General features: G+C 42.5%; 4 protein-coding genes, 1 long non-coding RNA gene and 1 pseudogene across 6 annotated transcripts; 3 read left to right on the top strand and 3 right to left on the bottom strand.

Moving 5' to 3' along the window:
• Window positions 1-43218: 43218 nt before the first annotated feature.
• Window positions 43219-44721, top strand: LOC117847529 (uncharacterized). Its single transcript, XM_034728743.2, has 3 exons — window positions 43219-43434; window positions 43723-43925; window positions 44036-44721. The coding sequence occupies exons 1-3, from the start codon at window positions 43300-43302 to the stop codon at window positions 44409-44411; spliced, it is 714 nt and encodes a 237-aa protein (XP_034584634.1). The 5' UTR covers window positions 43219-43299; the 3' UTR covers window positions 44412-44721.
• A 3529-nt stretch (window positions 44722-48250) lies between these two features.
• Window positions 48251-49431, top strand: LOC117850898 (uncharacterized). The gene is made up of 3 exons (XM_034732783.2): window positions 48251-48511; window positions 48650-48807; window positions 48893-49431. Exons 1-3 carry the CDS (start codon window positions 48395-48397, stop codon window positions 49164-49166), a joined length of 549 nt encoding a protein of 182 aa, XP_034588674.1. The 5' UTR covers window positions 48251-48394; the 3' UTR covers window positions 49167-49431.
• A 388-nt stretch (window positions 49432-49819) lies between these two features.
• On the bottom strand, window positions 49820-60057 carry LOC117850502 (phosphoinositide phosphatase SAC7). Of its 2 annotated transcripts, XM_072292767.1 has the most exons (19): window positions 59695-60057; window positions 59522-59613; window positions 59237-59294; window positions 57779-57835; window positions 57659-57692; window positions 57461-57541; window positions 57235-57341; window positions 56811-56897; window positions 56584-56661; window positions 56078-56148; window positions 55907-56005; window positions 55313-55412; window positions 54638-54746; window positions 54481-54553; window positions 53889-53982; window positions 52900-52992; window positions 51210-51276; window positions 50608-50766; window positions 49820-50211 (listed from the first exon to the last, which is right to left on the bottom strand). In XM_072292767.1, the coding sequence occupies exons 1-18, from the start codon at window positions 60055-60057 to the stop codon at window positions 50636-50638; spliced, it is 1794 nt and encodes a 597-aa protein (XP_072148868.1). In that variant the 3' UTR covers window positions 49820-50211; window positions 50608-50635. The 2 variants fall into 2 exon arrangements, with proteins under 2 accessions (XP_072148868.1, XP_034588222.1); XM_034732331.2 differs by having other exon boundaries at window positions 49820-50766.
• On the bottom strand, window positions 51431-52393 carry LOC140222367 (uncharacterized). The gene is made up of 2 exons (XR_011897794.1): window positions 51894-52393; window positions 51431-51508 (listed from the first exon to the last, which is right to left on the bottom strand). It is a non-coding gene; the product is annotated as an uncharacterized lncRNA (long non-coding RNA).
• Window positions 60058-64754: 4697 nt separating the features above from the next.
• LOC117850294 (uncharacterized) lies at window positions 64755-66649 on the top strand. Its single transcript, XM_034732120.2, has 3 exons — window positions 64755-64960; window positions 65368-65522; window positions 65620-66649. The coding sequence occupies exons 1-3, from the start codon at window positions 64847-64849 to the stop codon at window positions 66455-66457; spliced, it is 1107 nt and encodes a 368-aa protein (XP_034588011.1). The 5' UTR covers window positions 64755-64846; the 3' UTR covers window positions 66458-66649.
• A 2871-nt stretch (window positions 66650-69520) lies between these two features.
• Window positions 69521-70583, bottom strand: LOC117850547 (kiwellin-1-like; annotated as a pseudogene).
• Window positions 70584-70867: the final 284 nt, after the last annotated feature.

Genomic DNA, 70867 nt, shown 5'->3' with positions numbered 1-70867 from the left:
GAAAATGCCATTCATTAGAATATGGAGGACATTATGGATACTTCAGAACTGATGCAAAAGTATGGGCAAGCATATTTTATTGTCCAGAGATGCATGAAGATGCAAAGAGGTTCGTTGCTACTTGCTCAGAATGCCAAAGAACAAGAAATATTTGATCTAGAAATTCTATGCCTTTGAACCATAATTTGCAAGTGGATCTATTCTATGTTTGGGGTATAGACTTCATGGGACCATTCTTAAATTCACATGGCTATGAGCACATCTTGGTTATGGTTGATTATGCGTCTAAATGGGTAGAAGCTATTCCATGTCAGAAGGCATCAATAGAGGAATCAATTCACATGATCAAGACGATGATTTCCTAGGTATGGAGTGCCCAGAATATTGATAAGCGATGGAGGTCGCATTTCACAGGAAAAGATTTTGGCAAATGTTTGAAGAAATTGGGGGTTGAACATAGTCTCTACAACTTATCATCGTCAAACAAATGGCTAAGTAGAAACTTCGAGCAAGCACCTCAAAGATATATTGAAAAAGACCATAGTCAAAGGACGGAAGGGTTGGTCAAAGAAACTAGACGAAGCATTATGGGCATATAGGACAACTCATAAAACACCTATAGGTATGACCCCGTATCAATTCATCTATGGAAAAGCATGTCATCTTCCCGTTGAACTTGAACATAAAGCTTATCAGCCATAAAAGAGATGAATCTTGATGTTGATGCTGCGACAGTAAAAAGAAGGATTCAAATAAGTGAATTGGAAGAGATGAGGCTTAAAGCTTACCACAATGCAAGCATTTACAAGGAAAGAATCAAGAGATGGTTCGATAAAAGGCTTCAGAAGAAGGAATTCAAAGAAGGGGATAAAGTGTTATTGTTCAACTCCAAATTTAAATTCTTTGGTAAAGGAAAATTGATGAGCAAGTGGGACAGACTATACATGGTTCATTATGTGTCACCTACTGGAGCAGTAACAATCATCGATGTCAAAGGAGATCAATATATTGTGAATGGACAGCGGCTAAAGGTATTCTTGGAACCTGGCGTCATGCCTATCAATTATGTTGACATCTATAGCATGGAGGAAGAATGACCACGTCAAGCCTGACAACACTAAAATAGGTACCTTGTACATACTCTATCTTAAATTCTGTTATTTTCTTTCAAATTTTGTGTAGGACTCAAAAAATTAGATATATTTTTAGACGTACGTGCTGCCAAGGAAATTTGGGAGGCAGAGGGGCTGAAAACCCCCTGGGCCGATTGGCCCAATAGCCCCCAAGATGATTGGCCTGGGAGGTTTTTGCCTCTGATTTGGTTCCCCTTTTCCCATCTTTGTTAACAATAGAATATGGAAGTGAATTTTTGTGGGAAGGTGCGAGAAAGTTTTTGGAAATGTGTGGATCCTTTGCCAAGACATTAAAAATATGTAATGAGGCTAATTGTATGTCGAGTTTCGCATCACACATGCAATTCAGATCCACCAAACTAGAAAGAAGGTGCAATGGCGACATCCAGGAGCTTAGGAGATGAGAGAGGGCAGCAACCGACGAAGGAGGAGGCCAGGCCGATCGACCTAACCTCCCCAAGCTGATTGGCAGCACCCCCTCCCTTGGCCGCAGCCATCGCCCTTCACATGGAAGCCAAGAGGTGCAAATGGTGTCCCAAAACTCCACCAAGAACCGCTTGTAATGCTCGCATCAGTGTTGGAGGCAAGGCGCCCTCTGGAAAGCTTGCAGATCGCAAGTTGATCATCCTCTCGAGTGAAGGTGAAGCGTCCAAGAAGAAGGAGGAGGTTGTCATTGCTCCCACAAGGCGTTCAACAAGGCTCCTCGGGATGAAGCGCAAGAGCTAAATAGAGAAGACGCCTGAGTACGTGCTAGCTGACTATGGAGGTGATAGCGATTGGGAGGACGACAGGAGCCCTGGTTCATAGGGTGCTGCAGGCTGTGATGACGAAGAAGATGCCAACACGTACTGGGATTGGGCTGACGAGATGAAGAAAACCAAGGAGCAAGAGGACCGTCGTTAAGACAAGGGCAAAGAGAAGGATCTAGAAGACGACAGGCCAGAACCGGAGGAGCATGATCGTACGTGTTGCACAACTTGCAGGAAGAACATTCACTACTTCTTTGACGCCATTGATGACATCATGCAAGCCTTGCAAGCTCTGGATCAAAAGGCAGAAGATAATGATCGTCGTCAGGAGGATAACTTCAAGTTCTTGCAGAGGAATGTGAGGAAGCTCTTCGGGATGTGCGGCAACATGAGGAGGAATAGAGCTCATGGAAAAGGAAGCAGCAACCATCCCATGTGCAAATAGTGCGGGCAGCATCACTAGTGAGTTTACGAGCGTGTTTCCCTTTGTACTTCATATGGTTACGACGAGGACGTCATAGATTTCAAGCGTTTGGGGGGAGGGAGGGGGAGATCGTCACTCGTGTGAGTTTTTGGATCTAGTTTGGTCGAGTCAAGTTGTGTGAGAGTCTAAATTAGTATTTTTATTTCAATCAAAAGTAGATAAAATAGTAGTCTTCTTAAGCTTCTAGGAAGCCTTAGGCCTAGATTGCTACTTTAGCGTCTTTGAGAGAAGAAGCACGAATAAAATTCGAGGATCATGCTAGTGTTTTTAGTGTCTACCTTGGCTTGCTTGTCTTTTATTTTATCTTTGCAACTTTGGATCATGAGCATTATCTTGAATTCTAAATCTTAGTTGTGGAGTTTTAGTAATTGGGTTGTTTATGCAATACCCATTCTTTATGATGATCAAGTGTTTCGATTTTGATTATGCTTTATGAGTAAGACTTGAATTGGAGGTGATTTAAAATTTTATTGTTTATTTACAACCTCTGCAAATAATAAGATTGATCAAGATCTTCTAACCAGGTTGAGATTTTTTATTTATCCTACCCAATGCCTAAAAATATTTATTCATACCACCATAAGCAAGATTTGATGCTTTGAATTGAATTAGGATCGCTCTCTCTTAGTTTGCTTTAATTCTATGTATTGACCATATCCTTTTTACCATTTGTGAATGCTAGCCTTGTTAATATTCAGTAATGAGAGTTTTTTATTGGAACAATCATATTTTCTATTGAATCCCTAAACTGAAACCATAAATTTCTCAATTTATTACCTATTCCTTGAACGCAACCCATTATATGAAGATCTGGTTAGTTTCTAGTCGAGCTTTATGAAATTTTTGGAAAGATACAAGATAAGGAAGCTTCACCCAAAAGAAGAGCCAGAGGGGAGGAAAGGAGAGTCCAGGCCGATCGGCCTGGTCCCATCCAGGCCGATCGGCCTAGGGTCTCCTTGCCTTGGTTTTCACGCAACAAATTCCTGGAAGGTCTGTGGAAGTATCTAAAACTGATTTTTATGGTGTGATGTTCAAATTAGGTTCAAAGAAGGGATTAAAAATAAAGAAAGAAAGAAAGAAGGGAAGAAAGAAAGGAAAATATTAAGAAAAATAAAAAAAGAAATAATAGGAAAAGAGAGAATGAAATAAAGGAGTAATTTTTACTATCATGAAGATCAAGAGAGGTGCAAAGAAAAGATGAACTTGTTTACCGAACGGATTTTCATTCCAACCATGTGCAATCCAACGACGAGGACATCGCTTGAGCCTCAGAGTCACTATTTTGTTTGCCTTTGCACATGTGCACCATTCTATATCTTCTCATCCTTAAAAACCTCACATTATGTGGATATTCTTATGATCATTGGCTCGAAAGGTAGGTGTTGATCCAAAATCTAGACCTCAGGCTTCTACGTTGAACAACAAGGAGGATCTGGGAGATCTGTTTAACTCCAGTGTAGTCTCCAAATCGGCTCGCGAGTGGTGCAAGGCGTGCCAGTCAATTTGACTTGAAAATTAACAAGGTAAACATTAAATTTCTGTTAGTAGCAAAAGTTATCTGTGGATCAACCTCAACCCCTTGGACAATATCTTATAGGTGTTGTATATTTTCTGATGCATCAAGTATCAGCTAAACTAAGAATGGGTTAAACCATCAGCCCAATTAATGGCCCATGGTGGTTTATCCAGCTTTGGCTTAATGTCTATACTGCATCGAGATTTGGGAGAATTTTGTAAGCAAACTCCATCTCATCCAACTATGCTGAAGGCGATAGAATCACGCGTCGAAGATGCACCTCTTTTGGTGAAGCAGCATCGGCTTGTCGTGGAGCTTCATTGACAACATCATCATTAGCCGATCTGTCCAAGATTTTCTACATTGGATTTCTCCAACCATCATCTCGCTGGTTTGCATATGCAGAGAAGAGCAACAACTTTGAATTCCCAAACGACTTAGACTTGGACCAAGTGGACATTGACAATTGCAGCATAGCTATCTTATTAGCAAGCATCTCTCCTTGCATACTGCCTGTTGGCTTTGGTCAAGGAAAATCTTTAAAGCGTTCTTGTGAGTTCTATAACCCATCAGTCTTCGCTCGTCAGCTGGGTTTCGGCCAAGTCCCAATTGGCCTATTTTTTATGGACAAAGTAAGAGCCAGGGATCCTCTGAATCAATCCCTTGAGTTTGACAGACTGAAGAACTTGACTGCCTCACTAGCCTTTCTAGCCCTCTTAGAATGGCAACATCTCTTGGGGTTTGCATCGAAGCTCTTTGTCTCATGGTGGAGCGAATGGCGGAGTCATTTGGCCAACTAATCGACTGCATATTATTGCAAGAAAATCTTTCCAGAATATGATTCAAACAAGGTAACAACCTTCATTTTTAATCATCTTCATAATCTGGACCTCAGGCTTCTGCGTTGAACAACACGGAGGACCTGGGAGATCTGCTTAACTCTAGTGCAGGCTGTCGGTGTTTTATACCGGCAACCTACTGAGGGAGTACCCGAGGTAGTCGATTTGTCAGTGGGGGATCGCCGGATCTGGAACTCGAAGGTAAAAGTAAGGACACAAGATACGGATTTATACAGGTTCGGACCGCCAGAGTAGCGTAATACCCTACGTCTTGTTTGGGATGTTGCATATTGCGCCCTGTGCTTGGATGTTGAGTAGCATAGTTGTTGGCTATTGATGATGGTTCTGCCGATCTAGGTACCCCTGTCCTCCTTTATATAGTCCAGGGGGCAGGATTACTAGTAGGTTTACAAGGAGGAGTCCTAGTAGGATTACGGTGGAATCCTAGTAGGAGTTCGTCTTCTTCCTTCCTTGTGGGTACTGGGGATCTATCCCTGACAAGCCCCCGAGCGCTTCATAGCCGAATGCAGTAGTCTTTGAGTACTTTTAAGATCCTTACCGACTAGTTTTGGTGCTCGTCGAGTACTTTATCTGGCTGAATCTTCAAAGTTTCTCAAAGCTACCATGAGACTATGGTGTGCTCAAAGCCTTGATCATCTTGATATTGTAGTCTTCATATATGGAGGGTGGCGAAAGTTGCACTCCATATGGAGTAGCCCCTGAGCCTTAGGTTGAATCGTAGAATCAGGCTGAGGGTCAAAATCTTGAATCCTCTTCTTTCAGCTTGAAAAAAATCTTGGGTGTAGCTTATCAGCTCCCGAGCCTTGAATTGATTGAATAATCAACTCAAGGATCTTGAATCTTCACTCAAGTCATCATTCGAGTAGTCTTGTGGCGTCCAGCCCCCAAGCTTATGCGCCAGGTGAGCCGTAGGAGCCACGTCGAGTAGTTATTAATGCTTAGCCCCCGAGCTTGGAAGCTAGCTGAGCCATTGGAGATATCCCGAGTAGTAATTGGCGCTTAGCCCCCGAGTTTGGGAACTAGCGGAGCCACCGGAAGTAGGTCCGAGTATTGATTGGCTCTTAGCCCTCGAGTTTGGGAACTAGTTTGTGCCTTTGGAGGTATGCTTAGAGTCTTGGAGCGTCGTCACCGAAGTTTGATCTGAAAGAAAAGATGCGTACATTATGTAGCATATTTGTAGAATATTGAACTTACTAAAATTTATTTAATGATCAATAAAAATATTGTGTGTCATGCTCTTGTTTCGGTCACATTCTTCTCGAGTAGTTAGCCTGTTACGTTTAGGCTCTCAGTCCCCGTTTAGCCATTGCCATTACGTGTGTGAGATCTTGGTCTTGTATACGCATGCTGGCACTGTTGTTTCTAAAGTTGAGAGCTTTGTCTCGTGTATGTGTGCTAGCATTTAGGCGTGATAGGTGCACCCGAGGCTTTCACAAATTAAGGCGTGTTCTGCTTGAGAAGATTAATGATATTAAGAGAAGACAAAAATGACTAGTTATCATTGCGATAAAAAGAGAGCGTGATTGCGCACAAGAGTTTGCTCTGGTGAGTAGTTGGTGAAGTGTAGCTCTAGAGGGTAATTCCCGTCGAGACGCGTACACAAATAGGTAGTCAGCGTGTTGCCCTGCATGCGGAAAACAAAGCCAAAAAAAATTTAAAAAGTAACTTAGCTTGATTTGTGGATGATTGTCGATGAAGCCGTGGCGGTCGTCGGTGAAACCGCGACGGTTGTTGATGAAGTTGACTAGTCGGAGTTGATTCCGACTAGTTGTCAATGGTGTGCAACCCGTCCTCGACTAGTTTTCTAGTCAAGATGAGTAGTCGAAGTAGTCGTCAGCGGTTCCTCGTTCATCATGGCGAGGTCGACGTCGCTGGCTGTTGGTTGTTGCCGTGTAATTGAAGATCTTCTCTGATAAGTCTTTGAGTTGCACGTAGCTTAGTTGAACAGAATTTCCTTTCGTACGGACGCATCCAGCGAAGCTCTGCCTTGCTCGTGGATCCGTGCGCAAGTAGTTTGCTTGGTGGCACAATGAACAGCGGTGCTGTCCCTTTTTTTGGCAAGGATAGAGCGGGCAGTAGCAAATCTCTTCCCTGATTTTACTCACCTTGGAACTTGCGCCATAATGATGTTTCTAAATGCTGACTCGCTGTAGATGGAAACAACCAAATTTGAAGCAGCTTCGTAGGTGGATTCGGACACGAAACATAATTCCACCTTTGATCTTGATGTGTAAACAGCGGTAGGGGATTGCTCCACTCCAGCATGCGACCTTGGACGGTGACACGAAATTGATTTCACGTCGGTCTTGTACTTGTGGAGAATTTCGTCGAGCTGACGAGTAGTCGAAGTAGTCCATTTTCGACTAGTTTGTAGTCGAGACGAGTAGTCGAAATAGTCGTCGGCGAGCGTCGTGACGTAGTTGGAGTAGTCGTCGGTGAGTCGCTGAGCACCCTTGTGAAATTGGAGTAGCCATCGGCGAGCGTCACAACATAGTCGAAATAGTCGCCGGTGAGTCGTTCATCGAATTAGTCGAGAAGAGTAGTCGAAGCAGTCGTCCTCGACTAGTAACTAGTCGAGACGAGCATGCGAGGTTGTCGTCTCCATGTCGGTGTTGCGGCACGAGCTGGAGTTGAGTCGAGTACTCGAGGACGTTGTTGCCATGACGACGTTGGAATCTATGGTAGTTGTCTCCGAGAGCTAAAGTCTTGATGTAGGTAACAGTTTTCCTGGTGCATCTTGCATGTACGTGTGATGGAAAAGCAAAAAATCCCTTTTGCTTAGAGATTTCAGTGGAGCAGATGAATTTTGCTTTTCACCTCGACCCACGTGCTGTAGCTAGCGTTTGCGGGTGGCAGAAAATGCTGGGTCTGTACGAGTCATGCAGCTCTACGCGACCCATTAGTGCTGCCGTACAACCGCGTGCGACACCTTCCTGTCGTAGCACTCTTGGAATTAGCCCGCGCGCCTAGCTGCACGGTGTCATCGCATGTGGTCACTTTGGCCAATTCTTTTCTGCTTCAAACTCGATCCAGAGTCAGCAACTTGGGACAGATGCGTATTTCGTCAGACCGAACGGAACACGAAATCCAAACCGCCCTGACGTCGAGGCCAAAGCTTGTTGAGTTGCTGATCTGTCAGCGAACGTGGTTCGTCAAGTAGATTGATGATGATGTCGTCCTTTAAGCTCGCCCAATGATCTCGACGATCACCCCTACCTAGAGCGCCATTCGCATAGCTGAAACAAGTTAAAAGTCAAAGCGCAGAGGCTCGTAGAGCTGAGTAGCTCAAGTTGCAGCTAACCCGCCTTTGCGAGCCGCAAGACTTGTTGAAAACAAGTCGAAGTCAAAGCGCAAAGGCTCATAGAGCTGAGTAGCTCAAGTTGCAGCTGACCCACCATTGCGAGCCGCTAGACTTGTTGAAAGCAAGTCGAAGTTAGAGCGCAAAGGCTCGTAGAGCTGAGTAGCTCAAGTTGCAGCTGATCTGCCTTTGCGAGCCGCTAGTTGTAGGCAAAAACGAGTAGTCGGTAGTTGCCAATAGAAAATTTACTAATCAAAAATGAAAGATTGAAGCCGATAGCCTGAGTACATTGCTGCTTAGTCTGCTGACTATGGGTAGTAATGACATAGGTGCTCAATGTTACAGGAGTTTGCGATTTGTTCGCCGGAGTGTTGTTGTAGCCTGTATGATCCTGGTCCTGTAACTTTGGACATGATGTAAGATCCTTTCCATGGTGAGTTGAGTTTGTATAGTCCTGTTGTATCTTGAATGCGCTTGAGGACCATGTCGCCGATGTTGAAAGAACGTTCTTTGACATTGCAATCATGATAATGGCGTAGTCCTTCAAGGTATCTTGTTGACTGTACGAGTGCTGCACAGCATGATTCTTCCGAGCTATCGAGGTCTGAGCCCGTTGTTTGCTCTGCTGCTCCTTCGTTGTAGTGCTCGACTGCAGGGGATCTCCACATGACATCAATAGGAAGTATGGCTTCTGACTCGTAGACAAGAAAGTAAGGCGACTGCTCAGTAGGCTTGCATGGTTGAGTACGTAGCCCCCAGAGAACGTTGGGTAGTTCTTTGAGCCACTTGCCTCCTTTGGTGTTACCAATGTCGTGCAGCCTTTTCTTGAGAGCTTCAAGTAACATGCCGTTGGCACGCTCAACCTAGCCATTGGCTCTTGGGTGAGCGACGGAGACATAACGAACGTCGATTCCGCTATTCTCGTAGTACTCCCAGAACTCATGGTTGTTGAAGTTTGAGCCCAGGTCTGTGTTGATTCTATTTGGAAAACCATAGCGGTGAACTATTTCGTCGAGGAAGTCGAGAACCCTATCAGCCTTGGAGGAGGTGACTGGTTTCACATTGATCCATTTGGTGAACTTATCAATGGCGACAAGTACTCGATTGAATCCTCCTGGACACACATGTTGAAATAAATAAAAAGAAAAGAAAAGAAAACTCAAACCACACATGTGCGTTTTTATTCGTCCCCTTCAGTCTCTAATCCAAGTCATCTTGCGGTGGGTCATAATGCGGCTCTCCCCGCGGCACGTCTCCTTGTTGTTGGTACTTGTGATACCCGTACTCATAGTGCTCATGTGCTCCACCTTGGTACTGATCTGGAGGCACAATCCCCATCATGCCTTGTCACGTTGCTGTCCTCAATTCTGTCGATGGCTTGCCTCACGGTACTTGCATCTTGTAAATTTCTTTACATAGATGCCCCTATGATGTGTGCACTTCTCTATGGCTGTGGCAGGTGGCTAAACTGAGTAGACAATTGAGAATATGCTGGGGTCCCTAAAAAGGAGGTGGCATGTAACCATGGAAAGCATATGGTGCTGATGGAGGTGACTGCACTGGCTGCTGAAATTCCGGTCGTATTGGATATGCCGGTTGCTGAAAATGAGGTGCATATGGGCCTTGTGCCATGCTTCAGCAGGCGCCTCCAGCCATTGTTCTTGCTGCCATCCTTCATGGACTCCCTCGTAACTTGGTGCATTATGAAACTCTATTTGCCAATAGCTTGAGCTAGGTGGTGGCAATGGTACTTTTGGTGTTGCTTGGGATGATGAGCCTTTTTCTATTCTTTGTCCTCTCTTATCTTTCTTTGCTGGAAACAAAATTCCTTCTTCTAGCCAGTTAGTCTTGCCCACATGATAAATTCCTAGTTTTCTGTTGGGCAGTTTGAAGTTAGTGACTCCAAATGTATATTTTTTCTCCCTGTTGCCACCAATTAAGTGTGCATTTTTCATTGTCCTGGCATCAATTCTTCCTCCCTTTATGAACCACTCAGGGACTCTTTCAATATCTGGCTTCAAAAAGGATGCAATCATAGTCAGGTAGCAACCTGAGCCAACAATTCCGGTCCTTGATGTAGCTTCAGCAAGCCATATTCTTATCATCAACAAGGAGGGGTACGCCACTTTCTTGCCCACTACTGCACAATAAAGCCAGTTCATCTCGGAGTCAGTAATTTTAGTCTCCTTCATTCTTCACGAGACGCGGTGGCTAATCCAAAAATGAAATACTTGCAGTATGGGATTGCAAATATTTTTCCGTTGCTTGTTTTCTTCCTTTGCAATTTTCTTCTAGAATTCCTTTAAATCTTTTTCTTCCACTTCTCTATACATTGGGGCTTTTGGATTGAAACCCAGAAGTGTTGTAATGGCTACAAATTTAATAATCATTTCTTCATCCTATATTCTAAAGGATAGGCATGGAATTTCTTCATTGGTTTCCTCGTTCCATCGCATGGCCTTTTTCATGGTTATGAAGATCTCCATGGCCACATCCTTGTGTACAATGATGGGGTCATTAAGAGTGAATTGCATCCACCCAATATTTTCTAGGAGCTTGTAAATGTCATTATGAAATCCAATATCCCGAAAAAAGTCATCGTCAAAGTCATGGCTGGCGATGATTCTTCTTTCAATATTTTTCAGCCGCTCTTCCTCTTCCTTGCTTTTTATCATGAAGCTGTATTCTGACTTCTTTTTGGTGAAGGCCCCATGAGAGCAAGTTGCTCTCCTTGAAGTGTCTGGTGTGGCTTCGGGAATTCCATGTGGTTCATCGAATCACATGGAAGAGCTTCTCGTGTTCATCCCACCAAGCAACATACGATTGCTGCGTGGTGGTGCCGCGTCAACGTCCATGCCCTGCGACAACTCAGAGATCGAGTGCCACCGCGAAGCGCTCGATGTAGATGATGCTTCGGCTGATGATTGCAACTTCTTTGACCTCCTAAAAATTCTTCCAAAGCCCTTTATGGCTGCACACTCAAGAAAAACAGCTTGTCGGGGTTTCTTGCCGACGAGAAAATTGCACAAGAACAAGGACTAGCAAGAGGTGATTGTTGAAATTTTTCTTGTGGCTGGAATCCTTTGTATGAGTAGAGTTCAAATTTTTCAGAGGCTATTCAAAGGTGTTCTTGGTGTGTTGGATGAAAAGTACGATGAACAAGTGAGAGAGGGGGGTACCTATCAAAGGGGGGGCGCCTGAAGGCTTAAAAAGTCCTCAGGCCGATCGACCTGAGGCACACAAGGCCGATCGGCCTGGTGTCTTCGTGACTCCTTTCCTCCTCTTCTTTCTTCACATGCATCTTGGACAATAGTTGTACTGAAATTTCAGCACCTCACATGAAAGGCGCTGCCCAAGCAATCTCCTCCACTCCTTTGTGTTGTCACTTTGTTAAAAATCATGCACATATTTGTCATAGCCTTGTTGTTTTCTCAATTTCACTCAATGACTTGTCCTTTGAGCTACAACAAACAAATATGGCAGGCCACTCTTTGTTTCTTTATGCCCAAGAAATCTCCTCAACTCCTTTGTGTTGTCATTTTGTTGAAAATCATGCACATATTTGTCATAGCCTTGTTGTTTTCTCAATTTCACTCAATGACTTGTCCTTTGAGCTACAACAAACAAATATGGCAGGCCACTTTTTGTTTCTTTATGCATGTGTGGCAGGTGAGAGTGCCTCCATGATTGTTCCTGCGATCACAAATCAAACCCTAAGTGTAAATAAAGCTCATAAATGCTCCAAATCATGTTTAGATGCTGAATCCTCCTCTAATTTCAAAAATTAAAAATTAACTCAGAGCTAGCAATGAGTTCAAATAAATATTAGAGGAGTTTTGAAGCATCAAAAATATTTGTAAGTCGAAAGGATTTCCGACTACATTAATTTTGGTTGCACTGGTATCGTTTATTCTCATGAATTGAGATGAAACAATTTCGATTTCAACCGTGGGGGTAATGGGTTTAGGTTCTAATTTTGGCCAAAAGTGAGAGAGGAGTTTTGAATAAAATAAATAAATGTGACTCAGAAAAATTCTAATTCTAGGAAAACCAATGAGTTTTTCAAGTTTAAGTAAACCAAAATCCTATGGTCACGCGAGTCCTAGCATGCGTCGAAAATTTACAAAGTAAGAACAGCGCGGGCTCTACTCGTGTGTTAATCATGAAAACAAGTCAAGCTAAATATCGTGGTCAAGATGAAAAGTCTGATAGGATGGGGATATTTGGTTCTAGTCTTTCAGGAAAAATCAAATAAAAATTTCGAATGGCTCATGTCAATGGTTTATGAAAAAGAGAGTAATAGAAAATGACTGAGCGAATAAAACTCTAAATATTATCTTGACCGAAGGTTCAACTTATCAAATGTTCACCAGGTATGACGTAGCAAAATCTACGACTCACTTACTTGACACTTCAAATGACTTCAGGGTTGTCCTCCCAGTAGCTTATTCTTGACTCGATGATCGGGTTGCCTCTCGCAAAGCGCTTCGTTTATAGTCTGTAGCTAGACTCTTCAATTCTTCACTTCAGACCAGCACTCGGTGTCGGCGCTGCAGTCTTCGGCACCCACTTCTTCACCATCTTTTGCTTTGATGTAGGCACAAGCTTGGCTATCTTTTTGGTCTTCACAGGTTGGCGTTCTTCCTTCTTATGGATGATAGCAAGTTTTTTTGCTAGCTTCTTTTCTTCTGCCTTCTTGTTCTTCTCCTCCTGCTTGACATGACGATGTGACGGTATATACTTGCTAGAAATCATGTTGCATACCTCAAAGCATGGTCGAAACTTGAACGCGTTCATAGTGCCATTAATGTCAAACTTGATCTCGCCCTTCCCAGCATCTATGTTTGGTCTTGCGGTCTTCAGGAACGGCCTTCCCAGGATGAGTGGGGATTTAGCTCCTTATCCCATCTCGAGTTTCACAAAGTCAACAGGGACAAAGTGATTCCCGATCTTCATAGGTACATCTTCAGCAATACCTTCAGAACAGCGAATGGTGTTGTCTGCCAACTCCAGGTACATAGCAGTTGTTTCCGACTCCAGCAGGCGTAGCTTCTTGAACATAGCTTTAGGCATGACGCTACACTTGCGCCAAGATCACATAATGCCCTTTCGAACATCTGTGCTCCAATTGAACATGGGATGGTTGGACATCCAAGATCTCTTCTCTTCTTGGGAGTTTGATTAGCCAATCGCATGAAGGAGCACTTAAAATCAGATATATTATAGGAAGAAGAAAAATAATAGAAAGATTATTTCCTTGTTCACGTATACTTCCTGTAGATTGATTTTTCTTAGCTGCATGTAGGCAAACGTGGAGTCAACGCCAGGAAGCAGGGACATAGGAATCCAACCGCACCTTTCGTGTGCTTGTCAAGCCGATGCAGACAGAATCATGGCCGGCGGCAACCTTGGTGTAGATGAGCACAACTAGAGCAGCAACTATGATCGCAGAGAGCGTGTTGGCGGCAGCCGTGGCAGTTGCTTCATCTTCTGCACGTAGTGGCTGTGAGTCCGCCGCTGATGACACGCGATGCCAGGTGGCACTCGGTCGGCACGTACAGATCAGAAATAAAAGATCAATACCTGATTAGCTTCTAAAAAACTAGATTGATCTAATAATGATATTGAGAACGACTCACTCGGATTTTGAATGACTCCCATAAAAAACGCTGAGGAGGACCTCACGGTCACCTCTACCTGTCTCGCAAACTGTCGGATTGAGTGACTGGCAGTCCACCTGGGGTACCCGGATGATTGATTTGTAGGTAGAGGGGATCGTAAGACCATGAACTTGACGGTAACACAAGGTACAAGACACAAAGATTTATACATGTTTAGGCCGCCAGTGTAGCGTAATATCCTACATCCTATTTTGGGGGATTGTATTGCACCCTATGCTCGGGTGTTTAGGGTTTTATATGGTGGATTGAATGTCCTCCTAGGGGTACCCCTACCTCCTCTTATATACTCCAAGGGGTATGGTTATATGGCAAGTCCTGTAGTCGGTTATTATAGATTGGATCCAGTTGGATTGCAACATGTGGGGAGCTCTAGCCGGACTCTATCTTCTTGTTCATCAGGCAGCCCGGCCCACTAGTGGTCGGCTAGGCCCTCCATGAAGGTACCTAGGTATCAATATCTCTATGTTGATCCTAGGTTGATTTTGTAACATGTGGTTCATGGATACAAAGTATAAAAGACCATTAAATTTGTAACTCCCCATAAGTCTAAGCGTTCTTTTGAGACATTGCAGTGACGAATTAAATGCTCCTGATGATACATTGGTATGGTTTTGCTGCTGTACTGAGTGTCAACATAAGTGTGACGCGATCAAGTGGGAGAACGTTGGAATTGTGATCTCTGATTAATCACAGAACATTAATTAGTGTTAATCCAAGATTAATTAGAGATAAACCACGAGATAATTACCACCTAAAATATCTCAGTTAGTTGCTATAGTCGGCTGCAACCTAACTTCTTGGAAAAGGTACGACCCTATCTCTTGAGTGCTATATATATTAGAAGGCCTCCTAATCGCGGATTAAGGTTTAACGACGTGATTAGCTACCCAAACTGGATATGTTCTTCCATTGAGAACAGATCTAATCCGACTGCTAAGGGCACGTTCAGGCTGCTAATCATCTGTTCTTAATCTGGTGATTAATCTTCACTGCTGCAACTACATCAAGCATCTACACCGACATCAGAGGCAAATCAATGGACTCTCAAGGCTCTGGTTAGTCTAATTTAACTACTCCGCATTAACTATGATTAGTGATAATGATTAGGCTAAGCTAAAATCCTGTTTAAGTTAACGCTAGATTAAGTTAAATCTAACCGCTTTTGTTTATTTCCTTCGACATTCATGAGACGACTTTGTAATAAAGTTTTCAGGCCTTATGCACGTCCAGCAATGCAAAAAGGCCTAACGACATTCTTCGTTTAAGGCCTTCCATGTCGACCAAGAGGGCCCAAAGAAATCGTAGGCTGCTTCGGTTCTTTTGGACCCAACGAGGAGATCTACTCCAAACACATCATCATTGCACCCAAAGGAACCCAAGCGAAGGCTGTCACCGAGCGAGCTGAGTTTGAGTTTTTTAGAAAATAAATTTTGTCTTCTAAAGATTAACCAAACCACACTTACTGTAGAAACTAGAAAAGTAGACATCGCTAGAAGAATGTGCATGTTCGAAGAAATACATAGCCAAGACACCAAAAGATCTAGTGATGAGCAATAGAAAAATAACAACTAAAAGAAAAAGAACAAATTCAAAACCTCTACTTTTCAGTTTGAGTAAATTCGCTTTTCATGGTTTGTTTCGTAATGTCGAATCCAAATGAACCAACTCTGTCATTACCAAGTGAATGTTTGAAGAAATACATAGCCAAGACACCCAAAGATCTAGTGATGAGCAATAGAAAAATAACAACTAAAAGAAAAAGAAGAAATCCAAAACCTCTACTTTGCAGTTTGAGTAAATTCGCTTTTCATGGGTTGTTTTGTAATGTCGAATCCAAATAAATCAACTCATAACTCAAGTGAATGTTCGAAGAAATACATAACCAAGACACCAAAAGATCTAGTGATAAGCAATAGAAAATAACAATTAAAAGAAAAGGAAAAAAATTCAATACCTCTACTTTGCAGTTTGAGTAAATTCGCTTTTCAAGGTTTGTTGCGTAATGTTGAATCCAAATGAGCCAACTTTGTCATAACTCAAGTGAATGCGGAACCGAAGTATATGAACCAAATCCGACATAGGGGAAGAGAAAACAACTCCATCTACTTCTTGAAATTCTGACCACCAAACTAAAGACCACGTCCATTCTCTTAACTGATTTGACCTTGGGAACATCAAAATTAAGGCGGTCACTGAGCTTATCTTGATTAAACTTGCCATTTAAAGTTTGAGATTGTTAAAAAGCTGAGCCGAGCTTGATCTGAGCCTCGTAACCATCCAAACTTATAGTTAGGGTAAGCATGCTCGTTTTAAATTCAATCCAAGATTGGGGTGGGTTGGGGGGGGGGGGGGGGGGGGGGGGGGGGGGGGGGGGGGGCAATGATGAGCTGATCGCAAGCCTTAAACTTTTTAAGATTCTAAGTTTCTGTAATTGTGCATACACATAAACGTGATGGAGTCGTGATTGCTAGTAGTGCACGAGTGTACCCAAACTATACATTTAAGCTCGAGCTCGCTAGCTTTGGCTGAAATTTAAGTTTGGTTCGTTTATAGTTCGAGCTGATCTCCAGACAGAACCAAACACGAGTAATCCATCAACCACAAGTTCTTTTTTTTTTACAAACCTAATCACAACCGTGTCTTGGGGTACCGGAGACCAAGTGGCAGCCAGGAAGAAGGCCGCAGGCGCCTACTGCCAAAATGGTTGCCTGCGAGGCCCTGTCGGCATGGCAGCCAGGAAGAAAGGGCCGGGAGTACGCATGGCAGCCAGGAAGAAAGGGCCGGGAGTACGCATGGCCGTGCTCTGGAGGTCGTCGATGCTTGTCACGCGTCGCAAACGCTCCCCGCTTGCAGGGTTGGCCGCAATCGTTGGCTATGGCCACCCAAGTCTTTCCCGGGACCTCCGTAAGCTCGGCGTTTCCGCATGCTCCAGACTTGACTGGCCTAATCGCCGCAGCATCCATCAGCTGTGTGTGTACTCTAAGCTCCATTGACACTCGTTCGTCTACACGGTTCAAAATATTGAGTGGCACTGTCGCACTGAGCGTGTATACGAGCTGCAAATCACAACCTGGTGTGTAAACAAGTAATAGTAGATTCAGCCCAAGATTGACACAGATGATTTAGGGTCCCTTTGGTTGGACTTGCTTAAGTGTTTTTTAGTAAAAATACCAAAAACTAACTAAAGGAATCCGAAGCATACTAATTTCTACAACAAAAGCAGCTTTCCCTTATTTCAATTCTCATAGCACCTATCCTCCTGCTTCCACCAGCTGTGGAATCAAGTTTTTCCTCAAAATTATCCTGCCACTGGTTATGCGTACCTCTTTGTCAAAAAAAAAACAGCGCAGGCCCTTTCTTCTTCTCGGCACAAAGCAGAGGCTCACTTGCCCAGTGCTTGGTCGCCGGCAGCCGCCCTCCCTACTCCGACGCGCCCCATCTCCGGCCCTCTCCTCTCCTCATGGCTGTGCTTCTTGTCAGCAGCGCCCCTCTCCGACCCCCTCCTCCTCTCCCTGCGGCGGCGCTTCTGCTACCGGGGCTGGGTAGGCTCCTCAAGCGGCACCTCTCTGCGTTCCCTCTATCCTCTCCTCCCTTGCCTCCTATAACAACCAAGGTTGTTAAAAGCCTAAGAATGGTCATTAAGATAATAGTGGTAAAATTTGGAGTAAAAGGATGTATTATGGGCCAAAGTCAAATTTGAGTTAGATTTGACCAAAAATTCAAATTCAAGGTTCAAATTTGGAAAAAATTGACAAAATATGGAATCAAGCCTTGAAGGTATTTAGAATTGACAAAATATGGAATCAAGTTTGTAGTCAAATTCAAGTCATAGACACCTCAAATGCATAGTTAAAGATGGATTGACTTGAATTACTATTCATTCTCTGAAAAAAGTCAAGTCCGAAACAGTGACGATCATGCAACTTTGAAATTGATTTCAGAAGAAGTTTTCATCTAAGTTGTGTAAGGTTTTAGACAACAAGTAGACTTGGATATCCAGTGAACCTAGTAGGCATGTTGTTGGACAAGGAGAGGAAGGAATTCAAATTTTTATGGGAGCCCAAAGTTTGAAATGTGGACTGTTTTAAATTGACTGCCAAAACTGAATGGCAATGGCCATTTCAGCTCTAAAGATAGTGAAAAGTAGCCAACTTTGGCTCAAGATTTGGAAGATTCTATATGTAAAAGTTGGACCATGATAGGCAAAATGGAATCCCTAACATGTGGTTAACAAGTTCCAGTAGTCGTTGGACAAACAAAACTAAGTTTGAATATTTAAATTTGAGCTCAAAGTTGAAGCACAGTTGTTGTCTGAAGGCTCTCTAACGAAATTGAATGAGGCATTCACTAGAACACTAACAGACTGAACCCTAGCTGAATTTTGGGGCTCAAATTCATGAGATCAAGTGATCCAGAGCTCAAACTGTGAATCTATAAAATGAAGTTCTGAGGATCCTCTACAAGTTTGCTTAAAGGAAATCGTGGAGCCTGAATTGGAAATCGGGCGCAAGATTGGTTGGACTTTTGGGCAGAATTGGGGAGAGAAAGGGGGAGAGTAGAGCTGGACTGCCGCCACACAGCTGCTTGCTGCTGATGGTAAGGGCGGTGTTGCGGTGCCACGTGCCGGTGCGAGTGTGCGATGCGAACCAGGCAAGCAAGCAGGAGGTGGCGTTCGAGGAGATGGTGAAAATTTGTATAAATTACCGCTCCCACTGGCCGGAGTTATCCTTTCACCGCACTGCTCTGTTTTTCACCGCGCTCGGTTGTCGGTGAGCTCCGCCACTGTCCTGCCACCGTCGGCCGTTCCCCTCCACCAGAACCACCACCTTGAGTTGCTGAGTCCATCCCACCAGTCACCATCCAACCCCATCCACCACAGAGCCTTCCCACCATCGTCTTCTTTAGTGCCAGCCATCGCTCTATTTTGGTAAGCCGCCGCCGTGGAGCCGTACCTCGCTGTTGTTGTCAGCGCCGTCTTAAGGTCCAATCATGTCAAGCGTGAGCCATAGGTCGTGTGGGTAACGCTTGTTGGCCTGGAGCCTGGCCAGGTTGGCTGGAGCTCCTACGCCACCATGTGCACGCCTCGGCTAGGCCTGCCGTCGTGGAGCACTTTGCTATGCGCATGGTGAGCCTTGGTTTGGGGGCGTGCCACGTAGCTTAGGTCCTAGTGAAGCCCTCAGAGCCGCTTGTGGTCGTCAGTTCACCGCCGTCAAGCTCCGTGCCGTCAGTAGGCCTAGTGCCGCCACTATCTTCCGCCGTTCGCCACTGCCATCCATTCAACCACCACTAGAACACCATCAATAGGTGTGGCGGAACTGTCCAAATTAACCTGACTAAAATGCACTTAAGTCGCCTGACACGCGATCATGCACTTTAAGCAAGTCAACTTGGTCGTCCGTCGGATTTCATCCGATAAACCACTTACTCAGGATCAAGAAGCATTGCTCACACGAAGGCGAGTGGGCACAGAGATTACAACATTCCCATCACAATAACATAGTTCAACATTTTATTACATCAGAGTTTTCGAAATCCAAATAGAATTTGTAAGGTTCGAAAGTCAAATAACACAAGCGGAAGCTAAACGTCGATACATGACATCACGACGGAGCCGATCATGATATCAAAAATCCCTTCCCTCGCCGTCCGAGGAGGGATCCCACTCGACTGTCCAGCCCAGAGGGATCTGGGTAGGCCAAGTGGTACCAGCAATTAAACTATTGACATCACTTGAAAAAGATTAGCCACAACAAGGCTGAGCAACTAATACTCAGCAAGACTAACCCGTTGAGGGAAAAGCATGACCAAGACCTAGACATGCAGGGCTTTCTGGCTCTGGGATTTCTTTGCCAAAAGCGTCTAAAGTTGGTCCTTATTTTCAACATTTTAGCTCATGTTCTACGTTCTTTATCCAGTCTAGATTGGCATTTATACTAAACAAACATGATTTCCAAGCAATTACTGAACAAGCATTAACTTAATCTCGTAATCATATTTCATCGTTACTCAGTGCAGAATAGTGATCAAGTAGTCCCAAACTGTGAGAGGTAGATGAATCAATTTGAATTTATTAACCATGCATGGCGAACCTAATCTCACGACATCCGCGCACCACGAAGGGTCGCTTCATTTGTCAGCCGTCCCTATCGATCCCTTAGGCACGTGTCAGGGCCAAACTGCCTTTGGCGTGCAATGCTCCAAAATCCCGGCCTCTGCCGTACTGTGGCTGCCATTGCACCCACATGATGCACCATGGGAATGAAGTTCCAAGGACAGCAGGAGTCTAAGCCACGACCCAGTTCACTCAGGTACTAGGCTTCCCCATCCCATACTAGGTATGAGATTAGTACTTTCAAACACTTGATCATGAACGCCGACACGTTTCGACCTTAGATCACTTTCATTCAGATAGACGGGGAAAACCACCAAGTATCGAACATAAGCCCGACCCTGTCCGTCGTCCTTATAGTTGCAACATAAATAAAACATTCAACTCCTATAACTCGCGAGTGATAGGAAATCACTCGACTTTTACCGAAACCTATTAAGCATTGCAACTACTCGACTTTAGCAACTAGTATTCAGATCAAGGGACTAAATTCATGCATCTAAGGTTTCATTATAACTCCTAGAAACGTAAATGCGCAATCAAGGTAAACAATAATATTGCAAGTACTTAAAGATAGGAATTTATGCTCCGGGGCTTTCCTTCAGGGAAAGTTAGTGTGTCCTTGGGGTCTTGCTCCGGTTCGGGCTCGCCTTCGAAGGGGTGAAGCTCCGCAGCGGGGTCTTCTTCCGGTGCCGGGTGGAGCTCGTAAGTTCCGTCGGCGAGATTTGCTTCTATACGACATGCACATGCAAATACTTAGTTGGACTCGCGCGTTTAATCAACGACACAAGGCATGCTGAAAACAAAAGTTACAACAGCCATAACAAGGCGAGGTTTACTTTCTTTTAACTTCAACGGAAGCGGTCGCTTTAAACTTGAGTTCGCGTTGAATGGCGATTGTGTACATATATAGCTTCTCGCATTTTAGAGTTGCATAAAGAGAGTGAAGGGTCGCATGTGGGTGGTTTGGGTGCAATTAGCTTAATCACCTATTTCTGAATGTTTTTATGTACCTCTTTCAATTTCCACTCATTTATCGTATTAGAGTTCGTGTTTTCCTTTTATTCCTTTAGGTTGCTTAACTAACCAAAAATGACATCCTATTTAAATAGTAGTTAAAGGCATTGATAGAATTACCGTATCTCTTTTAAGCCATCACTAGGTCACCACAAAAGTTTGGGGGCCAGCGGATGACTTAAAAAGGAGTTACGTGCATTTCTTAATTTAAGGAAAAAAATGAACTTAACTTTTTCTATCCTTAACGTTACTGTGCAACAGGGGTGAAATTTAACCAGTGTATTAAGGTTAGATTACAGGAGCATTGGTGAATTTTTCATAATTTTTGGAGAAGATTTACTACTTATTCTATTTCCTTTGTAATTACACATGGTTAATGAGGAAGGTGCTCTTCTTTCTGATTTGCATAACAATTTACATTTTTCTTGCAAACTTCTCAGCAAAACAAAATTAACCCAACTAGTTTCACACTTTTTTGAGCTTTGAAACAATTGTTATGCAAAAAGGAAGATTTATACTTAGATTACCAATTTAAAGTCAAAACAGTGACTTAAAGTGTTAGACTAGAGCCCTAACCATTTTTTTGAGCTTCTACACATATAAACAAGCATCACAGAGTTGTTTTCATATTTTTCCTACTTTTCTTCTATTTATTAGGATTTAAAATGCCTAAACCATGATTAAAAGCATAGGATATTATTTACCATAGTAACATGAGCAAACTTATTTTTCTTAGGAACTAGACACATCAAGGATTACAACAAAAGTGGTTTGGTATTTTTGTGATTTTTCTACAATTTACTGGGCATTTCCAAAATTAAACCCTTTTCCTGCCTATTATTAAAAGAAAAGTCATGGCAGACTTGCAAGCTAGCCCCTGGGTTTAAGGTTAAACTACACAGAGGTCCCTGAGTTTTGCACCCAGGCCCCTCGAAAGAAAGGGGACGATGCAATTTGGTCCTCGGGGCGCGCGCGGCGGCGGCGGGAAAAATTCCTGGCGGTTCACCGGCGATGATGGGACAACAAGTGGCCGGGAGGGCGCGGGGGCTCACCTGAGCTCGGTTTGGCGGGGTTGGGGTGACGGAGATGGCCGGTGGGAAGCGGAACACGGCAGCAGCGGCGGAGCTCGGCTGGCGGCGGTGCGGGCGGCGTTCCGACGCACCGGCGGCGTCGGGAAGGCAACGGACTGCTCGGAGACGTGCGAGGGGAGGTGACGAAGCCAACGGCGAAGTCACCAGAGTACGAGGTGGCGCGGAGGGGTGAGCTCGATAGGAGCTCAGCAGCGGTGCAGAGGAGAAAGCGGTGGCGCGTGTGCGGGCGGTGGCAAAGGGGTGGCGTTGCCGGTGAGGGGGACCCTTTTATAGGGCCGGGGTGGAGCGGAGGGTCGAGGCGGGGCTCCGGTGGGGGAGGGATAAGGCCGGGAGCAGCGGGTGCATGGGCAAGGCGGCCATTGGCCAGCGGCGCCATTGGGCAGAGGAGGCGGAGCTCCGGGTGGTCTCCGGCGGCGATTGGCCTTGGGCGACGCGCGTCTGGGGCTCTCGGTCTGTTGGGCGGGCGAGGCGGAGGGCTACCGTGGGGGTTGGGTGAGCAGGCGGAGGCGCGGGACGCCGTGGGCGTGGCAGCTTCTCCGGCAGATGGGAGGAGCGCCGTTGGCAGAGCAGAGCCGCGGCACGCGGAAGACGACACGCGCGCGACCGGCGGTTGGCTAGCCCGGGGTTCGCCCCGTCCTGTCGCAGGCGCGGGTTGGGCGCCGTGGCCCTCGCCCTGTCGCTGTCGTGCCGGTGATAGGGTGCCGGCGAGCTGCCGGTGGCCGGCGGCCACGCGGCGCGCGAGCGAACGTGCTCTGGCACGCGGGCGTTGAGGCTCCCTTCGGGCAGCAAGCCCGACTAGCTTTGGGGAGATCTTTCTCCAGATTTTTTTTTCAACACAACTTCCAAAACTCTTTTAAACAAACTTGCTCAACTCTGGACGTTCTTCAAACTTTATTTAAGGTGTCAGTTTAGATTGCGACAGGATTTGAAGATATCTCATGCCAAAGTTCGCTAAAAATCTGGAATTCCAGACTTAGCCAAATTTGGCCGGAGAGATAAGATTTCAGGGGCTTAGCTATGTTCGAGTTGATTTTGGCAGCTTCCACATCAAATTAGACCAAGGTGTTATTGAAAGAGTTGCTCTACAAACTGAGGACTTCAACTTTTATTTAGGGTATTTCTTGATCTTAGTTCAGAAAATTGGAGGAACACCCTCGCCAAGAGGTGTAATCTGCTTAGTTTTCCAGACTTAGGATTTTAAGGCATCAGGGGTGAGTTGACTGTTTTACTGCACTTTGATCGAGGTTTTGAACGGGTTCTGGCTCGAATTGGACCTGGGTCAGTGTAACAAAGTTGGAACACACTCGAGGTACTAAAACTTTCATTAAAGGCCTGACTAGAGTTTAGATAGAAATTTGTGAGATAAAAGCTTGCAAAGTTGGAAGAGAACTCGAATTCCAGGACTCAAGAGGTTTTTAGGGTTCTTTAGTACTCCGGTTTTGATTGCTGTTTTTGACTTCCTTCCACTCTGAATTAGGCAAAGTGCCTTTAACCAAAGTTGTTTGAATTAAAAAGTTTTACAACTCTTATTTGGGCAGAAACTTAAGTTTGTATATAAAATTCCAAGTTTTATTTCAAACTCCAAAAAGAGCTTCTTAGTGTTATAAAGGTCATTTCACCTCTTTAATTAGGGATTAACCACTGGTTTATAGTTAAAAGCACTTAATTTAGGTAGAGTTGTTACAATAGGTGCGCTAGGTTCGTGCGAGTTGAGTAGTGGTGTTCCCATCGCCGGGGGCCTCGCCGGCGATGAGCCACTGCGGTTACCCGCCAACAAACCCGCGGTCAAAGCCAAGAGGGCGGTCTGTTGATCGGGCCCCGTGTCAGCGAGAGGAGTTAGGGCGGGGGTGAGTGAGAAAGGTTCCAGAAGGAAATTGATTTATAGTTTTAGAAAATAGATTTAAATTTTGTTTTCATATTCAATTCATTATAGTTTGTAGAATTCTCCAAATTTAATGAAACCAATTTTATTAGGTGTATTTTATTTTCCTTTATGCATTAAAAATTCTAAAACCCTAGGATAAGGTAATAAAAATTGAGTATTTATTTAGTGTCTTTAATTCAGGTATTTAATTAAATACTTAATCTTTATGAAATGTATAAAATTTTGAATAATGTTTTATTATTCACAAATACTTATTAATCCATAGGAATTAAGTTTTTCAGATTAGAAATTAATTATAATGCTTTTCTAAATAAAAGAAAAGGCTTAAGTTAGGTTAGTTAAAAAATTAATTTATGGGTTAATCTTTTATGGGTAGATTAGTGTTGAGTTTTATAGTCTTTGTTTCAAAAATTTTGCATATCTAATTATGGCATGCATCGTATCGTAAAACCAGTAGCCCCCGAAGTGGATTTCTTGGATTTCTCTGAAGAACCTCAGGAATTTGAGGAAATTATTGAGGTGGTCCCTTGTGTTGAAGGATCTTCAGAAGAAACTAACTTTTTCACGGTGCATCAACACCTATCTAATTTCAGAAATTATTATTCATGTGTCCAAATTACTTGTTATTTCCTTATTATGCATTAAGTCTAGAGGTTGATTGAAACCTACTCTTGTGCATGATCCCACCTTGTTTGTCGGATATCTTTGCCACCTGTTCAAGTAATTAGCAACCATCCCATGCTTAGTAATGCTTAGATTTCCCTTAAAGTAACTTTTGTTACTCAACCACTTAAGGTTAAAATTGTCATACATGTTGATCAAGGAAAATGGCTTTGAATTTTGAAGATGTGGACAGAAGCTAGAGATGGTAGTTCTGTCCACTAAGTTCTATCTGATTAAGGCCCGCGTTTTGTTTTAAGTTGATCAAGTGATATTACCTGGTTGCTTACTGTATCTAGGGACTAGTAAAGCTCGATAGGTTAGTTGGCTCTCTGATTGGAAATGTTCTTACCCGTGCTTGGCATGCGGAAGAAAGGTAGGGGCGTAGCCTGAAACTCACATGAAGATCAGGACAAACGTGGGGTCCCATGTGGGGGTGTGCCCCTGGGTTCCGGTATTTATGTTTTTGATTGTTGGGTATAGCTAATCGAGAGGTCATTATGCGCAAACCGATTAATTTTGCATGACTAGTGATTAGGTATCTCCTGCAGGATGTAAATCGGACCGGATCGCCGCAATTCTCAATTATGAATGCACTTGATCATCGCTTAAGCATCGTAGAGTAATCAAGTTGAATATAATGTTTTCCTTGAATTAATATTATTGTATGATGTTAGTTCTACTTGGGTGCTCAAAAAGGTTTTATTCACCTTGACTAGTTATGTAATAACTAATCTGGAATAAAATGATAAAACTAAGGTTCCACAAGTAGTAAGTTTTCCGCAAAAATGTGAGTTAGCCAGTACACTAAAAAGCTATCATATTCCTTGAAATATTATTTTAAATCTAGACAAGTCAGTCTTGCTGAGTACTCTCGTACTCAGGGGATCCCTTTTTCTTATTTTCAGAAGCACAACAGGGGTCAACCGAAAAGGAAGGCCCAAAGAACTAGGGTATTTTACGGGTCTCGTAATACCCTAGAGTGAAACCTAGTTATTTCATTACTTTACCCCTTGGACTTGTTTTATGTTCGAAATTCTTAGAATGTTCTAACTTGCACTTTAAGTTTGTTTCAATCTATGATTTGTAATAATTCATACCTCTAGTATGTGTGTAAAAATATAATTTTTGTTGATGCTTTCCCTTTGTAGAAGTGATCCTGATGTATGGCTATGATTCAAGTCGTGGATAATTCGAGGCATCCTTGGGACACTTGATGGACTACCGAATTTAAACTTTTTTAAGTGCATTTTGTAAAATTGATGTTCCAACACCGATTAGGCGCCCTTAAGCCAGTTTAAGTCGGACGGTTGCCACAGCTGGCATCAGAGCCATAGGTTGGAATAATCAATAGATATTACTGTTTAAAATTTGAGACTCTATTTTCAATGAAGAAAATGTGAGTCACAGGTAGTAGTAGTATTAATTGTTTGATTGTTTTGCAGATGCTAATTGTTTGTTGCGTATCACTAGTACCGGCAGCATTTTATTAGGGAGATTTTACAATGCCACCAATTTCTATACAAGTGTGTATTATGTGTCTGAAGTTTGTGCATTCATGCCGATGCAACTTGGTGTTTCATGAGTGAAAAAGTTTTAAAAATGCGTTTAGACGTTGTCCAAGTTCTTCTGAGAATTTTCTAGTTTTTATGGCATTTATTCTCCTTTTCCTTGAGCTTAATCCAATTTTTTTTGGATGGTTCTAAAATCCATTTTTTCACGAGCTCCAGATATTTTATTTGGGTTCCTCGTGTTCCAAACTATCTCTGGGATTTCTCCTAGAATTTTTGGGATTTTTAGAGTAGTTTTTTTGGTTTAAAGTATTTATCTAGAATTTTTTGGATTTATATTCTGGCCCGACCCACCTCAGCTTAGCAGGCCGTTTCCACCGGCCCAACCGCCTCCTCTCTCCCCATCTTCCTTTCCACCGGCCTAATGTTTCCTCACCGGCCTAACACCTGGCCCGACCTGCCACCTACTCTCCCTCTCTCTTCTCTCACTGACAGGTGGGGCCCACCTATCGAGTCCTTCCCCTTCCTCCAGTCACAGGCGTCGCCACACATCTCCCAGGTTGCGTTGCCAGGCCGGCGACCCTCCACCTCCAGTCGCCGCTTTAGGTCCTGGCGCCCCTTCAGCTCGCACCGTACTGCCTTCCAACACATGCACGTTGCCCGCCGTGCCCCTCCGTTTCTCCTCCCTTCCACCCCAAGATGGCAATGGGTAAATCCCCATCGGGTATGGCCACCCCAGACCCATCCCCGTCATAAAAATTTGAGACTGCCAGAATCCCCATACCCGCTATGGGTGGGGAATTTTCCCCAGACCCATACTCGGCCGGGTAAATCATACCCGGCAGGTCACCCATACCCGCCAATACTTTATTTACGCACATGAAAATCAGCAATTCAACAACAACCACCAGTACCAGAGCGCATAAAATTAGACAAATAATAGCATATAATAATCTCCACTGCAACCACCAGTCACATACTCACAAAACACCATCACACAAAGTCATTGTCATAAGCCATTACATTACATAGCCAAAAGGGGTACATAAATATAGGACAACAATTCAACAAACATGCTGGTCATTTGTTATCTTGTTGATGACTTGATGTGTTGGTTTCCTTCACTTGGAGTTGGAGACAACTTGCTTTGCTCAAAGTTCAAGTTCCTATATGGCATGGCAGGCAGTACAACAAGAATAAGAGTTAGTATGTGTCTAGACTCTAGAATAACAGAATAAGAGCATGATTGCAATAGTCGTTTCATTTGAATATGTGCACACCTGGAGACCCTCTTGAATATCTTGGAGGCAAGACCAGAAGGTGGCTGCTCCTTTTTCCTTGTTGTCAACTAAAAAGGAAAACCAGCAATTAGGATAGAATCAAAGTAAAGAGAACCAAACTACAAAACAAGAGAATGGACATACTTTTGTACTTGTTCCGCAACCAATCTTGTGAGCACATAAGAGCCTCTATCGTTTTTGAAGTCAGCCTACTGCGATGCTCGCTAAGTACTCTCCCAGTGGTGCTAAATGCAGACTCAGATGCCACTGTAGTGATAGGAATTGCATAAATATCCTTTGCTATCCTTCTCAAGGTTGGATAACGTACTCCAGCCACCTTCCACCAATCCAGCACCTTGAAACCCTTAGTTTCCAGAGATACCAGTTCATCTTCTAAGTAGAGATCTAGTTCTGATTTGAATCGCACAGCAGATGGCCTTGTACTTGCAACTCTTGCACTAAATGAAGATAAGAACTCCATGTCTTCAGTTGGAGCTGCAACTGCTATTGATTCGCTATTGTCACAGTCTTCTTCCACATGGTATTCAATCATCAATTCAGTTAATAGATCTATGATTTCAGCAACCTTATCCTCACAAATGTAACCAGTTGTACCAGTTAGCCACTCAAAACACATCAGCAAGCTCAACTTTTTGAGATGAGGATCTAGAAGGGTTGCAATACCCATCAGTCCTTGGATGTCTGACTAATATTTGTCAAATTTGGCTATCATGCTAACCGACATCTCTTCAATCTTTGTACTGCCACAAGTTGACCACTGTCTGATTTTCTTCCTAATCTCACAATTTTTTATGAAGTATATGTTGGCAGTAACATATTCAGTTCCAGAAAATAACAAAGTTATGTCATTGAACAATCGAAGCCGTTCTACAACATCAGCAGCAAATTTCCATTCCTCCTCACTAGGCAAACATGTATATTGCTTATCAACATGACTTGCTCTAATGAAAATAGCTTTATAGGGGACTGCAACACTAAGCATCTTAAAGGTTGAATTCCATCTAGTCTTGCAGTCAAGGTTTATCTTATGATCCAAACTAACCTTAACAAACTTAGCTATCTCCTCAAACTTCTCTATCCTTTTTGGTGTTAGTGTCCAATAAGCCACACTTTCACGGATATTCTCAATAGCAGTTTTAATATGTTCTAGACCATCCTTAACAATCAAATTGAGAATATGAGCACAACAACGCATATGTAGTAGTTTTCCTTCATTTATAAGCTTACTTTTTCCAATCTTCCTCACCAGATAAGGGATTGCCGCATCGTTAGTTGTGCAGTTGTCAAGGGTAATTGTGGATATTTTCTCATCAAGGTTCCAATCAACCAAGGACTCATATAGTTCTTCAGCAATCACTTCAGATGTGTGAGGAGCTGGTACATAGATGAACCTATACATGTAACAATGTATGTAATCAGATTTCAGATTGTAGGACATGTGCAAAAATCGGTAAAACATGTGCAAAAATAGATTTCAGGACATGTACCTCATGATAATGTTTCTCAAAGTCCAAGATTCATCGATGAAATGGGCTATGGCTGCCATATAGCCCCTTTTCTGGTTGTCAGATGTCCACAAGTCAGAAGTTATGGCCACCCTTGAATCAATACTAGCGATATATTCAATTGCTTTTTTCCTCTCCATCTCATATTGCATCACAATATTCTTCCTGAAAAGTTTGAAGGAATATTAAAAAATGAATACAAAAATTACAATGGTAGCAAGACCAAACAGTAAGGAACAAACCTTACTGTATTCCTAGTACCCATCTTGAATAGTGGCTGAAGTGCACTTGCAAACCTCCGGAAACCAGCATGGTCAACCATGCTCAAAGGATACTCATGTAGAATTATCATTGCAGCAAGTTCCTTTCTAGCTACATCTTGGTCAAATGTGTAGTTTTCGACTTGAATGGTACCTCCTGAATCTGTGGAACTAAACCTCAAACAGGATTGTGACAAAGTCTTGTTCCCTGTTGTCTTGATCTTTCTAAGTGTACATGACTTCAAATGATCATGTAAGTGCTTAGTTCCATGGTTTGTTTCACCCTATATCTTCTTGAAACAATATATGCACTTTGCCTTTGTTGTGCCCATGTACTTAACAATCTTGAACTCATTCCAAACCACTGAGGTGAGCTTCCTCTTTGCACCACTAGCAGGACCATCTTCATTTTCTTCAATAGGATCTTCATCATCTTCTATTTCAATAGGCTCTGAGATCTGATCTACAGTTTGTGAGCATTCACCTTCACTGCTAGTACTCATTTTTTTCAATCTGTATGACATAATAAGGCACATTCAATAGAAGAAATAATAACTCTGCTACTCTAATATGCAATAAGCGAATAAGCTACACTGATAACAAGAGCAAACTAATGTAGAAATCAGAACTGCAATAGTACCTTGCAAGGCAACAAGCTGAATTTTGTGTACAAGGTTCTTATTAATTTCCTTGTACTCTCACTGGATTTCATCACAGGGAACAAGGAGTTGAGTCGTTGAGCGCCAGTTGTTGCTGTGCCATGTATAATACCGGTAGGCATGCAACAATTGAATTTTTAGGAACCAAAGACAGATGGCAACTAAATTGAACTAAAAGAGCTTTCAAGTACTGAACAATTGAATTGGATCCCATAGCTAATCTTTATTGTTCGATAAGCAAATGAGCACCAACAAAATAAATTTATCATCTTAGTTTCAGATAACTTTAATACTTTGATGTATGCCTGCCTTAATTCAGTTCTGCAAGCAAACTAACAAGCATCACCAATTTGTAATGGAAATTGATTACCAAAGCAGACGAATTGCATGCTGAAGGATTTCAAGTACCAATGGAGATAAATTGCTGCAGTACTGAAATAGGATAGGACTATACATCAAAACTTTTATGGATCGAGCTCCTGGGTAACAAGACATACTATACCAAATGAATCATAAATGCTAGGAGGTGGATCCGTGGGGGCTTTACTTACATCAGTGGCTGCACCAACTTGCGGCTAGTATTAGTTACTGCACCACCTAAAGCTGTGGCTGCAGAAGAGGGGTGCCGGCCGGAAGGAGCAGTAGCAGCACCTTCCCGAGATGAAGTCGGAGAAAGAGGGGGTCGGCCATTCTTTTGCTTCGTCTTCTCCACGACCACAGTAACTCCGATCCTTTTCTTCTCCTTGGTGGTGGTGTTCTTGGGCTTGGATGTATGAGCAGCGCTGTTCCTGTTCTTGGGCTTGGATGCAGGAGTACTGGCAACGTCGGCGCCGTTCTTCGGATCCGCTACAGGAGCGGCGCCGGCGACTTCAACTTGGACCTCCGGATCTTGCACCTTCAGAGTGTCCACAGCGTCGACGGGCTCGGGATCCGGTGGCTTCAGGCGGTCACTGTCCTTCAGGACCTCCCCGAAATCCCTTGACGTCGGACTGAAGGAGTTGGTTAGTGCAGGGGGAAGGAGGCAAAGCCGTTAAGGAGCGCGGTGCGGAGCACCGAGCACTGATGCAGTGCTGCGCTTGCAAGTGCAAAGAATATGATATGAACGGGATTAGGGGAAGAGGAACTGGGCAATCACCGTTCTTACTCGAGTTGCTCCGTCGCCGGCATGGCGTGGCAAGTTCCTGGTGCTTGGATCCGATGTGAATACGCGAGACGCCGAGACGAGGTCACGAGGGGCGAGCGGGCGACGTTGTTTTTTTGCGGCGGCGGCGTTCTTTTTTTGTTGGCGAGTGGCGATTGCGATGCCAGCGCAGAGGATAAATGACGCGCCTGTTTTTTTCGGCGGCGGGAGGCCAGGCGTCGAGCGCTCCAGCGGCCAGGGCGCCAGGCGGGTGGGAAACTAGGAACCTAGGGTTTTACATGGGCTGGTGGGCTTATTTAGTTTTGGGCCGGGTATTTTTCACCCATGGGTAAACGGGTACAAGGATTGCTGAAACATACCCATACCCACGTACCCGATGGGTGAAGGGTTTGGTCCATTTACATACCCGTGGGTAGTGTCTTTAGTTCATATTTAGACTCTAATAGAGTAAATACCCGTCGGGTATCGGGTCGCGGGTACCCGTTGCCATCTTGGCTTCCACCCGAAACAGATCCACCAAGCACCTCATTCATGGCCGGCCATCGCCCGTTCCCCTCGCCCATCTCCACCGTCTGCGCCAATTGCCCTGGGCCCTATCTCGCCGGAGCGCCGGCACGCTGGCTGGGCGAACCCCCCCCCCCCCCCGCCCCCCCCCCCCCCCCCCCGTGCGCAAGGTTGAAGAGGATAAGGTGGTTTTGCAATAAGGCCCCTAAAGAATCATGTAAATCTCTACCTTTTTCATGTGTCTTGCAAAATCTTCATATAACCCCCAGAACCTTTCAGATCCTTGCAATCTAATCCAAGCCTTGACCTTATGCAGATCTAACCCTAAGCTTTCACCTTTTCGCGAGCTCTGTTCTCTGAGTCTCGATAATCTTCTCTGCTAACCCCTGAGATCTACGGTTAATCTTGATTAGGTCCTTAGAACCTTGTTTAGTTCGTAGATTCCACGTTTTAGCTCCATTTTAATCCGTTCAAGTTGTGTTCGATTCTTCACAACATAAAGTACACATTAGTAGTGATGCTGAACTTAATTTCCTATCTTTGAAAATAAATTTATTGTTAATTTGATTAATGCCTATTGGAATGTCTTTTCCTAATAAGAATTTAAGTAGGATTTACATCAGTTTTTCATGATCAATATTAATTTTACTAATTATTATTCAATTAGTTTTGTAAATAAAAGTGAGTAGGTTCTATCCCAATTTTCATAAACTAAGGTTTAATTGGTTAATTCCTAATTACAACTAGCTTTACGAAATAAAAGATATCTAGGTTATACATTGGGTTTTCATAAATAAAGTTAAGATGCTTAATGATATCATAAATGCATTTTCAATAATAATATGTTTAGTTGAACACAAAATACAAAGTTATTCGATTAGATGTCTTGTACATGCTCTGAATTTCTAAAGTTAATTGTTAAATTGGCATAATCCGTACTATCATGGCTCTGGTCTTGGCTAATTAATTAGAGACCTTAGTCTAGGGTAACCTTACCGAAAGGGCAAGAGGGGTGGCAGCTGATGGGGTATAACTCGGTCTTCTTGGGAAGTGGACTTTGCTAAGACACTAAACCCACTAGGGAGGGTTTATGACCTGTTACCGATCCGGAAACCTTAGCGGGTTACCACTTAAAAGGAAATCTTTGTAAAGGCCTCGTAACGTCCCTATGCAATTACACCTCGGAAGTGTGGTATTGTGCCTGATCAGCACAGCATGGTTGGGTCCAAAGTTCTCTGAACTTTTACGCGACTTGTGGGTAAAAATGTACAACCTCTGTAGAGTGTAAATGATATATTAGCCGTGCTCACGGTTAAGAGTGGCCCGGACCCTCACATGATTAATTAAACTTGAAGATGGACTTAAATTGTTATTCTCGTTAGTTCCTGTGGCCTTGCTGAGTACCAACCATAAGTGTACTCACCCTTGCTTACTGCTGCTCAGAAGAAGAAGCTGCTATAAAGTTGCTATGAAAATGATGCTGAGTTCTAGGCGTATGCAACCCCCAGTCGTTTGCCTGTGAAGATTGGAGCCTCCGTTTCCAAGGTTTAAGTTGTGTGTCTTTGATAGTCTTGTAAGTCTGTTTGTATCTTTTTACGTGATACTGTTCCTGTTATTCACTTATGACGTCACTATATGTATGAAACTTGATCCTGGCATACATATAGGTAGCACTTGGTTTTGTTTTCAAACCGGGTGTGACAAGCGCGTAGGAATTTTTTTTTGGGTTTGGTGAGTGCTGTTAGAGCTAACCCAGTTTCTTTGCTAGATGATGCAAGAAGGTTACACTGATTAGGATGGATGGACTAGGGGGCACTATCTGGACAAGCCAGGTTTTACACAGCTCTTATGGAAAACTCTAAAGGACTTGGGTTTCAAAAGTCCTCCTGAGTATTATTGGAAGAAAGACGACACTTGTTACAAGACTTGTTGCACCGTGTATGTACATATTCCTGATGAGGAGTCTCATCCAGACTGGCGCCTGGATGAAGTATGGGAGCAGGGTTTTGAGTTTAATGATACTATTGAAAGAGCAGCTATGACCACCTTGACTGACTTGTGTGAGAAAAATAAGATAGAAATTGGATCCAACCCTTCAAGATATTATCCAATTAAAAATTAGGATGATGGCACCTAGAAACGCCGAATCAAGGCTTTGAAGAATTCCTCTAGAGTAGAGATGTTATTGCAGCTGCTTAATCTAATTATATGACTTCCATGTATAATCCTCATCAATCATGCCTGTCTAAATATTATAATCAGAGGAAAATAAATAAAGATTCCAAGATGAGGAAAGTTGGTATTATACATGATATGGAATTAAGCAAGAAGGCAGCTCTTGCACGGGAGCATACTATGGAGAGAGCCATGAGAGAACAGTCAAGGAGGATAGATGAATATGAAGCTAAATTGAAGGAAGCCTAGGAGTACATTGATATTAGCAAAAACACTTCAGAGATGTATCAGGAATCTGTAGAAGCCAATGTGGGCCAACTGGAAGTGGAGAAGTCACTGCAGCAGGATGAAATACTTTCTCTTCGATTGGCCATGCAAGAGATGCAAGCTCAAATGCCAGCACAAAATTGGGTAAATGCTCCACCTCTTCTACCAGAAGAGCAACATCCACCAACCCCTGCAGCAGAAGATGAAGAAGTGGATATTGTGGGTGGTGATATGGGCATGGCTCAGCCGGCAGCTCCAGAAATAGACTTGCATGCTTATGAGAACTTGGATGGTTTTGATGTGGAAATGGAAGAGAATTTAGGAGGATTTCAGATGGAGACGAATTAGTTTGCGTGGGCCAATGCAAATGCTGATGGATTTGATCCGGAAGGACATGGCCCCGACGGACAGTGGGAAGTAGGAAGCAATGATAGTGAAGAGGAGGAGGAGTAGGAAGAACCGACAGAGATTCAGGGGAGTTCAGGAATGGAAAGTGTATCCACTTCATCCTCGTTGTCTTCATCTAGTGAGCAGAATTCGGATTCCGGGAGTGAAAATTCCGTCAATCAACCCCCACCTCCAAGGGTTGGTCCTGAAGTCAACTAGGGACTTGCTATTCCACTAGGGTAGACTCTTATGACAGTAGATCAGAATGCACTGCAGGCAGCTATGGCACACTTGGGGATTAATGCCGCGGAGCTGGGCATCTATTCCTATGGTGGTTGAAGGATGTATGTGATTGAAAGACGATGTTTTGTAAATATGTAGTATAGGCATGATAAGGGTGTAAAATATTTGTGACTGTTTCTGAATAGTTGAACTACTACTGATGTAATATAAATAAGGGTTGTAAATAAGTATGGCTTGTGAGTAGTGCATGTTTGGATATAGTGTTGCATTTGACATGCATGAAGTATGTGCAGACTTATGTAAGATACTGCCAAGTTACTGAACGGAAGATAATAACCTGTTAGAAATTTTTGTAGAATGTCAAATCCGAAAGAATATTAAGCTTCTGGGTCAACGACCAATGAAGAAATTCCACCACTAGCTCCAACCCTAGCAGATGCCATTGCGGTCTTATGAACTTGGGAGCCAAGCAAGCTTGGCTGCTGGATATGATCGTTCAGCACACAGGAAATCAGAGGGGACGCCGGGATCCTGAGCAGGGTGTTAACTACACCTACTTCTTGGAAACCTGTCCCCTTATCTTCTTAAAGGCAAAGCACCCCATCAAAGCGAATGAATGGCTTCAGACGATGGAGCAAAAAATTCTGTGTAATTCCACACTGCACGGAAACCCAAAAGGCGGAGTTTGCCGGACTCCTAACTCCAAGGTCCTGCTGGTACATGGTGGACCAGCTATCTGACCAGGCAACCCGTCAGAAGGGAGATAAATTGGGAGGATTTCAAGGCTGCCTTTCGTGCCCAATTTGTGCCTGAGGGCATTATGAGGATGATGCTGGAGCAATTTTTGAGGCTTCAACAAGGGAACAGAAGTGTTCTGGAGTATAACAGTGAATTTGACCATCTGGCCCAATATGCTCCTGAACACGTAAGTACTGAGTCCAAGAAGAGAGATTGCTATCTTTAAGGGCTTAATGAAAAGATGCAGGACAAGCTGTCCATATGCACCTTTGCTAATTATAGCTCTATTGTGAGCGTTGCGATCATGACAGGGGAGAAGATGAGGGCACTGGATGAATCCCTTAAAAAGGAGGAGTCCTTAAAGAGGAAGAACATTTAATTTGGGGCATAAGGGAGTGCTCCTTAAAGAATGAGGGTTGTCTATCGAGGACCTCCCCGACCTGCTTACAGGCCCTCGTTCCAGCAGAGGCCACCTTAGCCATGGATTGCAAGAAACCCAATGAATGCTCCTCGTCTGGTAAACTCACAATTCTCGGGGTTTCAGAATCCCGCTACTCCGGAAAATCCACAACCCTGCTACAGCTATGGAAGGCCAGGTCACTTTGCCCGAGATTGTCATTTCCCCAAGTCTAGAGCAAACATAAATGTGAAAGCTCAGACTTTGGGCCAAGGGTTCGGCTAGAAGTTCATCAGGAAGAAGTTCCTGAATACCAAGAATGGGTGGGTTCATTACATGAATGTCGAGGAGATTCCAGAGGGCGAACCCATCATGGCTGGTATGTTCTCTATCAATGATCATCCTACTATTGTTTTATTTGATTCTGGTGTCTTGCATACTTTCATAAGTAGAGACTTTGTGAAATGACATCAATTAGAAGTGCACACACTAAACACCAAATATACCATTCAAGCCATTGGAGCCACCCAAAATACCAATCAAGTAGCTCGCAATGTGATCTTAAACTTAGAGGGTAGAAAGTTGGTGCACTTTCTTTAATTTTGGAAGACCAAGGGATAGATATCATCTTGGGGGTAAATTGGATGAAACAATATAAGGTTCTGATTGATGTGGACAATCGAACCCTTAGTTTAAGGGATATGCAAGGACATCCTTTCCAACTCCAATTACCTACCCGTCCAAGTTTTGACCAAATGGTAAATAAAACTAGAGCAGTGACTCTAGAGCCTATCCCAATAGTAAATGAATTTGAAGATGTTTTTCCTGAAGATCTTCCTGGTCTACCACCGGACAGAGTGGTAGAGTTTACAATTAAACTAGAACCTGGTACTGCCCCTATCTCCAGAAGGCCTTATCGGATGCCACCTCAAGAGCTAGCAGAATTGAAAGTTCAGTTGCAAGAATTGCAAGATAAAGGTTTTATCTAGCCTAGTACCTCACCTTGGGGCTGCCCAACATTTTTTGTCAAGAAGAAGGATAGTACTTTAAGGTTATGTGTGGACTATTGCCCTTTAAATGTCGTAACCATCAAAAACAAGTATCCGTTGCCACGTATTGATTTGTTGTTTGACCGATTGGCCAGAGCTAAGGTCTTCTCTAAGATTGACCTCTGGTTCAGGTTATCATCAAATTAAAATAAAACCTAAGGATATTCCCAAGACAACATTTTCTACCGGGTACGAATTATATGAGTATCTGGTCATGTCCTTTGGATTGACCAATGCCCCAGCGCATTTTATGTATCTCATGAACTTAGTGTTCATGCCAGAGTTGGACAAGTTTGTCATGGTATTCATTGATGATATATTGGTATTTTCAAAGAACGAAGAAGAACATGCGAATCATTTATGCATCATTTTGAACTGACTCCGGGAACATCAGCTTTATGCTAAGTTTAGTAAGTGCAAATTTTGGTTAAAGAAGGTACCTTTCCTTGGACATGTTTTGTCAGAAAAAGGCATTGAAGTGGATCCAAGGAAGGTTAAGGATATATTGGATTGGAAACTACCAACATCTGTCCATGAAGTGAGAAGTTTTCTTGGGATGGCTGGGTTTTACAAAAGGTTGATTCCCAACTTCTCCAAAATTTCCAAACCAATAACTGAATTATAAAACAAAGGAAGTGAAATTTGAATGGAGACCAGAGTGTGAAGAAGCATTTCAATTGTTGAAGAAATTTTTGACCACAACACCAATGCTAGCTCAACCTAACCTTGAGAAGCCTTTTGATGTTTATTGCTACCGGTTCATGCAAGAAGGAAGGGTCATTGCTTATGCTTCTCGGCAACTAAAGCGACATGAAGAGCATTACCCCACTCATGATCTTGAACTTGCTGTTGTGGTTCATGCATTGAAGATATGGCGACATTACCTTCTTGGAAGTGACTGTCGCATTTATACCGATCACAAGAGTTTAAAGTATATCTTCACTCAATCGAACATGAATATGAGGCAAAGAAGATGGTTGGAACTTATTAAAGATTACAAGTTGGAAATTCATTACCATCCTGGTAAGGCTAATGTAGTGGCCGATGCGGTGAGTATAAAAGCTCAATGTCACTGCATTACTGTTCAACCAAGCCTCAAAACATTATGCAAAGAATTGGAAGATCTGAATTTAGAAATAGTGATGCAAGGTACTCTTCAGAATATTACCTTGCAAGATACTTTAAAGGAGCAGATAGTTAAAGCTCAGAAAGAAGACAAAGAAACAAAAATTATTCGAGGTCGAATAAACAAAGGTAAGGCTTCTTGTTTCACCCAGGATAAGAATGGGGAACTCTATTTCAAAGATAGAATAGTAGTACTCGATGTCGGTGTTTAGACCCGGCAACCTACCAAGGGGGTACCCGAGGTAGTGTTTTATGCGTGGGGCTCGCCGAGATCAGGAACTCAAAGGTGAACTCGAACACATGATTTAGACAGGTTTAGGCCGCTTATGTCGCGTAATACACTACGTCCTGTGTCTTGGTTGGATTGTATTGTTGAACCTGTTTGGAGGGGGTCCCTGCCTTGCCTTATATTGCCGGGGGTAGGGTTACAGGTCAGTTGTTTAAAAGAATACTAGTCGGATTCGACTAGAGAGTCCTACTCTAATTGCTACGAGTAGTTTTCTAATCCTCGACTAGTTCCTGTCCTTCACGTAGACCACGCCATCCTACACCGTAGTCTTCGTATCTGACACGTCTCGGTGTACAACCCTGTATTTAGGACTGTCCAAACCTTCTGGTGGGCCCATAGATGTATGGACGATAAGCTCTTGAGTACTTTTTAATCAAATGTAGCAGTCCCGAATAGTTTTGTAGGCTTCTCCAACTAGTTTGTGGTACTCTTCAAGTACTCCATCGGATCTCAGCCTTCAAACCTACTCGACTACTGCCACGCTGCTAGAATGTGCTCAAGCCTCATTTAACTTGGTCTTGAATCTTCAATCTTGAATTCTCTATGGAAGTGCGATAAAAATCACACTCCATATGGAGTAGCCCCCGAGCCTTATGTTGAATCAAAGAATCAGGTTGAGGGTCAATCTTGAAATTTCACATCTCCTTTTCCTTTAAACCCAAAGAAAAAACTTTTAGCCAATGGGCATGTGGCACGCAGCCCTCGAGCCGTTACATGACTAGTTTGGATATAAGGGTCAACCATTGGTTAACGTGACCGTTCGCTAACAGCTTCTTCCGATAAATTTGGAAACTGCAGACCGTTGCGAAACCTTCGGGCATTTTAACAGTGACGTAGCGTGAATGTGTTTTTAATATTTAGTCCTTGTAATAAAATTGAGGTAAAAATTAGAGTAAATGTATTTTTAATATTTAGTCCTTGCAATAAAATTAGGTAAATAAATAGTTTAGATGTTAAATTAGAGTGACATGAACCCACCCATCGGTCAATTTAATGCTAGAATTGTGGAATAGGGCAGCAAACATACACTAAAGACTACAGACGCTCCATAGTGGACTTCAAGAATCCAAAAATAATGGTACAATAGAAGAACTTCGAGTCCACAAACTCTAGCTGAATGTCATAAAAGAATCTTGAAATAGTTTTCCAAACTCCTTTTGGAGCCATATTCTCATAATAGAAATATGGTGGCCCAATAGCGCAGAGATTTGTTAACCAAGATCAGATTCGGGATCACCCAAAAGATACATTGGACCGAATATGCAAATTCTTGGAGCAACAGAATTACAAGCAATACATACTACTGCCTTACAACTTTAAGTAAGTGTGGGTACCATCTATTTTCATTTTTCTTTTCCTTACCCTAATTAATGTTAGTTAGTTCTAATATGAACATTTATGTACGCAGTTTCCACTTTATTCTTCTTATAATTATGATGTATCAAAGCAACGTTATTGTGTTTGATTCGTTGAGGAAACCAAAAGGATGAGTACCAAGACTTTCAAGACATGCTTAACTTGTAATAATTCTGGACCTTTATCTCTATGCAAAAGTTTGATTCCTAAATTTTTCACGTAACACTGTATCATTCATTATTTTAATTCGCAGCGCATGGAAATGATTCTGTAAGCATCACCGTGGTGATTTCAAAGAAAAACTTACATTCAGTACAACGTTCCGGTATGTATGAAGTTTGCACATTTTGTACATTCTATAACATGAATATTTCATAACATGTTTTTTTCCACTAAAGTGCTTGAGATAGGATCAAGGGAATAGTTTATGTGGATACTACGTCTGTGAGCACATGTACCATTTTGTGAGGGACAAGGTAATATCGGACAATATAACTATACGTAAAATAAACCTATTAATAATTAATCATTTTCTATCTCCTTATATTTAATTGTTGGTGTAACATTCACATATTTTCAAATTTCAGATGATGCATATTAGAGAAGAACTCTTGGAGAAGGAGAGGCTTTTGGCAATCCAAAAAGCTCTCATAGGATTTCTGGTGGACGAGGTGATAAATCCCATTGGAGAATTTTATTACGATGGATATTTAATAGCCGAACCGAGCAACACCACGATGGGAGGATACTAAGAATGAAGAGGACAAATTATTGTATATATAGTAATTGTATAAATACTACTAAGAATTATATATATAGTAGTTATAATTAGTATTATGCATATACTATCATGAAATATATATATATATATATATATATATATATATATATATATATGACATGCATACAATATGAGTGTATACGTGTATGTAATGTATGCTATGGATGTATACGTATAGGTATATATATAAGTGAAGCAATAATTAGTATTAATATAGAAAAGAATTCGGGGTAAAAAGAAAAAAAGGTCTTTAGTTCCGGTTCGTAATACCAACCGGGACTAACGCATGCACGTGGCTCCTATAATCCCGGTTGGTATTACCAACCGGGACTAATATAAAGATGATCTTTAGTCCCAGGTGAGTGACCCGGGACTAAAGAGGGGGACCTTTAGTCTCGAAAAATTACTCCCGGTTGGATATTCAAGATATACGAGGCTATCCAACCGGGACTAATACTCAATTTTCCACCGGTGACTCATCGGTGTAGCACTCTCCTTCCTGCCATGGACTCGTGCTCATTCTCAATTTATGAATTTGTGGACGACGATGTTTATATGTCCCATGGCTACGTGTTAGTTTTTCCTGCCATGCAGGTAGTATTAGCATTTCTGCTCTACCCACAATTATACTCCCTCCATTCCAAATTATAAGTCATTCCAACTTTCTTGGAGAGTCAAAACATCTCAAGTTTGATCAAATTTATACAATAAAGTACTAACATTTATGATACAAAATAAGAATAATTAGTTTTTTCATTAAATATATTTTCATAGTATATCTATTCGGTACCATAAACATTTATGATTCTCTCTATAATTTTAGCCAAATATAAAATGGTTTGACTCTCCAAGAAAGTTGGAATGACTTATAGTTTGGAATGGAGGGAGTATGCATTAATTATTTGTACTCCTAAAGCAATTTTTTGACGTGGGAAAATCTTTTGGAGTAAAATATACACCAGCAGTCCTTAAACTCATCCCACAATGTCATCAAGGTCCCTGGACTCTTAAAATATACATTTAAATCCTTAAACATGTTAAATGTACCATTTGAGGTCCAATAACCCTTTAGCGCAAAGATTTTTGTGTGTCATGCAAACACGGCATCTAACGTATGTAGTATACACGAAAATGACCATGAGTATGTATTGGAGCCTTGGGATCGCTTTGGCTCCAAGCTAGAGTGCCACATGTGTAATTAATTGCTAATAAGTGCAATTTTGGCCTGCAAGTGGCAGCCGACAAGTTTGGTGGTATAGATGTGCATTTTGACTATAGACCTAAGTGACAGTCCAAGATAAACTTATTTGCTGTCAATGCATTTACGTTTTTTTATTGGAGCAATTTTGGCATTCCAACTCTTCGTTTTCCTCTTTGCTCTGTTATTGCCCCACACAACAATGGTGCGTGGATATGTAGCTGGAGCAATTTATGTTGTCATGGTTGGCTGTAATTCACGAGCTTACGCAAGCTATTCATGCTTGAGGTCACTAGGCTCGTAAGCTTTAGCAAGCTTAAACTTGGCTCACTTATAATTGGAATTGATCTCCAAACAAACCATAGGCAAATCGAACGCGTACGAGTAGCAGGCGCCTACTCCAAAAATGCCGTCGGCGCGTGAGTACTCTTGGCCGTGCGCTGGTGGTCGATATTTCCTTGTCACGCGTCGCGACGATCCCCACTTGCAATTTGGGTTGGCCGCAATCGTTGGCTACCCAAGTCTTTCATAGGACCCATCGTAGGCTCGACGTTTCCGCATGCGCCTGGTTCGACTGGCCTAACTGGCAGCAACAGCGTTCGACCGTGTGTGCTCTACGCTCCAATGCCATTCATTCCTGATCCCTCGCTCTACGTACGGTTAGCGATGCAGAAGGAATGGCAAAGTCAAGTCTACTAGCTTCAAATTACAACCTGTGTGGAACCAATTGATACTGTCTTCAACACACAATTCACTCCAAGATTGCCACAAATGGTTTACGATCCCTGTGCACTAGCCAAGCCAGTGCTATGACTATGAACTTAACAGGGTCTAGAGTAGTGGTCTCCGAAGATCATTTTCCGAGATGAAGTGGTGGGGCAGGGCAAGCACCCATTGTTGACGTCTCTGCTCGGCCATATGCTCTGGCTGTCAATTCTTGTCCTCCCGCGCGTTCCTGTCCCAGTGGATCTCTCCATCTCCGAAAGACCGACCCATACGCGCTATTGTGAATTGTGATAATGCCATTCGCTAGTATACGCTAGCTTGACGCGGCAGCAGGGGCAAAGTCAAGTCAACTCGATCAAGATTACTTTTTTTTTCTCCGGCTTCTCAGTAGAAAATAGCTCCGACTCCTCTAGCGCGTATTGTGAATTGTGATAATGCCATTCGCTAGTGTACGCTAGCTTGACGCGGCAGCAGGAGCAAAGTCAAGTCAACTCGATTAAGACTAGTTTTTTTTTCTCCGGCTTCTCAATAGAAAATAGCTCCGACTCCTCTAGAGTATTCTACGCGTGGAGTCATTTTTAGCTTCTCTGTTCGGTAGGCTTCCAGCAGGAGCGCGCCGCTGGAGAAGCTGGAGCCGGATCACTACCAAAGGTGCTACAGAGCAAATGTGGTGTAGTTTCTATTTTGTATGTACTATGACAATACTTTGGTGAACACATATTATTGTCCACTGCATATTATTCTGAGACTAAAAAAATGTTTTGCGGTTATAGTGAATTACCTTGTAACTTCAGGAGACACGGCTTCATGTGCGGATGTGCCCACATGTGTTGCGTAGTTGTCTGCATATGAGCTCAGGTTCATCCGTAGTCCGAAGATTACGAACTAACGTTACCATCCGGATTGGCCACTAAACAGAACTATTTTTAGGTTTGTCTTAGTCAAACTATTTTAGTTTTAACCAAATTTCTACGAAAATATATCAAAAACTGTGCCACCAAATTATCAGTGTCATCAAATTAACCATAAAATGTATTTTCATGGTGTGCTTATTTAGTGTACATTTTTTTCTATAAACTTTCAAACTGAGATAGTTGGACAGCTATATTTCCGGCTAGAAATGTGTGCAGAATATCTATATAAACGTTGGTGACTTGTTTAGCGACGGAAGAGCTAAGCCACTCCTCCCGGACATCTCTCGTCTATGCTGGGAGCAGAGAAGAGGCTAAAAATGGCGATAAAAATGGATAAGACGATGATCATCGTTTGTTCAGTGATCGGGTCTTTAGGGGTGTTGAGTGCCATCTTGGGGTTCTCTGCAGAGGGGACAAAGCTCACTGTAAGCACTACGAATCTGCCGTTTTCGTAAAGATGCATGATCGGTCCTTTTAAGCTTGCATTTTTTTTCTTTCAGTTTATTTTTCTATACTTTTCAAGTGTTGAAAGTTGAAATCAACCTACTCAATGTCATCTTATTAGGGCCATCTTTTTATCAGCATATCAATCATCACTTACTTGTGTTCCCCTTTTTTTTATGGGCACATGATCTTGTGTTGAGCTGTGGTTTGTACGTGTACGCGCTTGCTTGCCTAACTGAACTCGAATCATGCTTGCATCATGCATGCAGCCATATACAATACTGGTGTATGGCGACGAGTGCATCTACCCGCAGAACCCAGCGCTTGGGCTCGGGGTCTGCGCCGCTATCTTCCTGCTGGTTGCCCAGGTCACCTTCTCGGCGGTCGGCGGCTGCTGCGGTTGCTGCAAGTCCCGCTCCATCCCTTCGGAGACCAAGCGGATCGTCGGCATCGTCTGCGCCGTCTTCTCATGGTGAGTGACTGCTGCCGTTGGTCTCGCCGCGGCGTCGTGAGTCGTGAGACTCGTTAAAACATACTTGTATATGCTGAGGAAGTGATCGAGCTTGTACGCGTTGCGCGCAGGATAGCGGCGGTGATCGCGTGGGCGCTGCTCATAGAGGGAGCGTCGTGGAACGCCAACGTGGTGCGGGAGACCGCGCCGTTCTGCCCCTACCTCAAGGACGGCATCTTCGCCGGCGCGGGCGTGCTCGCCCTCGCTGCCACAGCGCTCGGCGTCACGTCCTTCATCATGCTCCAACGACAGCCGGTGGCGGCGGCAGCGGCCGTCGGCACACCAAACAGCAAGCGGACAGGCGAGCAGTCGCCGCCGCCTGCCGGAGTTGCTTTGGGCCAGCCGATGTTTCCACAACCGAGCAAACCAGAGCCGGAGTTGCCTTCGGTAGCTGATCGTCCTACTGCTGCCCATCCGCAAGGGTACAGAGAAGCACCACAGAACTAACCCTGTTCATGGTCCGGTTTTCCGGTTCCTGGTTTGTTCCAAACCAAACCAAGAGGCAACTTGCTGGTGCGGGCCGGGCTGGTTTTGTACGGGTTGCTAACAGCTAGGAGAACCGTGGGTGCGGGTTGGTATGGCTGGTTTGGCTGGGTTACGCTGGTTATTAGGTAGAGGGACTGCTGCAGAGACCCGCTTGCCTGGTGCCTGCAGATGTTGTGTATACGGATCTAACGAAACAAAGTATTGTGCTGTGTAAAGAACAGAAAAATAAGCAAAGTATTAGACTGAGATAATTGAACATATTTCCTTTCAACATGATCATGATTAATTGAACAAGAACCGCAATTGGTCATAATTTAGCTACTGCCAGTTGCAGCATGATTCAGAAGCTACTATTCTGTACATCCCAAAAACAAGCAATAATAAGCATCTGCGGCTGCCGATTAGTATCTATCACACCAAGAAGCAGCCACTCTGTGTAGGTTCATGAATACCTTACTGCTTCAAACTCAGTGAAACTCTGCCGATTAGTAAGCAATCAGATAAGCATTGCTGCAAATCTAAAAAAGTGAACCATCCATCCTGTGTTAGATTCAGACCCTACAGACAATCACTGGACCTTGTCACAAACATAGTAGGCTCCTTTTCAGAAATTACTATGCTTCCAACTCAGTTAAATCTACAGCAAAAGTTTAAGTTACATACCAATGCAATGGAGCAAAGGAGCAAAGGAGCAAAAGTCACGTATAAAGGAACATAACAAAGCAATGTTGATTATCTGTGCGGTCCTTTGAAAGAAACTCTGTATAAAAAGGAATAGAATGTTGTGAGCAACTTTGATAGACTTAAGGTGGCGCTTCTACTGAACTACGAAAAACTTTACCTTCTCTAATCTCCTCATATGTCTGAACCTCTTCAGCAGCCTCTCTTGCACTTACTTTGCTATGCAATGTATATAGCCAGCTTTGTGCGCAGATTAAAGCTTTGACTGTGCTAGTCGATAGGCTACAACGAAGTGGATCTATAATGTATCCACCCGTGCTAAAAGCTGACTCCGAAGGCACTGTGGAAGCAGGAATAGCTAGCACATCCTTTGCCAAGAGCGACAGTACAGGATACTTATTTGAGCTCATTTTCCAATACTCTAGTATGTCAAACTCTTTAGCCCTCCTCTCACGCTTCTCAGCTAGATACCTTGTTATTTTGAATCATTTGGTTCACTCTCAATCTCTTCCATGTGTTGCTCAAATTGAGATGCTAGCATGTCCTAGATATAGCTGCCAACCCAGTTTTTACACAGATGGTCGGCATATGTGAAAGGAGTTTTTGCACAGATAGCTACAGATATGTCAAATTTGTATCTTCCTATGACACAGTAGGACAAAGCCAAAAGATATTGATTCATACGGCAGCTAAACTGCCAGCATAAGGCATGGAAATATGGTGGCTCAAACAGAAAGAAAAGAAACCACAGAGAAATTTTCAAAGAAAATAATGTAACCTATTAAGTGTAGGAGATCGAAGAATGTATCCTGTCTATATTTTCTGTTCTAGTCCGAATCATGCCATTTTTGTTATTTTAATTACATGGCAGTGTCCATGAGGGCATTTTGGTCTTATATATTATATGTCATTTTTCTAAATATTATTTTGAACCCTTGGAGGGTACTGTATATATAAGAGAACTCAATTAATTTATTACCTTTCGTAGGAGAGAGTAAAAAAAAACTTTGGTTTGGTTCCTTGTGGCAGCCGGGTTTTTTTTTTTTGTGTGTGTGTGTGTGGGGGGGGGTGGTTATATAAATCTATAAGTCTTTGGAAATGTATGGAGACCTTTTTGTAAATTTGAAGATGACTAACTAGCTGTGAGGTAATTGAAAGTCACAATTAGACGAGATATTTCTACCCCTAAACAGGATGACCGCTTCTTCATATACACTACTAATGAAGGAATATTAACTTCCTTAAATTATGGTCGCTTGGGTCCCACGCGCCCCCACCATGTGCTGGCTGGTGGTCGTGTGTTTTTTTTTCTTTTCAATTATTTTTCTATACCAAGTAAAAATTGTATATACGTATAAGTTATGTTTATAAATTTTTTTAACAACGCTCTCAAAAGTTATGACAAATGTTATGCGTATAAGTTATGTATATCATGAAAGGTTCTTAGGGAAAAAGTTATGCGTACAAATTGTGTAGGTTACAGCTTTCTAAAAACAAAATTCGAAGTTATTCTTACAAATTGCACCTAAAAATTGTACACATAAATTCTGCATGCTATTGAAGTTGTGCTAAAAAATTATCTCATAAAAAGTTATATTATAGAGTTATGCATCGAAGTTATGTGTATAAGTTATGATATCTTGATAATGGAAAGTTGTGGGATTTAAATTTTTCCCAAAATGGAGGGAGGGGGGGGGGGGGGGGGGGGAGGGGCTGTCCGGATTCGATCACTAGGAGGGCTCCCAACGCGTGAGTGCTAATTAGCACTGCCCAATTATGGTGCTGCTTCAAAACTGTGATGCTGCTTCGTCGCGCGCTAATTAGCACTGCCCAATTATTATATGATGCCGCTTCAAAACTGCGATGCTGCTTCGTCGAGATGGGATTCAGCTTCAAGCTTCAAGTTTGTCATCTTTCCGAGCCATTTAGCTCGACAAGTTGATGAGTGGCTGCTCCAGCCGGAGATGACGAAGATGGCTAGGAGAACCTAAGAAGGGCATATTTGTAATTTTTATTTTCTTCGAGGGCTCTATTGTAAGGAGTCGGATGTACCGGGTCCTTTGGCATATCAATAAAATCCAGCCCTATTTCTAAAAAAAGGAATATTAACTTCCTTTTATAAGTAAATTTTGATTAGATTTCATATGTATACGCTTTGATTATACAAGACAAAAACAAGAAATGATCACATAGTGCATCCAAAAAAATTTGGGTTATGGGTCATTTTAACCTACATTTGCCTCCTACAACAAAATGCTCTCTTCAGAGAGAAGCAATCGATGCTTCAATGATATGAAATTTATCTTCTTCTAATTGAGTCGCACAATCTGATTAGTCGGTGCTCCATTTGTCATCAAGGAGGATGCATGGGAAGGTCGGTGAACCAGCTAGCGATGAATTAAGGTCATGGTTGGTGCAATGACGAACCAGCAGCAGAATCGGTGCAATAGGAAAGTAAAAGTAAAGTCAACTACTAGTACATGAAAGTGTAGCGCGTATGTGCTGTAAATTACGTCTTGTATGAATTTAGACACTTTGGTCTAGTTGTTTATACTAATTTATGGTTAAGAGAAATTTGTTTTGCAATTACTGTGGTGCACGTCGTCGTTCTAACATGCGAGCCACAGCTAGCCCTGCCTGTATAAATACAAGCTACTTGCCCACATGCATTACTCTTAGTTGTAATAACGTGGTCCTATGAGCACAGTTTTCAGTTACGTTTGATCTGGTCATTAACGTCTATCGTCAATGTCCAATGTCAACTCAGCTCGAACAATCATATACTAAGATTAAGCACCAGCCCATCTAAGCAGCAGATGTTTTGTTAACAACGTCGAGCAGCAGATGTGGTGCAGTGCAAAATGCCGTTCTCCGATGTACGGGGTTATTGCAACGCACCATACATATTGGTTATTAATTAATTACCTTATTGAACCGTCAAACAACCAACGACAGCCTTGTTTTAGTGTCCAACAGTTGGTTATGCTTGTAAAGAAAGATGCATTATTTGTCTTATTCATGCCAGCTCCCTCCTTATGGATTCATATCATGGAAGAACTCAAGAACATGACCAAAACGTCTTCCCATCCGTCTCGAGTCGCCACCTATGTCAGCATGTTTGGCCGAGCTGAGCTATATGCTCATATGGCGGCAAGTGTGCAACGCCTATATAAGCAGAACGACCTCGATGGGTATTGAGACGGAACGTACGCCTCCCCAACATCTACAACTTATTTCTTCCTGAAGCAGACGGAGGGGAGAAGATGGCGGAGATAAAAATAAAAATGGACAAGACAGCGATCATCCTGTCCGCGATTGTCGGGTCTCTGGGATTGTTGAGTGCCATCTTGGGATTCGCGGCAGAGGGGGCAAACACTACTGTAAGCATTATACTGATCTATACCTTTTATGGCATGATCTTGTTGAGCTGTGGTGGCCGTGGCGTGTGTGGCGTGGCGTGGCTCTGTGTATGCATGCATACACGAGCGTCTTTGCTTACGAGTTCATCAACCCTGCAGAACCCGACGCCGGCGCTGGGGATCTGCGCCCTCGTCTTCCTGCTGATGGCCCAGATCACCGTCTCTGCGGTCAGTGGCTGCTGCGGCTGCTGCAAGTCCCGTGCAATTCCTTCCGAGACCAAGCGTGTCGTCGGCATCGTTTGCGCAGTCGGCTCCTGGTGAGTGATCAATCTACCGCTGATGACGATCGAAGATACCTGTGAGCACCACAGATGACAAGATGAGCAAACGTGTTGCATGCAGGATAGCGGCGGTGGCCGGGTGCGTGATGTTCGAGGAAAGCGCGGCCCTGAACTTCAGGGGCTACTACATTGGCGGACTCTACGCCGGCGGGGGCGTGCTTGCCCTCGCCGCCACGGCGCTCGGCATCGCCTCATACATCTTGCTGCGGGGTCAGCCGGCGGCGGCCGCAGCCAAAACGCCAGGGGAGCAGCCGGCGCCTGCCGGGATCGCAATGGGCCAGCCGCAGTTCCTGCCAAACATGCAGTCCCCTGCTCAAGGCCGGGGGCAGGTGTAGCTCCCGGCATCGTCGCCTTGTCATGTGTACTGATGTTGAGAGATGACGTGCCATGCATATATGCATGGTTTAGTGTTGAAAGCGAACTGATACCCCGCGTGAAACCAATGTCAGATTCTGTATTTGTTTGGTTGTTTTTGTACAATGTACGGAGTATTATTTATCGGTGCATGGATGGTCGTGTCTACTATATATTTTGTTTTCGGAAAGAATCCTGCATTGTGTACTATTTGGAGAATTGATCATGCTGTAGACATCTTTCATCGACCGGTTTGATCTGTACCCCATTCCCCGCAACTTTACAGTTCTGAATACTCACTCTTATTTTCATATACTTATAGTTATATTATTGTGCATCTATGATTTACTGTAAGGAACTTGCCACCTGACCTCATCAGTTTTGCTACCTAGTCCCATCCCTTAGTTTTGTGCGTTTTAATATGCTTTGTAATGATGTTTTGTAGGGCATATATGATTTAGTATGTGTGCTTTTTACGTACACAAACGATACTTACCACCTAGACCACCCGTACTTAAAATTCCTCAGAAATCTGTCACGTGCACATTTCAGAATCAATAACCTATCTAAGTACTTATATAAACTTATGACATTCAAATGTTTTATACTTATTGTCTATTGCATTCCACAAGTGTTAAAGAACGGAATGTTTCCATAGTAAAGAAATGATGTTGCTTATCCATTAATTACAAAGAGTGTCAATCCATAAGATACTAAAAACTACATTGCCACCTAAAAAAGTTCTATACAACAGGGGGAAAATTCATCCCATGTGAATTTCCAGGTTGCCTACAAGAACAGATTTTAAAAACAAATGGGCATCTGACAATATAAGCCGCAGGAGTCTTGGTGCTCTGCATTAAGTAAATGTTAGGTAGTGTTTTGCCACTGGTCTCGTGCTTGCAGATGTATACCAGATAGCGCCTTTACACAGATCACACATGGTCTTCAGTTTTGTGCATCGACGGTGCAATCAGAATTTCCAGACGTTCTCTCCTACAAATCAACACCACCAAACAGTTTTCGCTGCAACATTACAACACCACAATGAGTTGTTCCTTCCAGAAGTCATTAGTTTTAACTGGTTCGTCACAATAAAATAAAGGCCGTAAAACATAAGCTAGCTAGTTCGAGTCAAGATACTATATTTGCTACGGTAAGAATGTCGGTGATGCTTTTTATGAATTATATGCATCAATTCTTTCCTTCCGTGAGGAAAGTATGGTAAGAACAACCATCATGAGAGGTTGAGCCAGATATATTAGTAGGTATAGTACTATGTGTACGAAAGCAAATTGTGCAGCAATGTGTAAAAGAATGTTAAGGGTTGAAACAAAATTGGGGAGGCCAGGTTCTTTACAAAAAGAATGAAATGAATAGAATCTTCAGAAAATTTGTGTCGTGACAAGTTGGCAAGCTCACTTGACGTGGAACGATCCCTCTGCACCGATCAATGGCGTGACTGGTAGAAACGGGGTCGATTGCAGAACATACGGCCATTGGTTCTTACATATCGTGATATGCCAATGCAAAGACCGGCCCACATAAGTGACAACACCAAGTGGCGAGCATCATTCCGTGCTGCAATGTTATAAAAGTAGTTAGGTGTCCAAATTTCCCAATGTGTAAATGTGTAATTATAGTTTTGTAAACATGTAATAGTTGATAAAAGACAATCTGCCTATTAATTCCTAGAAGCAGTAAAAGGTCTAAAGTATACTATAAACTAATCTAAAATTCAATTTTGTCAGTGACTTATATATGAACTTTTTATGCAGTTCCCCTTACTATCATCCGCTGAATATCAATTCCACAGTTGTTCTTATTAACTGTCTGTGAGACTTTGACGAAACTGCATTTTATTTATTTTATTTTCGAAGAAATTGTGTGGCAGAGAGAAAAGAAAAGTAACCTCAGGAGAAGGTTCATCATGGCACGTCAATATACAACATGAAACTATGGCTGGTTGATCATTATTTTTTTCAAAAAGAATAAAAATATCAATCTTTAGTCAGAAATCATACCTTGTCTTAGTGATATAATCATGAACGAAACAGCTACCAAAACCAATGCGAAAGCAAGACGGAATGACTGCAAAGCAAAAACGTAAGATTATTGTGCTGCAACGAAATTAACAATATGCCAAGTTCTAATATTTTTTTCTCTTAAAGTGTACCACGCAGAGAATATTGGAAACTAGTGTACATGGGTAACTGATAAGAATGTACCTTAGCTTCTAAAGAAGCATCCTACAAGAAAAGCCTTTATTATTAAGTACTCCCTCCATTCCAAAATGTCAATCCGTTTGGATGTAGATATTGAGCTGCTGGAATTGAATTGGCCACCAATATCAAATCAGCCTAGTTTTGCTATTGGGTTGCAATACCAAATCTGATGTTTGGATGTAGGTGGAATTGTTAGTTGGAATCTTATGAGGTGGTAAATCCAATTCATGTTTGGATGTATATAGCTTCGAATTGAATTGACTGCTTCTCCTCCATCTCCTCTCCACGCGACCTCCCGGTGGCAGCCGCGCTAGGACCGGGGACCCAACCTCCCACTCCTCCCCTTCGAGCAACCTGTGCTCGTGGCGCCCATGGCTCACGGTGGCACCCAGCACGCAGCTGCCGCTTTGCCTTTCGCAGCGGATGCACCCGCGGCACGCAAGGCAACTGTGCTTGTGGCCGGAGTTGAGGAAGAAGGCTCACCTGCAGCAAATCCAGCTCCGCCCCATCGGATTGAGGCTAGCCGGTAGCATCGAGCTCCGCCCTACGGAATGGAGGCTCGCCGACGGCGCATCGAGCTCCGCCCCTCCGGATTGAGGCTTGCCGGCGGCGCATCGAGCTCCGCCCCGGTCGGATTGAGGTTTCCTGACGGCAAATCGAGGGGAGGAAAGGGAGGGGAGGGCGGCTGCAGAGAGAGGGGGACGGAGGGAGGAGGGCGGTGGTGGCTGGCGTGGAGCAACGGCGGATGGTGTTCGACGGGTCGGAGACCAGCAACGCCCAGCGGTGACGATATTTTCTGCCCCGAGCCAATTCCTTCCAATACGGAGGGGCGAGCCTTGGTTTTGACAAAGTGGTGTTTTAGCTATGGTTGAATTCCATGGTATTGGTTCCAATATCAATTCTTAATTGCAGAAACATCCAAACAGCAGAATTGGTCAGGTCCAATGCCAATTCTCAATTCTTTGCTTCAATACCAACATCCTTAAAGAGGATTTGGTCTTGTCGCATGTCAAACTTCTATAACTTTGACAAAAATTACCTAAAAATATATTAACATCTACAATACCAAGTGAATGCACTATCAAGACATATTCAACTATGGATTTAATGAAACTAATTTGATATTACAGATATTGGTCCATTTTTCTATAAACTTGGTCAAAGTTAGATAACAGTGAGTTAGAAGAAACCTAAATCTCTTGCATTTTGGAACAGAGGGAGTAGCATAGACAATGAGAATATGATGTAAGTTGCCTAAATTGCTTAATTCATCTAAGAAAAGTTTATTACTTATTTCTTTTTCAATTGCAAGAACCTCACATGCTAGTTCCTTGTAATATTAATATTTTTACCAACATAATGCCAAAGAAATAATTATTTGAGAGGTAATAAGCATGGAGAACACTGAAAGAATTTACAATTAGGAAGTCATATTGTGGTGGTCTTATCTCGTAAAAGATTAATTTCAAGCAATGTCAATTGTACCCACCGCATAATTCTCCAGAAGTCCTGCTTTACTTGTAGGTGCCATGTCCCGTCTAACAGAGGAGATGTAATGTCCTTGAAGAAGATCCATGGCATCCTGTATAAGAAAACAAGTATGGAATAAGGAATGGCTACACTTTTGACCTTTTTTAATCCTGATGAATACATGTTTTGGTCGAGGAAAGCTATATCATAAAATTAACGTATAGGTACCCCTTATAAAGATGCCCCCAGCTGCATGGGGTTTGCCATATCCTGTACATGGGAAAAGAAAAGGGTACAAAGACTGCAGTGTATCCGGTGGAAATAGTCAAACTTCTACAAATGTACAAATTTTATTTTGAGCCGTCCAATTGTTTTCCAACGGACAGGTCCAAATGTCCCCTTGAACCATAGAACATATATAATTCATTGTATTTCTCCTGAACCATGGGACCTTCATCCTGAAGTTCCAAGCCCAAGCTAAAAATATGATTCAAATCACGAGGTGGGGACACTAGCTGAGATTTAAGACCATTTAAGAGGCAGTCTCTAGGAACGATTGAAGTTGAACACGTAGAATGGCTCATTGCAGGTGAGAGATGAACGAGAAGGAAAGGGCAATTTTTGAATGAACTAGAGGGAGAAGAGGGAAGCGGGTGTTAAGGCTGGTGTGAGGGACTGCTAGTCAAGAAAGGTGAGAGGAAGACATTTTCTTTTCTTTTTGCAAAATGTATAGGTAGGGAAAGGCATAACATGCCAGTGGTACATGACCCAACAGTACGAAATCAAAATTTGCACATTTCCAGAATTTCCAGCCAATACCCCTACAACAGCTACCCTCATACAGACCCCTACAGGAAAATGGTTGTGTGCATAGCGTTTGCTACGTATCCTGGAGAGCAGAAAATAAAATGGTACAATGACTCAAGTTTATGCCAACCCTACCCGTCGCATTGGGTACTATTTGTTTCCTGAACCAGTCATATGAATATACAAAAATAATCAAATTACCTGCTTAGTACCATCTACAAAATTGTTTAGGTAGTATCTAGCAAGTGCATTCCATAGATCATTTAAAATTCCCTGAGTAGTTCGTTTCCCGTACCTAATGGATAAGACAAATACAAAAAAAAAAAAAAATATGTCAAGATGCATCAACATAATTTTCCAACAAAAGTAACCTTTGTGATTAGCTGAACATTTTTCCTACCGTACAGCACCCATTAATTTCACACATAGTAAATATATTGTTTCTTTGGATTGTTTTCAATCAAAGATAAAATAGCATCCGAGCAAATAGCCAGCTACTAAAAAGGTAGTGGGTTGCCGACAATGATGTGAAGGGTGCACAGAAGTAGAAATAGTAAATTACTTAAGCCAGGGTTAGTGTCAAGCGAAACCCCAAAAAAGTCAGTTCAATGCAAGATCCCCACATCCATACAGTTTCTTAGAAAAAATTAGGAACTGAGCTACTAAAAGACAAGACGTAGAAATAATTAATTGCTTCAATTTGTGGGAATGGCAAAGGGAGGAAGTAAGAATGGCAACAATTGCAATTCACTTGAGAAATGAGAAAATGTGGAATTAGTTCTCTAGAAGTTACCGAACGAAGTCTCCTTTCAGAGCAGGAGTCCCAGAATACTGAGTGCTTATTGCATCTCCATGATTGGCCCACACTGAAATGAAGCACTATTGTTCATGGACATGTGCAGCCGGAGTATTAATAGGAACCATGATTAATAACTAGACGTGATACTTACAAACTTTATAATTTGCATCAAAATCTAGAAAGTTACTGACTGTATCATTAGCACCAAAAACACCTATTCGTTGGAGCTGACTTTCCAGAAGTTTTCTCCCAATCATACTCTGTTATTCATTATAGCAACTATCAGAGTTTAGATAAATACAATATTAAAGTTAGATAATAATGGACCAACAGGAGAGGATATGTCAACATGAAAGTACAAATACTTTTAAATTGGTCTGGTTGATGTTGTGTGCATAGACATATTTGAGACAACTGTATCAATGTTGAGGCATGTAATGGCTGCATCAATAGCATGTTTTGCTCAAGCAGACAACCATAGGACAAATTATGTGGCTAAACCAAAACAAGTACATCACCATAGATCATGCTAGCTTTGAAGGTAAAAGAATTCATAAGCAGCCTATCATTTCGTGTTATTTAAAGTTGTACACTATTTTTTTTGTCAAGGCATCTAACCTATGTTATACTAGAAAAAGAAGACAGTGTAGACCTTCACATCTGACCAATGTAACTATCATTAGTTTGTTCAAAAAGGCGGAATCAATAATGATGCCATATAGAGAAATTTGTATCAACCAAAGTTCCTCACTGACAAAAATTGATGGTTGATAACCTAAAGTTCCTTTTGAAATAACATAAGAAATATGAACTTGTAAGTATATACCTGAGTTACATTAGTACGGTCTAAACAATCGACACAATTTGTTCTGACAGTGCCAGTTTGCTGCTCAGTTTTCTCGCCTTTATCACTCAAGAGGAAGTACCTATCCAGAAATATTGGTAAGACCATGCAAATAGAACAATATGACACTTTTATAACAAAGTTCGATAATCATCTGATTAATGATATATTTCAGATCCATAATTGACTCTCGCTACTCTTACAGGATAAACAAAACCATTGATGTATATAACAAAAGAGACATAATATTCCACTACCTTGACTGAATATCAAAACATAAGAACTGGTAAAGGAAGATTTGTTTGCTAAACTAAAGCACGGAATTGTGGATATTTTTATATTTAGTGAGATTGAAAAATCAAAAAGACAATACCATATGTCAACCACACTCATTCTATCGCAAGCATGATGAACTGATGGTAAATATATAGCATCATCAACTGGCAGAAAAGTCAAAACGCAAGATACATATGCAACTGTAGAAATAAACACCGGAGGGAAGTGCAGTGGACTAAAAATAACACAAAAAGTACATGCTAAAAGTTGAAAATTAGTAAAGACATGTAAAGTACACACTTGTGCTTCTTGAGATAATCCTCAATTTGATCGTAGAGCTGAGAAAGACGCTCAAAGTGAATATGACCACATATTTTATGGAAATCAAAATGCACAAATCTGCAATGAGTGCATATAGTCCCGTTAGCATCTATAAACATCAAAAAAGGAAGTGACAGTGAGGGCAAGCACCTTATATCTTCACTAAGTATAGGTTCAATAGATTTTGCATATCTTTCATAGAGTCGACCTTCACCACCATGCTGAATATGATTTAGAAAGGTAAAAAAATTAATGTCACAAGGAAAGAATCAAGCCATCAACTATTTTTCATTAGGCTAACAAAGAAGCATATGCGAGCACAATTATTAATATGAGAAGGCAATCCATAAATGAATATTGATGACTCCTGGAATATGTAGTGTAAGCTGAAGGGGGTAACCTGTTGAATTTTGAGAAATGAAAATGCAGAACAAAATATGCAATGGGACTGTGGTAGTATGCAGAACAAATATGGCAGATTATTTCAATGAGTGATGGATTAGAAAAATATTTAATATGTTTAATGTACACTTTTAAAACCAAACACTATCATATAAAAAACCACAAATAAATAGGGCAAAAGCGTAACTGATGGGTGTTTTCTTTTTGCGAACGAAAACATAAGCTAGTTTGAAGTTCAACAGTTCAATACTTACTGTATTGACCAGATCAACAGCTACAACAGCCCCATATTTCTTTTGTAAATCATGAAAGTGCCGCTCAAGTACACGAGCCTGCAGAACAGGTATAAGGAAAAAAATAGAATTGGAAAGATTTTATTGCCTTGCATTCTAATGCACTAAAGGTGAATGTTAGTTAGGGAAAATGTTATTGGAGAACAAGATTATTAAAATTGAAAGAAGCATTAAGCGAGAGATCTTACCGCCTCTTCTACTCTTACAACATCAAAACCTGGTTTATATGTCAGGTCAACAATTTGCTCCCAAAGAAAAGGCATCGAACCTCGAACCTTGAAAAAACAAACTATTTTTACTAAATTTTTTAGGAGAAAATTTAGATAATAATTTATTATGAAGACTGACAGAACACAAACAATTTAGCATAATAAAACCATATAAGAAGACAAACCATAAATTTAATAAGAAAATACTACAAAACATTTTATCTGAGTTGTTTGAGGAGACAAGATTATATAATTACTTATTATGAAGATTGACAGAACATGAACAATTTAGCATAACAAAACCATATAAAAAGACAAAAGGGCAAGGAGGCTTGTAAAGGCCCACTAATATAATAAGAAAATACTAGAAAACATTGATTTTAAGTTATGCAACGAGATGTACCTGCACATAGGATGCTGTAAATCCTTTTGATTGCACGATTTGCTCTGATTCTACAAAATTTGCAGCATAACCCTCTGGATCTGCTCCTCGCCTCCACATCCGAGTACCTTTAGCAAAGAAGATAGTCTAAGGAGCTAGAAAACAAGTCCGAATTGATCCAATATTGTAAAAATGAGAAGAAAGGAAACAGGTAATAAAACTTATTTTGATGCTTGGTAATTCTTACCTATCCTCCGTGTGCACCTTCGTGCAATAAGAGTCACATTTACCTTTTCTGACCGAACTTCTGCATGGATGCTTTGAAAACCTATTATTTAGTTAAGTTGTAGCAACCCAAATTGACATATAACCCGCATAGAAGTATAGAACAACTAAATTTTAAACTAGTAAGATATCAAAACTCGTTATAGTTAACCAAGGATACTTCCTTGTATAACTGGTAACAAGTACTGGTGCAGCTGTCAAGGGAGAAAAACTAAATCAGAACTAGTGGTACTTACATCCATTTAAACTAGAAATAAAGTAAATAGAATTCTAATCTCACTTTGTTCTCAATAAGACGTTCCAACAAGTAGCCATTCCATAGAAATCTTGGTTCTGCCTGAAAAAAGAAATGTTACATATTAATCTTGTACATCTTGTAAGAGTAATCAGGAAATCATTACATGTTCAAAGTATTGCATACTTAATACACCTTGATTCTTAACAGTATAGCTCAGCCTTAGATTGCCACTGATCAATATGATAACAATTTTAACTTAGACCTAAGAACATTTACTATCTGTCCTAGATTACTTTGGTTCAGTATATAAAGAACATTAGTAGCATGGTATTCTTAGGACTTAAGAGCTAAATTTCATTACGTGGAAACCTAAATGTGAATGTATTGATACTTAGTCGATCCGACCTAAAAAATAAGTCACCTAAGGAATTTTAGGACAGATTAACAAGAAGGTAAAATGACCTTGATTGCCCCTATGTATTATGCATATTTGGTGCTATTTGACTGTCGCATGCAAACATGAACATGCACACATGCAAAATTGAGTATAATGACTTATTTTTTAGACAAATTTTGAATCGCAGAATCAATTGTTTTTTGGAACGAAGGGAGTAAATGGTACTTCAAAACCAAAAATCTTCTAGTGGACAATGTAATAAAAAAAAATAGTTATATATATATATATATATATATATATATATATATATATATGATATGATACAATTAAAAAACTCAACCATGCCCCTGTTAAGGGAGTACAAACCCTGGTTTAAGCCTAGGTATGTGAACTTTCTACTTGAGGCTCTACCAACCGAGCTACCACTTGGTTCTCACCTATACTATACCATATAGATGGTAAAATTGGTCATTTCCAAAACCAACCACTTAAAGATTTCATTTTTTGCTACTCTTCACTTAAGATGAGATAATTTTCAATCATTACTTAGTTGTAGCAGTATGCAACATGACAGCTCATTAAAACAAAAATCAACAAAAGAAATATCTTTTGTGTGTGCGCGCGCACGCTCAAATGTAGGTTTCATGCATTTGGTTCTTTCTGTTCAGATTTATTGGAGAGGTGCGCATGACCAGCTATTTAACATAGGAATCAGTCAAAATAAAATACTTCAGCAGCCCCCTAGCAAAGAACATAAGAACAGGATTTTTCCTTCCGTTTTTTTACTCCACATCAAGTGATGTTATTTATAAGAGTTGCATAATAGTTAATGCTGTTGTATGATATTCATTATTAATTTCTTCACATTGTTATCTTGATAAATATCGAAATCAATCGATCAAAACAAGTTGTATTTAGAATTTTGAATGAAATATGTAACTGCAGTAAGGTAAAAAATATAAATCGCAGCATGGAATCAAATGGAGAGGTAGATGATTCGAGGAAGAACTTTTCAAACTAAAATTGGTAGGGAAAAAAGAATGAAACTGTAATGCATCAGAATTAAGAAGACTCTAAGATTCCTTAGAACGGAAGCAGCAAACCTGTCTCCAAAGTGGAAGTGACTTGAATTCATCACCTAGTTCATGTAGCCTCTGCGAACTATAAAATAAGGGACAAAGATAACGACAGTGCAATTCAGTGACAAGAGAAGAAAATACAAAATGACCAACATTTGTACATCATACATTACGTAAATCAACAAATATCAATATTACCAGATTTGCTAGGCCATGCATATATTATTTGAAATATTCTCTAACACACAAGACTTATCAAAATGAATTTTAAAAGTTATTTTTCCTTCAAAACTAAAGTGTAATACTTACGTTACTGTTAAGTTGGAATCATAGGAGAAGTACAGGCCTATGGTCCTCTCTGCAGCATCCAGAAGTTCCAAAAATTCTGTGTCCATATTTTTCTGTTGATAGTTACTTGAATGATTAATATAATGCAATAGAGACAGAAACACTGTAATTGAAATAAATAAATATCATCATACCTGCTCAGCAGAAGCATTAATGGAATTATTGCAGCGCAGAACTCTTAGGCCTGTCACTTTAAAAACTGCATGTCCCAAGTAGGATCCAACACAATCACGGTCAGTGATCACTAGAAAATATGTCCCAACTTCAAGTTTGAGCACTCCTATGACACCAAACACTATTTGAACTTTTGGATTTGTAGAGGGACCACGCTGTGGCAACTCTTCCACTAGACTCATTGATCCATTGACCCGGCTAACTGACAAAAACAAGTCAGCAAGACCATCAACCGGTTCAAATACATATTGATCTGCAAACTCCCACAGCCTGAGTCTTGTGTGGAGTTTTGGTGAAGGACATGAGTTATTTGGCACATCCATGGTGGGATACCTGAAACATTGACCATGAAAAAAATATTTTAATGAAGAAAATATAGCAAACTCGTTCAAAGTAGTAGCAAATAAAGTTCATCTATTAAAATTGATGTGTGTAAAAATAAATAGAAAAATATCATAAAAATATATAAATATCTTGTACTGTGATCATGTTAAAATGATTGTTGTCAATATAGATGCCAGCATTGTGTCCACAACCTCCTGAGTAAGTTGTTTGGTTTAGATGAATACAAATACAGTCAGTAGGAAATAATGCTCTCAACTAGCATTGCTAAAAGAAATGTCTGATAAGTTCACATTTGCCATGTGCATTTGTGAGATGTTTACAACAACACAAGCTAGTAAACAAGTGGCCGCATCTATTGAGCTGGACAAAAGAGCTTTTGAGGCAACATAGGAAGAACGACTCTGAAAACATAGTGTCATACACCCTTCTACTAAAACGCCATCAGTAGATTTTATAAAATGCATTTAGTAACTAGCCGCTGCCCATAACCACCAGCAACTATGCTAGTAAGATAATTTGTTTGGAACAATGTGACATTAAAATATTTTTATTTCAAAACAATATCATGAGTTATCTGATCATGTATGCTCATGGACACAAAACAATTGAGCTGACAACTAATTGGACAAACAAAACCAAAGCAAGACACAAAGAATGTACATCATATTTAACAAAAATTTCCACCTATTCCCCCTCCATTACAAAATTTTAGGCGTCTTAACAAAAATGTACTCATTTATTTTCATAATATGCTAAAACTAAGTACTATCACCACCCTTCAGCATTTAATCTATGAGCTAATGCAAATAAAAAACCCAAAATAACATTAATGAAATTTGAAAGATTCCAACATATCTGCAGCCCCATGCCACTTGCCACCACCCAATACCAAGGGAATCAGCACCACCAAACGAAACAGAGGAAATTCTAGATGCCAACCATTCAACACCCCAAGCTCAATCACAGAACGTGCAGGGGAAGCCTAATTGTATCGTACATATTACCGAAGCGGCCGTGCAGGAAGCAGCTCTCCATTTGCTGAATGAATGTTGCGTGCAAAGAGAATCGAAATTACCGGATAGAACACGGCCAGCGGGAGCGAGGATTGGATCCCGGGGCGGGAGCAGTGGAAGACGTGATTTCGATCGGAGAGGGAGCAACTCAGGGCTGCGCCGCGGGTGAGAGGGTGGATGGAACAAGAAGAGGTGGCGACAACGCCCATGCAGGAGAAATAATCGCATCGAAAGGGAGGAAAGTCGGAATGCATGCGACTACACATCACCAAAGGCGACAAATCTGCCACTTGTCGCCTGAAGAATGGAAGCCGAAAAAGCACCATGGCCCATACGCGGAAGCAGGTCTAAATGTAAGTGTTTAATGGGCATTTGAATAAGCGAAGGAGCAATGCAGGTGAATAAATTAAAGCTCCGTGAGGTCACATGCATGTGAGAAGGTTTGATGAAAAAAGTGATAATAAGTCTTAAATGAATTGTTCAAATTAAATTCCGATTGCACCATACTGCTTCTTATCGTAAGATCTTCAAAACAAGATCACACTTGACTATGTTTAGATGATATTTTTTACAAAATTTTTTTATAAAGCCAAAACATTTTGACCCAGCTCAAATCAAGTCTGTGCTGGATCTGCTGGAGCGGCAGAAAGCACCTACACATGAAACACAGATCAATCCAATTCGGAGAAAAGGGGAAGTACAAATAAAATTTTCAAAAGGAGCTGCCATTGTTTGCCTTGGTGAAGGAGAGGGTGGAGCGTGTCACGCGTGCACCGTCGGCCTTTGCTGGCAGCAACTGGTGGTGCACACTATCAGAGGAGCTTCTTGTTGACGGACAATTGGTTGATATATAAAGATTCAAACATGATGATAATTGATAAGGGAGGGCGTCTGGGCTCCCTGCGCTTCAGGGTTGTGGGCTTACAGGTCCGCCGCATTCAGCGGATCGGCGATGTGAGGACGACCTCTGGCCCGTCGCCGCCGCAGCCTGTGCTGCAGCCGACTTGCTCTTGCATTGGACGTTGTCCCCGAGGGACGGAATCGCCGTGGCAGGCGTTGCTTTGAGGGAGGAGCGGAGCAGTGGACACGAGTGGCGGTGCCAAGACCCTTGCGGCGCGTACCAACGCTAATCGCAAGCGACGCAGCTGACCTTGCCGGACGTTGCTACAAGGATCGGACGCAGCTCACAAGCTGGACGCGCCTCGCAACTCAGATCAGACGGATGACTGCATCTATCCAATTTTGCTATCCTCCAAATCGGCAAACCTAAAACCTGCCGCTGATGGCGTGGGTACATGCAGCCGGTAGAGGGGTATACGCGGTGAGAAAAAACTCTGGATTTTGGCAGTCATTTTCCTTCTTGCGGTTTTCACACCTTTCCAACAATTTTCCACTATCTTTGACGTGTCAAGTGGGTCCAACGTACGTGAGGAGGGATACACGGAGGTATATGAGAAATGTTTTCAATTGTTTTGGATCTTATAGTAATATATAAGATTTATAGTATAAGATAAGATAAGATAGATATGAACCGCCATTGAAAATGATTTTATTTTCAAAATAATATTTTATATCCTTTTAATTAAGTTTAGTTTGGAAATGAAATTTTGTAGAGGGTATATCATGTCAATTCCCCATCTCTACTTAAATTCATAAGATGTTTGCAAACTATTTTTTTATAAGGGAAATTTTATGAAATTCAAGGTTTTACATCGAGTTGATCTTGGTACAAACTTCTTAAACTACAATCCCATCGGCTTCTGCATTAAGATGCACACAACCATAGAAAAGAGATTTAGCAAACTATTTAGGACTAATGAATATGGAATCTATATGACAAAGGGCAAACTTTTAAAAATAGATGCTTTGATCAACTTATTATGCACTATGTTCGTCCTAATATCCAGATATTTATACGGACCACAGCCTGCTCTAGCTCCGTGCCCGCTTGCATCTCTAGTCGTGGTACGAACGTTGCCAGCTGAGCAGAGTTTTCAGTTTGATTTGGTCATTGCCATCTGTCATCAATGTCAAATGTCAACTTAGCTAGGATAATAATACTATAAGCAGAAACTCCCGTATTCAACGGCCAATGATCCATCGGCTTTGTCTTTAGTGGCCAACAAGTTGGTGCCTGCATATTAACTGGGCCCCAATCTCTAGCCAACTGCATGCGGCGTCTGGTTTCTTGTTAAATGAGTCTGGCTGAAAATTTGTACCACTGCCAATGGAATCACCATATACATTCAGCTTCTTATTCTGAAAGTGACCACCGGCACTACTAAAACACAGTTTGTAACTCTTGAAGACAAAAATTGATAGCATAGTGGGATGATGATATATTTGTACATTCTCCCTAATATGGGTGGAAGATTTAGGACCTGTGGGAGATAGCGGTATTATCTCCCACTGTTACATGTTCATTCCTCGACGGTTCAAAACTAGCATCTCAGACAATTCTAAATAAGGTATTGTGTGGATCCATTGGTCCTAATACTTAGCTAGCTAATAGCAACACTGGCTAATTATTAGCAGGGTTCTATGATGATTCCATGAAAACAAGTTGCTTATTTACGAATCTGTAGATATATTAAGAAAACTACATGTTGACGTGAAAATGTGTCACATGACATCACACGAGCACGTTGCATGCACCTAGAGGGGCTCCTTGCAGTGCCCTACGATAACCAGCCAGGTTGGTTTGGGGCGCCCCAACAAAACTCCAAGGAATGCTCACCCGAGAGAGACCTCGTCGGGGTAAGCGCGGTTGCCTTAGACTCCACAGGTCAGTTAGGGTGCCTCCTCATGCTATGAGATGAGAGAAGAGAAGCACATGGGATTGGAAAAGTAGGACAAAGAGGAAAAAAAGTAAAAAGATAAAACATAAATGATAGTTTGGTTTTTGTGTCGATTGGATGTGCCCTCAATTGACCGCGGTCTTTATATTTATATTTATAGGATGGGAAGGATCTGCTTTATATTTATATTTATAGGATGGGAAGGATCTGCTTGAAGATCGTTTACAAATCAAATTCCTACAAATCTCCAATTCCTATTTGGTTTATGCGAAAACCAGCTAAGCATATTTGGAAAACCAGCTTAGCTGATTAATTAGGGGAAATCAGCTTAGCCTATTTGGAAAACCGGCTTAGCCAATTTTGATCGTCAACACTATAAATTATTCACACTTAGTACGATGAAAAAAAATTTGATACCAAAGTTCTAACTCTCGGTGAGATCTATTAATTTTATAGCTGACAACTTTATAGGTTGAGAACAGAAATGTGCTCGAGACTAATTGAGCGGCTGGTCTCCGTAAAATCTTATCAACTGTCATCTCAGAGAAGAACAAGAGATTACAGCTAGATGCAAGTACAAGTACACTAGCTAGAGAGGTTCATGGTTGCCGTTGACGCGCCGGCAGGACATAGAAATTGATTTTGCTGGTAGAAGAAAGACGCATGATTATTTTTATCATGTCAACTCCCCACAAAGAACCAATTATTGAAAGAACTACCAAGAACATGGCCAGAACATAATGGCTGTTTTATACTTAGTCTTATTTCCATTTGTAGCGACCTAACATTATTGGGTCGATGGACCTACGTTAGCAAATGCTGCTGAGCTGAGCTCTCTAAGGCTGGAAATCTGCACAATCTATATAAACACACATAGATTGATCTTACTAGAGACGGAATAGCCACGCCTCCCAGCATCACTTTTGTCTCTGTCGCAAGAAGAGAGGGGGACAAGGATGGAAATAAAAATAAAAATGGACAAGACGGCGATCATCGTCTCCTCGGTGGTCGGGTCTCTAGGGTTGTTGGCCGCCATCTTGGGATTCTCGGCAGAGGGGGCAAATTCTACTGTAAGAACTACTGATCCACCTAGCTAGTTTTGTACATATGCATTGCATGATTCTCGGCAGAGCCTTTTCTTCCTTTTATGGGCATGGTGCCAGAGGCGAACGAAGCCAGCATCAAAATGATGGTGGAACTCAAGCAACATGAGAAATATCCTTGTGTTCTATGGTGAAAATTAGTCAACTTAATAGCAAAATTTTGATGCACCCTGGTGCCTGTGCACCATGGCAGCATAACGTGGCTTCACCCCTGATGGTGACATTGTCTTGTTGAACAGTGTATGATAATATCTATATGAATTTATAAAAATCAAAATGATCTATAAATTGGGATGAAACGAGTATCTTGAGTGTGGTGTCAGTGTGGGTATATACGGGTATTACGAGTTACGAGTGCATCTACCCGCATGCAGAACCCTTCGCCCGGGCTAGGGATCTGCGCCGGCATCTTCCTGCTGGCAGCCCAGGTCACCGTCTCGGCGGTCAGCGGCTGCGGTTGCTGCAAGTCCCGCGCCATTCCTTCCGAGACCAAGCGGGTCGTCGGCATCGTCTGCGCCGTCGGCTCGTGGTGAGTGACCATCCGTGATCCGCCGCCTGATCTCGCCACGAACTATAGTCTATATACGAAGTAGTTGATGACCAAACCTTTTCGTGGTTGCATGCAGGATAGCGGCGGTGATCGCGTTCGTGCTGTTCGTGGACGGCGCGGCGGTGAACGCCAGCGGTTACTACGTCAAGGGCGGCATCTACGCCGGCGCGGGCGTGCTTGCCCTCGCCGCCACGGCGCTCGGCATCACCTCCTTTGTCATGCTGCGCAGTCAGCCGGCAGACGCGGCGCCGGGCCCAGACGTACCCAACAAGACGGCAGTCCAGCAGCCGGTCCACGGGATCCCAGTGATGGTCCATCCACAGCCACACTACACGCAGTACCCTCCGGCCGAGTCTGCTCAACCTGACAACCACAGGCAAGATCAGCTCCCTCCCACTCCTCCTCCACAGATGAACAACCCACATTCGCCTCCTCCTGCTCCTCCTCAAGGCAATGGATCCCCCGCACCGATCCAGCAGTTCTCTCCTCAAGGGTGCCCGGCGGACACGGCACCTCCTGCAGCGACCAACGCACCTAATAAACCAGCCGAGCAGCCGCAGACGCCGGCCGCCGGGGTTCCAATGGGCCAACCGCAGTTCCCGCCAGCACAAGCGTATGTGCAACCGCAGGTGCTGAATGGCACGCTGCAGGTACCTCAGGTAGGTGTGGACATTCCCGTCGCCCCTCCTGTTCTTCCTGCTGATTCTCCATTAGGGAACGGGCTATCACTTGCCCCTCCTGCTGCGCCTTCACAAGGGAACGGGTTATCAACAGTTATTCGCAACGAGTTTGCTAGGGCAACGATTAGATTGGCTGGGAAGGCAGCGGAGCATGCCCTCTTCGGCGATTACACGGTGACTGATCCTACCGGAGCTGGTGTTGGAGCTACAGATTGTGGGGATTCTGCTGTCTAATTAATTTGATGCGTTCTTGCTTATTATGCTGGTCGTCCACAAATTGGTCTTCCTTCTATGTTAAATCCAACTAATCGCTGCAGGCTTGAAGTATCGTCAAGATGTGTGTGTGTGTGTGTTTTTGGTTGTATCTGTAAGATGTATCTATCTCTATCTTTCGAGTGGAGTATTAAGCGCAACATTTCATGAACAGATATATGTGGCTGATGTCAATTTGCGAAGGTACCATACACGCTTCGTTGCTGGTCCAATATAATCTCTTGACTGCGTTTATAGAGATAGATTCATAGGAGTAAGTGTGTATGTATGTGTATATGAGTGTCTTCGAAGTATTTTCTATTTTGAAAAGCCTATGTTAACAGCCCATATAACCAAAGATAACATTACAATCATACGTGGTCCAAGCCCATTTCAACAGCCTCACTAGTAGAGAATTTGACTTTAGTCCCGGTTGGTAGGGTGCATATCTCCCGAAAATCCATCCGGGATAAACCAACCGGGACAAAGGGGGGGTCTTTAGTCCCGGGTCTTTTAACCGGGAGTAAAGGTCCCCCTTTAGTCCCGGTTGGTGTCACCAACCGGGACTAAAGGGCCTGCCACGCCAGGCGCGGGACAGGCCCTTTAGTCCCGGTTGGTAAAAGCAACCGGGAGTAAAGGGCGCCCCTTTAGTCCCGGTTGGATTTCCCAACCGGGAGTAAAGGGTTACCCTTTAGTCCCAGCTGAATTCCAACCGTGACTAAATGGCGCCCTGCATGGCACCTGCATGGCGCCTGAATTTTTCATGCATGCATCATATGTGAGTACCGCGGCCCTTTTGTTAACCTTTAGTAGTTGAGATTTTTTTAGAATGAAATCAACTAGTATTTAAACGAATGGGATTTGTAATTATACAATTACTATATATATACACAATTCTTATACACAATTCATATACACAATTCAACTAGTACAAATCGATCATAATTAGCGCGTATTATATATACAAATAAATCAAAGTATCTATCTACAATCTTCCCGTCGAGGTGTTGCTGATCGGAGTGTCTAATTGTCGTCCATCGTAATAAAATTCTCCTTTTGGATCTACCACCTCGTCCATTAGGAATCCAATGATACCTTCACATATTGCCGCTACTCTTTCTTCCTTCAAGAGTCCTTGTTGAATATTTAACATCTATAATTTGGAAATTTGTGAATGTTACATGAACAAATACATATAAGGAGCTAGAAAATAATTAACTAGTAATAGTTTTATTTTACGTACTTTAAAGTTGTGCGATGTCATCTTTAGTCCCTTGGGTCCCATAAAACTGTGCATGTGCTCACAGATGTAGTAGCCACATAGATTATTCCCGGGTTCCTGTCTTAAGCACTTCAGTGCGGAAAAACTAAGTTATGAAATATTTGTGTTATACAATGTAATAAATGTGCGGATTTCATACGTACCGGGAAGTCTGTGTTCCATGTAAGTTTTTCTTTGAATGGACCTTTGTGTGTCCTTATGAATTGTTTCCATGCGCTGCGGATTAGAATAATGAATGATATAGTGTAACAGGGATAAAATTTAGGAAACAAACTTTTGCATAGAGATAAAGGTCCAGAATTATTACAAGCCTAGCATGTCTTGCATTTCTTGGTACTCTACCGGATCTTTCCTCAACGAATCGAAGACAGTGACGTGGCTTGTTTCAGGCTCAATTACAATAAGGATCCAGTGGAAGCTGCGTGCGTAAAATGTTCATGCATATTAGAGCTAACTAATATGTAGAGATAAGGAAAAAGACATCGAAAGTAGACGGTATACACACACTTACTTGAAGTTGTATGGAAGTAGTATGAAATCCTTAAATGTTTGTTTGTCTAGGAAATTGTATACTTCCACCAAAGTTTTTTCCGGCGCTAATTGTATCTGTTGTTGGTTAACTACAGATGGATCCATGAAGCCTATATGTAGGTACGCCTCTCAGTGGCATGTCTGAATTAGCATCCTACATGAAATGGAAGACGAAGTTAGTACGGTGACGCACACCAAAATTTACATGTAGAGATAAACGGACATGTACAGAACCCAAGCGCTGATCAGAGAGACGTCCATGGCATCATGATGGTACACTTCGTATATATCCTTGAAGTCTAGCCACAGCACTTTCTCGCCTTCGCCGTGAAAATCTATCGATTTTACCTTCAGGCTGAGCATCTCCCTCGAGTCGGCGGATGCCATCATGTACCATTGATGGAATGCGTACATCTTTGTTGATAGCTTCCGTACCAATGAAGGCTTTACTAGAGGTTTACCTAGCTCATAAGGCCATCTCGGCTTAGGGGGCAGTGCAGTTGGCGTCTCAACTTGCCCTAGGCATTCATCAAGTCCCAGACCTGTTTCTTGCATGAACTTCAATACTTCTGCTTGTTGATCCAAGGGCATTGCTTTTACCTGTTGAGTGTCTTTTTTTGATAAATGACTGAGGTCGGGGACAGCACCGCTGGAAGATGACTTTCCTTTCCTTTTATCCTTTTCATCAGCCTTTACTAAAGCCCGTTCATAGTTTGATAAGAGTGGTATCCTTTTCTTGGCTCCTTCTTCCATCCTGATAAAAAAGTTTAAATCTCTTCGATTTACTGGCGGTGGCTCCATCTCCCTTGTTTTTTTTTCTTCGGCTTGTTTCTTGAACCACTCACTGGCCTCTGTCCTCCATTTTTTGCCTACCGTGGCGTACCCCCTTTTGTCCCGGGCCAACTTTAAACTGGGACAAAAGGGGGCGCATCGAAAGCCAATTCTCTACTAGTGTAATTAACATCCGAACATCCGATGTGACCCTCCTAAAGTTTAGGAATTCGTATCCAAACACCCTCTCAGTGCTTTGACTAGTGACACCTAACCATAAGAGCAATAAATGCTTCGATTAATGCTTGATAAAGAACTTGAGTGCTCACTTGCACTCAATCAAAGCTACTTGACGCTTTGATTATGTTTCTAGTTGTTTGTGCTTAGGCCAATTGTTGTTGTTGGGAAATTGCTGACTTGCCTCATGCTTGAGTAGCTTCTGCCATCGATCCGGTCTGAACCTGTGAGGCAGGCTGCTGAGCCAATCTTGCTTGCCTGCCTAGCTGCACCGCGCCAGCAAGCATCAATGCATCATATAGTTTATATATATCATTGGTCATCTCACGAAAAGTGGGCGTACGAGTTGTGCAAGAAACAACTATTGCAATTGCATCGCCAACCCCAAATTTTATTTGATTCCTTGGATGAAATCGTGAAACGTTTGATGGACTTCATGTAACATGGCACACAAGTTACCATGAACAGTGAAGTACATGTATACTGTACTAGTACAAGCTAGTACGTACGGTGGCGACATGCATGACTTGTTGCTGCGCATGCTCTTATTTACCAACCATCCGACACCGCGTAGTGCTCGTACTTACATATACGACGACGTGCGTGCGCCCGTTGATCATATTCACGCGTCGGACCACGTGACCTCGGCCTGTCCGTCGTCCTGGTTGAGCCCCAGCGCGTCCCAGACCGCCGGCGACCCGTCGCGTCGACGATGTTGTTCCGGCACGGTGGCTCGAAGTTGTGCTCCTCGTCGCACCCCGTCGTGGAGTCGCACTCGTCGGCGACCATGGCGGTGGCCGACTTGCCCGTGCTGGCCGCAGTGATCACGATGTTCTTCGTGCACCGGCTACCGCCGCCGTACCAGCCGGTGGAGAGCGCGACCACCATCTGGTCGTCGCCGTAGAACCGCCCCGTGCACGCGGACGCGCCGCCGCCGTCCCCGCCCTCTGCGAAGCTGTTGAGAGTGAGCGTGGCCAAGGTGCTCCCCGTGACGGCCGGGGAGCAGTCGTACGTCGTGTAGCTCCGCCCGTCCTGGCAGCACTCGGAGCCGTTCTCCGTGTTGCAGTTGCCGGATTGCCCGGGGATGGAGCCGCTGGGCTGGCACGTCTGGAGAAGGGAACGGTACGGGAAGGCTTGAGTCTGGCCTGGTTCATGGAGGATGACGAGAATCAGAAGAGGGATCACATAAAGGACACGTATAGCACTGGTGGTAGCCATGTCTACCTGAGAGCGAATGCTAGATGATCGAACTGGTGATCTGATCATCCTGCAGGTGTAGGCATCGAGACTTATAGCCGCAAGAAATGACTAGAGAACGTGTGGATCGGAACAGGGCGGACTTTGAGTTGCCTAGTATCCCACACACAACTCGATTAGAGATCACCAATAGCAGCCGTCTCCAACAATGCCCCCGACGTGCGGTACACGCACATTGGTACGACGACTTCTGCTCTCATGCATATAGTATGAACGTTTGACGATGTTGAGTGTTCTTAAAATTTCAGCTGATTGCCTAGACTATTGATTGGATCGGGATATATTCTCCTAAGTTTCTTCCTCTTGACGGCTGC

Source organism: Setaria viridis, chromosome 3, assembly GCF_005286985.2.
Source record: "Setaria viridis chromosome 3, Setaria_viridis_v4.0, whole genome shotgun sequence".
Taxonomy (NCBI): domain Eukaryota; kingdom Viridiplantae; phylum Streptophyta; class Magnoliopsida; order Poales; family Poaceae; genus Setaria; species Setaria viridis.
Note: the sequence above shows the minus strand (reverse complement) of the source record. Positions and strands in the feature narration are given on the sequence as shown.

What these genes read in the sequence shown, in the direction of transcription:
- LOC117847529 (XM_034728743.2), top strand. Translation starts at nt 43,300, where the DNA reads ATGCTGGGAGCAGAGAAGAGGCTAAAAATGGCGATAAAAATGGATAAG. An exon ending in CAGAGGGGACAAAGCTCACT is followed by an intron (nt 43,435 to 43,722) that starts GTAAGCACTACG and finishes TCATGCATGCAG; the next exon opens with CCATATACAATACTGGTGTA. An exon ending in GTCTGCGCCGTCTTCTCATG is followed by an intron (nt 43,926 to 44,035) that starts GTGAGTGACTGC and finishes CGTTGCGCGCAG; the next exon opens with GATAGCGGCGGTGATCGCGT.
- LOC117850898 (XM_034732783.2), top strand. Translation starts at nt 48,395, where the DNA reads ATGGCGGAGATAAAAATAAAAATGGACAAGACAGCGATCATCCTGTCC. An exon ending in CAGAGGGGGCAAACACTACT is followed by an intron (nt 48,512 to 48,649) that starts GTAAGCATTATA and finishes TCAACCCTGCAG; the next exon opens with AACCCGACGCCGGCGCTGGG. An exon ending in GTTTGCGCAGTCGGCTCCTG is followed by an intron (nt 48,808 to 48,892) that starts GTGAGTGATCAA and finishes TGTTGCATGCAG; the next exon opens with GATAGCGGCGGTGGCCGGGT.
- LOC117850502 (XM_034732331.2), bottom strand. Translation starts at nt 60,057, where the DNA reads ATGGATGTGCCAAATAACTCATGTCCTTCACCAAAACTCCACACAAGA. An exon ending in GTTACCAGTTATACAAGGAA is followed by an intron (nt 57,542 to 57,658) that starts GTATCCTTGGTT and finishes ACTAAATAATAG; the next exon opens with GTTTTCAAAGCATCCATGCA. An exon ending in TTACAGCATCCTATGTGCAG is followed by an intron (nt 56,898 to 57,234) that starts GTACATCTCGTT and finishes TGTTTTTTCAAG; the next exon opens with GTTCGAGGTTCGATGCCTTT.
- LOC117850294 (XM_034732120.2), top strand. Translation starts at nt 64,847, where the DNA reads ATGGAAATAAAAATAAAAATGGACAAGACGGCGATCATCGTCTCCTCG. An exon ending in CAGAGGGGGCAAATTCTACT is followed by an intron (nt 64,961 to 65,367) that starts GTAAGAACTACT and finishes ACCCGCATGCAG; the next exon opens with AACCCTTCGCCCGGGCTAGG. An exon ending in GTCTGCGCCGTCGGCTCGTG is followed by an intron (nt 65,523 to 65,619) that starts GTGAGTGACCAT and finishes GGTTGCATGCAG; the next exon opens with GATAGCGGCGGTGATCGCGT.